The sequence below is a fragment of the Chironomus tepperi genome, unplaced genomic scaffold (genome assembly GCF_022539635.2).
Source record: "Chironomus tepperi strain 1889 unplaced genomic scaffold, CSIRO-AGI_Ctep_v1 contig_450, whole genome shotgun sequence".
Classification (NCBI taxonomy): Eukaryota; Metazoa; Arthropoda; class Insecta; order Diptera; family Chironomidae; genus Chironomus; species Chironomus tepperi.
The window spans coordinates 853,646-925,734 of NW_027226572.1; the positions used below are offsets into that span (position 1 = coordinate 853,646).

Here is a 72,089-nt window from a genome sequence, read left to right on the forward strand (position 1 = left end):
ATGACTTTAAAGAAAATCAAGCAGCGTAAACTTCAAATTATTCTTTTATTTACCATACTCACAAATATAAATCTTTTCTTGAGTACAATATAAAGCAGCATGAGATGTTTGCTTAAAAATAGAATGTATTTTAAAATAAAATGAGCAGCTAGAGGGGAAGAAAATAAGAAAAAAAATCTTCAAGTGACTCTCTCGTTTGCATAAATCTCATTTTAAACTAGATTTTTTTTTTCAACTAGACGACATGCTGTGATAAAAGTGAGGGGAAGTCAGGTATGGTAGAAAGCTTGAATTAATTCTGAAGAATGGAGTGGTTGGAATTAAGGGATTTAAAAAGAAGAGAATCTACAAGGGAAAAGGCGTCCAGGTGCTCTAAGAGCAACATGGCGTAGGACGGTAATGAAGGAATGCCAGTTAGATGTCAAAACTGAGAATTTGTACAAGCTTTGTGATACAGGTAGCAACAGAATCAGATGCAAATCATTTTGTAGCAATCTAGGCTCCAAGTCGGAGCATGGTTCCAGGAAGTAAGTAAGTAATGGCTAAATTCCAATGATACGAAGTAGGTTTCCAGGGGTAATGGGGTTCTGTCCCTAATAAACTCTAACGTATTAACTCATCTGTCCTATCTCTCAAAGCTCTTTCACTTGCTTAATCTCGATAAACTGCTCTGGCCATGTGCTGCTGCTCTGATAAACTTTAGCTGTTCAAACAATTGAAATCCATAGCTGCACTTTAAATGCGTTTCTTGGCTATTGATAGTTTAACAAGTGAGAATTCGTCAGATTTAACAAGCTCAAACCTACAGATTATATTGGGATTCGAATCACTTCCTTTGATGACATTACTGCCTGTAGTTCTTCAATGGGAGGCTGTAAGCATTTCCACTTCATATGATCAGAAAAAGGACAAGTGAATATTCGCTCCTGCCGAGTCTCGAACCCACGACCGCCAGGTCGGTGTATAATGATCAAATCCCGAAGAACGCTGCCACTATGCTACCTAGACACTTCGACTCATAACAGCTCTCCTGATAACAGTACAATATAGTATATAATACACCATCTAATGAAAATTATATACATAAACCCCTCAAATAATTCCCTTATTTTCTCATTTTGTGAGACGACGCATACGACGACATGCAAATGTTAAGGCAGAGAGCATTAAAAGCATGAATAAATCAAGTACAAAGAAAAAAAATGTCGAGCATACAAGAAACATAGAAAAAAAAATTAATTTTAATTTAACACAAATGAAAGTAATTTGCAGAGAAAATGAATGTACATGTCGACTGCCGAGTCTTTAAAATCTACACACTTTGGCGCTATATAATTGTGTACATTTGTATATAAATTCTGAAAAAAAGAGGGGAAAAAAGCATGCACAAAAAAAAGAAAGCCTAATTAAATTTTCATAAAAAAAGGAAATGAAGCAGCATAAGAAGTGGAAATTTGTGGCAACAATATTATTACAATTGTAATTTTATGCAATATGTGGGACTTCTCACGTGCCATACATGAATAATACATAATCATGATGGACTGATTGATGCCATCCAATTTCTACAATGTCTTACTTATAATTTAATTAATTAAATGTTAAATTTGCTATATGCATGGAATGAGAATGGAAATAGAAGTGGAGATTGGTAGATTTCCGTTGTAAAATCTGGGTTATTTGATATTTTGTTATGTTATTATGCTTACTTATGCTAACTTATGCTATTTAAATGGTGTGATATTTCATGAACTCTTATTTTTCTTCTTAAATTGCATGTAATATGAGAATTGAACTCATAAATTTTGTGATCTAGTCGATGCATTGAGAGGTTTATAGTTAAAGCGTACTCGACTACCACCAGAGGCTTGCTTCCCTCTTTTTTTTTTGGCTACAACCACAATTTTTACTGCATTGCAAGCTTCTAACAGTTGTTTTCCTTATATCAATGCAAAATGTCTCCCTATTAACATTTTACTTATAAGCTTCCCTCACTCATAATTAGCACAGCAACATGTACAACCTTGTATGTCACCTGAGAAAAAAAATTAAGCAAATGTATGTCTATGTTCATTAGACTCAGTCTATTATGAAGCATTCACCATCATCATCATTTTTTCTCATAATATTAAATTCCATTTTAATACTCACATGTCATCAAGTTAAAATGAGACTGAAGCAGTTGGTATAAAGGTTGAAAAAAATTTTTTTGTGGGTGGATGTAAAGTAACAGAATAATGGAAAAATGCTTTTTGGCGTAATTAGCTCATTATTACAGAAGTAAATGAAAATTTTTTCGGCAGGAGGAAGTAAAGCAGGAATGAAAATTATGTCATGTGTTCAGCACATACTGAATGGAAGTGAATAATTCAAATGAAAATATTTGTTGAGGGACCTCGTTTTTGGTGGAAGCGACGAGAGACGTGAAAAACGTTTTAATTTAATAAAATATAAATTTGTTGAGATTATGAAGCAATTAGTGTATATTTTGGATGTTGTGTGAATGAGAGTGTCAGGTTGTTATTTTCAATTAAATTATATGATTGTGGAGTGGGGAATTGGGGGTTGTAAATGTTTTGATACTTTTTTTTGCTGAATTTTTGCTTATTATTATGAATTGAAAAGGATTTAAGTGAATGTTGATTGTCATTTTGAAGAATTTACAAGAAAATCAGAAAATTCTGGTTTTAACGGTCAAAAATTATTTGAAAATACTAAGATAATCAAAAAAATTCAAAAATTATTTCAAAATGTTCAAAAAATAATTTTAAAAGTTCCAAAAATTCGAAAATTAGTTCGAAAATTTCAAAATCTAGTTCAAAAAATTCAAAAAATTCGAATTCGAAAATTAGTTCGAAAAACTCCAAATTAATGTAAAAATTCGAAAATTAGTTTGTAAAATTTCAAAATTTAGTTTGAAAAATTCGTAAAATCAAAAGAATTCAAAAATTAGCCAAAAAAATCGAAAATAAGAAAATTCGGAAAAAGTTCAAAAATTTCGAAAATTAGTTCGAAAAAATTCGAAAGTTAGTTAGAAAATTTCGAAAATTAGTTCAACAAAAAATTTAGTTCGAAAAATTCGAAAATTAGTTCAAGAAATTCGAAAATTAGTTCGAAAAATTCGAAAATTAGTTCGAAAAATTCGAAAATTTAATGCACAAGTCCAGTTTATCCATCCATTAACCATCCAAGTTCCTTCCAATCTTCACAAAGCTAAACCGCATTAAAGACTTCAAAATGTTCACTGACTTGTAACAGAAACCAAATTAGAAAGATTGAAAAATTCCAAACTGCACGCAACGGATGTCAAAAAAAAAAATCTCCTTAACCGCGGCTTTCAAAGGAAGTCTCAAAAGCTTTAAAGGCTCAGAATTTTTCACATTATTAATTTTTCAACTGTTCATGTTATGTGAAATTTTTTCCTTTCAACAATTTTATTTTAATTAAAACGTAAACGTTGAGTAAAATATGAAAAATTTTCATCCATATTAAAACATAGCCTACAGTATTATAATAAAGGCATCAATGCTGACGATAAGCAGGCAAACTGTGAAAAAACATTTTTTTTAATAATAACGATACAATTTATAGTTTTTTTATTTAAAGCAGCATGAATTGGTTGTGATTTGAGGTGGATTTTGGCGGTTTGTCTGGTGCTGATTTGGTCTGTTTTGGGGCTTTGGACAAGCACATCCAAAAGACACACGGCGTACAAATGGTAGAGAATGTGACATTAAGCCAGCGTGACTTTGCCGTGGGACTGGAGCTGAATTTAACCGAATGCGACTCCACACTAGAGTCACGTGGACCTGAACCACATGTTTCGCCTCTTATACGCCATGTGTCTTTCGGTATAGCTTCTGTAGTTAGCGAATGACCACTAAAGGACCTAAACACTCAAATCCATCCTCCCTCCATTCCAATTTTCTATATCCTTTAAATTTCCTTTTTTGTTTCCATCCATTGAGAGATAAAAACGTGCAGACCAGCACCAAAAGTGTAAAAAATGAACGAAAAAGCAATAAATTTTATGAGGGAGAAAAAAGAGTTCAACATGCACCATACAGAGCTTTAGTTTGTGCAATTATTTGTTTTTTCTAACCAGAGTATTTAGCACATAGAACATGAAAAGTTTTCTTAATTTTTATTGGACGTTTTGTTGAGTTTAAGGAGAGGTTGGAAGTTTATAGAATGTTTAAAAAATGTTAAAATAAATGTTTAAAATTTTTGTAATTTAAATTTTAAAAACCGTTATTTCAATTTTATATTTTTAAAACCTTAAAATTTAAAATTTTAAACTTTTAAGATTTAAATTTTCAAAAACCGTTAAAATTCATATTTTAAAAACCGTTAAAATTGAAGCTTTTCAACTTTTTAAGATTTAAGTTAAAAAACCGTTAAAATTTAAATTTTCAAACATTGTTAAAATTTAAATTTGAAAAAAATCGTTATATTTCAAATTTTTAAAAAACCGTTAAAATTAAAATTTTTAAAAATCGTAAAAATTTAAATTTCAAAAAATCGTTAAATTCAAAATTTCAAAAACCGTTAAAATTCAAAATTTCAAAAAAACCCTAAATTTTATTTCACGTGAAAATTTTGCATCCTCACTTCCTCTGATACAAAAAGTATGTCTTCTTGATATTCTTCTCTTTCTCTAATTTCTGCTTGTATTCCCAATATTTCATTTTCATTCTAATGGCTGGCAACACGTCTTTAAATTTCATTCGTGCCGCCTCATCCTGAACAATTTTCTCGACATCATGTGCCTCAAGCTTCTTCATATTAATGCCTAATGACTCAATAAATCGATCAACATAGAACGGCGTACTCTCATTTTTAATTTTCTCAATCATTAATTTCACATTTGGATCAAATTTGGCATCACTAATGTCCTTGTCGTCCGACACTTCCATAAATGCTTTAAGGTATTGCTCCTCAAGTGCACCGAGCAATGGCTTCTCTTTTACAATCTTTTGTGGCTTCTTCTTCAAATACAACCGCTGCAATTTTCCAATTATTTTCTCCTTTTTCGGTGGATCCGCAAACAGTCGCTCGAGCTGCTTCATTGTCGTATTAATATTGTCCTCAATTTTATATGCACGCTCAGCGATGTGGAACTTTTTCCTACGCTCTGTACGTACTTTATGTTCCATCTCATTGAACAACTTCTGTGGAATTTTATCGATTGATGCAAACATGTTCAAGACTTTATTTTCAAGCCATTGAAATTGGGTAATGGTTGTGAAAATTTTTGAATCATCCATGCTGCTCTTCTCGTCGATTTTATAACCAAAAATGATTGTTTTAAATAGAATTTGACAAATTCCTTTGAGTTCATTCAGCAGTGGATCTTTAAATGACTTTTCTAGTGGATTTTGAGTCAGTTCCTTTGATTTTTTGAATAAATTTTCACTTCTTTGCTTTAGGAACTTCCAACGTTGTCTGAATATTCCAACTTTGAACTCAAAATTGCCAACAAATTTGTCATTAATTGAGTCCAATTTTCTTAAATCATCTTCAAGTTTGTTCGATATTATGGCTACGTATAGGAACTTTGAGAGAATTTTTATTGATTTTGACTTGAGAAACTCAATTGCTTCAATCATTTTCTTGCCATTTTTAAATGGAAACATTTTCTTTGGTTCATTAATGCAGTAGACATTGTTGATGTAGTCCATGATATTTTCTACTGATACATTTGCCTGATCCCATGCATTCTTCGTGCCACGGTTTAGTATTGAAGTAGCTATGTCTTCGAGGATTGGAGTCTGGAATGATTGAGGTTATATTGAATTTTTGTGGTTTGTTGGTTATGGACAACGGATAGCGGACAGTTGACATCGGACAATGGACAAATAATAGCGGACAACAGACAACAGAAGTCGGACATTGAGCAACGGACATCGGACAAATGCAATGGACAACGGACAACGATCAAACGGACAACGAACAACAGACGTCGGACATCGGACAATGGACATCGGACATCGGACAACGGACAACAGATAACAGATTACGGACAAAAGACAATGGATAACAGACAACGAACATCGGACAACTAACAAAAGGACAATCGGACAACAGACGTCGGACAAATTCCGGACAATGGACAACGGATTTCGGACATTGGACAACGGACAACGAACAACATAACGTCGGACAATCGAACAACGGACAACGGTCATCGGACAACGGATAAACGGACAACGAATAACAGATTACGGACAAAGGACAATAGACAACGAAAACGGACAACGAATAACAGGACAATGGACAACAAATCGGACATCGGACATCGGACATCGGACAAGTAACAACAGACGTCGGACCTTGAACAACGGACAACTATCAACAGACGTCGGACATTGAACGATGGACATCGGACAACGAACAACGGACTATACAGATAATTGACAATACACTTACCTCCGAACTTCCATCACCATAATCAAGATGCAGATGGTCGTGCTTTAACCGCCACTCCATTGGCATTAAAAGATATTGAAAATCTTGATATCGTCTCACTCGTATAAAGTCATTGCCAATATAGAAAATTTTCATCTTCAACGGTCCCACTTGTACCCGTATAGCATCATATTCAGCTCGTAGCTTGTCAGTGTCAATATAATATTGCTTTGCATCATGCATGACTCTCATTGTCTTACGATTTACTGACTCTTTGTGTTCATCGAGGAACTTATCATAATGATTGACTGCCTTTGCGACTTCCTTCATAACCTTTGCATCATTTTCAGCTTGAATTTTATCCACCATCATTTGTTCCTTGATATAATAAGCCTCAATTTTTTTCATAAATCCACCACGCATTTTTTCAACCTCACTGATACGTTTAAACCGAAATTCCGTACGTGAACGTTCGTTGTAAAATTCCTTTACATAAGATTCATCAATGTCAGTTGCAAGAAGTGATTTCATCTTGATTTTTTCGGTACCAATTAATTCATCTTTATAGTCGACTGACTCAACTTTTACACGCTCTCGTATGTTGGCACATGATCGTGTTCGTTGAGTATGAAAGCGATCCGGTGGCTTATGGAGATTTTTCATCGTGTGTATGTCAGCGATGAAATATGGTTGTGATTCGAATGACGGTTGGGATTTTGTTGTGACTAAGCTGTGGTTCTGTTGGGGAATTGAGATGAATGTTAGATGATTTTGATAGTGGAAAATTGGTGAAAATTGATTGGGAGGAGTGGTTGTGGTCAATTTACAGGATTCAGGGCATCTTACCCTTACCATTCACAATTCAGGGTTTAGGGTATCCCCACCCTTAACATCCTTACCATCCTCCCTCATCAGTATTCAGGGTACCCCAGTTGTGCCATCCTTACTATCCCCCTTCAGGATCAAGGATACTCCCAACCCTACCATCTCCTCTTTTGAATTCTGGGTACTCCCACCACCACCACCATTCACCCTTCAGGATTCAGGTTATCCTGATCTCTGCATCCCCCTTTTAGGATTCAGGGTACCTCTTCACTTATTCCATCCACCCTTCAGAGTTCCCTCCCCTCTTGCAACCTGCATACGTCCCTGTCTATGGCGCTAAAGGTTGATAATATGTAACTTAATACCGACGATATGTAAAGTACATCCTAGCTTCATTGAACAGGATCGGATCAACATGTCGTTCAATGTGCTTGCAGCCAAGGTGTGCCAACGGATCATCCAACAAACTAGTCATCTAGGTGCGCCATTATGCACATCCAACCCACTATTCAGCTTCCTAGTCTGACAAAATTCCATTCCAAAATCTCCACTTTTCCCCAGATTTCAATCATCCCCAAAGAATTCTCCCGTAGATTAATAACAATCTCTTCAAAAAAATCTCAGATGGTACACAAGTCACACCCACGAATACCTCAACATTCATTACATCTAACATTTTTCAGCATTAACTGCTCTCCCACATATTCTAGCAATAAAAAAACAGCATATTTTTTCCCACCTTTCTTAAATCTCAATGTTCTATGCTTTAATAGAATGTGGCATGTACTCCTCGAATGTAGAGCATAACTAAAAAACTCAATTTCCAATGCACATTAGATTTTATGATTTATTGCAAGGAAAAATTTTTCATTTTAGAATGCTAGCAATCCTATTGTGCCAATGAGTGTTGATGGGCAGGGTTGTTGATGAGATAAGTCGAATTGAGGAAGAGGCAAGTTTGAGATTCCCTGTCTCGAGTGACACTAAAAAGCCACTAGATAACCGCAATTCCTAACAGACAATGAAAAAATGCTTTCATAGTACAGAAAGACCACTTCGGTACCTAAAAGCAGTCTCTTTGCCTGTTAGGGAATGTCACCATATTGACGGCAAATAGAGGTGCTGTGGTGGCATTACATAGCATACCAATAGGGCAAAGTGTAACTGTGGATATTTCATTAGCAAATACAACAGCCAGTGCTTTTCAAACAATGCTCTGTGACACACAAGTGTGTGTTGTATATTAAAAGAATGCCAACATGGGACCATGAGCATGATTATTGTCTGTTAGGCAGATATCAACTGTAGAAACAGTTCAAATCCCAATCTGCGGGAGGTCATGCCAACCATTATTGATCTATACATAAACCAAAGTAAGGTAGAATATAGCCCCAAGAATATAGCCAGATAATGTTCAGCTTACGACTACGCTCCTGCTTCACCCCTTGCGACTTAGATTCCACTAGACTACACAAGACATCAAACCAAATGACACAAGTCGGTTAATCGATCGAAAATCCAAATCCAGATCGAAGTAACTCCTAATTGGTACAGGAATCGATTTGAATCCGTTACTAAGGCAGAGTCATTTTGGTTTGGTGTTGACTCTTTGATCCATTTACCGATTTATGGTATTCCTGGATACATAACAACCAACCCTGCCCAAATAAGAAATTGTCTCATATTTCTTTTAAAAAAATCTTCAAAAATATAACTTCATACCTGAAACTTCTTTCCAATATTCACTCGACTTTTGGGAATTTCCTCATCGAGAATCACAACATGACTGCCACTATCATTCGTAAAATACGTTCCCGTACTTGATAATGTTGATGCTGATTGCATTGATTCAATATCATAATCCTTATCAACAGTTGCATGAGAATTGTCATTTTCTATCTCGTTCAATTCAATTCCAACAGACTTTATGTAATGCATTCGTTTACTTGCTATGATATTATTAAAGTTTCGTCTTATTTCAGTCTGATTTTTATCATCAATTTCATCCTTGATGCTATCGATTGAAACGTGATTCCAATTGTCTATTGCCACATTATAACTTTTACGATTCATCTCATTGGAATCGATTTGAAATTTAACTTTAGCTGAATTTATATCATTTTGAATCCATGGAAGTGATTTATCAATACGTAACAATTCAGGATTATTTCCACGTGGATGTGCTTTTGTGAATCTTACAACTTTTGACTGCTCACATTCATCTTCGGTGATGTCAGAACATGATGATGATGGTATCTTTGGTATTAGCTTTACCGCTTCCGGCGTTGTTATGGTATTCGAATGTTTGTCTTTTGATGTCAATTTGTCATCATTGTTGTGATCTTTTACTTTCATCTTGTCGTCATGTGTGGAAAATGTTTCGGCTGGATGTGGAAGGTTTTGATAATTTGCAAGGGAATGGGAGTTAAGATTCGGATGTGGTTTGATTAGAATGTAGTTGATTTTGAGGTTAGGTATTTGATTTCGAGGTTAGGTATTTAATTTTGAGGTTAGGCATTTACTTTGAGGTTAGATTAATAGAATTATGCTATTTTGAGGTTAGTTTACTTAAAATTAAGTGGTTTTGAACTAATTTGAGGTTAGATTTTGCCGATAAACACTATTTTAAATTCAATTGAATAAATTACTAAATATTTGAGGTTAGATTCTTCAAAAAGACTTTCTAAATCCTTAAATTTTGAATAAATTTTTTTTTAAACGTGATTTTGAGGGTTCTAAAATTTAGCTTATTTTGAATTTTTGAAGGTTAGATCTTAAAAATTCATATTTTGAGGTTAGGTTTGAACCTTAAAAAATCCAAAATGATTTTCACAATTTTGAGGTTAGGTGAGAAAAATTCACAATTTTGAGGTAAGAATCTTAAAAGAAAATTCGTATTTTTTGAGGTTAGGTTTAAAAAACATCAATCTTTCAATATTTTTTAAGGTTAGATCACTAAAAGCTACTATTTTGAGGTTAAATTGGCCTTTTTTAAGGTTAGAATTTCAAATTTGAGGTTAGATCACTAAAAACTGAGAATAAATCTACTATTTTGAGGTTAGATTCTTAAAAATTGAACTTATCTATTCTGCTTGATCATTAAGTACCAAACCCAACCCAATCAAACCACAGAACAAATCAAATCTATCAACTCACCTTGATTTTCCCCCAAAATTCTCTCATTATCATTCGACTGTTTCAATTCACTCATTGCCATTGTCGGTATTCCCATAAATTTCATCCTTTGATATCGCTTTTGTATCTGATTCATATCAATTTGACTTTTTAATGATTTTTTCATACTCGACAAATATTTTTGTTTCAATTTTTTATCAATCTCTTTGATGTGCTGCTTTATGGGACTTTTGATATTTTTCATAATATTTGACTTTTTTATCATCGTCATCAGCATTTTGTTGCTCTCATTTTTATCGTTAAATAGAAATGTTTTGTCGTCGTTGGGATCACACGCGCCTTTTATAGATGATAATATTTTGCCTTTGGGCGGTGAATTCTGAATGTGAGTATATGTGTTTTGGACGAGGATGAACAAAAAAAAAAGCAACATAAAAATAAACAAACATTAAAAAATCATGAAGAAGGAAAGAAAATATCAATTAGATTTTAAGTAAGGCGCATTTTGTCATAATTGAGGTTGAGTCAAGTCGATTTCGTTCAAATTAGCTCAAGCTAACTTGACTAAACTTAACTCAAGTCGATTTGTCTTGGCGTTACTCAAGTGGATGCAATCTGATTCAATTCAAGTAAACTTGAAAATATTCAACTCAAGTAAACTTGAATATGCTCAACTCAAGTTGACTTGAATAGACTCAATTAAAGTTGTATTTAAAACACTTAACTTAAGTCAACTTGAATAGACTCAACTCAAGTTGACTTCAATAGACTCAACTCAAGTTGACTTCAATAGACTCAATTCAAGTCGACTTGACTCAACAAAAGTCAACTTAAATCAACCTGACTCGACAAAACTCAGCACAATTCTACTTGAGTCAACTCAACTCAAGTCTACTTAACTTGCTTTTCTCGAGTCAACTTGACTTGGATTTTCTCAAGTCAACTTAACTTGACTTTTTCAAGTCTAATTTATTTTCTGGCTTAATTCAACTTTACTTGACTTTTCTCAAGTCTACTTTGCTTGACTTTATTTAAGTCTACTTTACTTGACTTTGCTCAAGTCAACTTGACTTGACTTTGCTAAAGTCTATTTTACTTGATTTTGCTTAATTCAACTTTACTTAACTTTGTCCTAGTCAACTTAATTTGACTTGGATCAAGTCAACTTGAGTTAAATTGACTCAAGTCAACTTGACTTGATTCAACTCAAACTGAACGTTTGTAAACGCATCTTACATCTCAAAGAATAATTTTAGCATGTTTATCCCCAAGACAAAATTAACTCAAAAGCAGCAAGATAAGCCAAAAAAAACTTAATTTCTCAAAAAATTCCATTCAAGTGAAAACATTTGCCCAACTTATTAGCATCAAATATGACGAAATGAATAACTTAATTCACATTTATATGCAAAAACATTCCCGAAATGACTCTCGAGAGATGAAAAAGTTAGTTCGGACTATAAATAGATACGCAAAATAGACCTCAATTATCTCTAGATTCTCAAACTTACCACAATTTTAGGATCATTAGTGATTGTCTGTATCCAGTCTTTGTGCGTACGACAACTTCCATTAGTCGTACGTTCTATGCTGTATAAATTGCTTTTGCCTCGAGGTTCCGAATACATACGATCATGAAATCCTCTTAAAATGACACATTTACCAATTTTTTGTCCACATGTGATTCCATTATCATCGAAAATTTGATTCCTTTGCATGTCCATTGGAGTTTCAACAAGTTCTGTACACGACTGACTCAATTTTACTGATTTTAAAATATTTTCTTGATAATTGAATTTCATTTTATCAATTGATGCATCCTCGTTATCACTTGCAGTGCTTTGGTGATGCTCAGATGGTGGAAAACTCTCATCAGCTAGACGGAAAATTTGATTTTCTTTTGCTTCCTTTTCATGTTCCTCAATTTCCTTTGCTATTGCCTCATCCTTTATTTTTGTCATTCGAATGCGTTGACGAAGTTTGTCTTCTTTGTGCTTATAATGAAGTTCGACAATTTCTTTATTTTTTGGCTTGTCCAGCATTGGAATTACTCCGCATTTGTATTTTGATGATGCTGAGGGAGTTCTTGGGGCTTCTGGAGATGGAAAAGTTTTATTGTTGTTGTCATTACATTGAGTTTTGGTTTAGTTGGGGATGGGGAAGTTTGGGGAACTAATGTTGTTGTTGGAAATTCAATTTTTGTGCGCATTTGACATTTAAATGAATGAGATTTAAAATTCAAAATTTCGTAAAATTTAAAAATTTTAATTTTAAACGGTTTTTAAATTTTTAACGGTTTTTTACATTTTGAATTTTTACAAACTTTAAAATTTTAAATGTTTTTTGATTTTACAAATATAAATTTTTATCTTTTTTTTTCAAAATTCAAATTTAAAAATGTTTAAAAATTCAAATTTTAATGTTTAATTAAATTTAAATTTTAACGGAATTTTAAAAATTGGCAAATTTTTTGATTTTTTAAAATTTTTTTAAATTTTTATCAAACTTCTTCAACTTCCTGAGTTTTTTCAAACAATTTAATATTTAACAATTTTAAACAATTCAAACTAAAGATTTTCGAAAGTTTAAATTTTAACGGTTTCTAAAAATTTAAATTTTCAAATATTCCTTCATCCCCAAACTTCTTTAAATGACAAGTCACAAACAAAAACAAAAACTTCCTCTTGAGGCAGTAAAAAAAGAAGCAAAAAACTTTCCCGGTATATTGAGATGTCCATTATGATATGACGAAAATCGTCCTTAATTTAGATAAAAATTCCAGCCATGCTGGTCATACCTTTGAGAATTCATTTCTCTCTCATTTGAATGATAATCACTGTATTTAGTTAACATTCATTTCATTATTCATTCGAGTTCCTTTTTTTGTAAACTTTTTCAAGGAGATTATCCTTGAATAATTGAGAGTTTTGTGGGTTTTTAAGGTATTTTGGACTGTTCGGCTAATGGAGTGGATTTAAAGGGAATTATAATTGGAGTGGCTTAATTAAGATCAAGTAAATGATGAGTTAGAATTTTGGAAAAACCGTAAAGTAATTTAAAATTAAAACTGTTAAAATTGAAAAAACTATTTAAAAAATTTAAAATATCGTTAAAAATTAAAAAAAAAAAACTGTTAAAATTATAAAAATTTGAATTTTGAATTAAAATTTGAATTTTTAGAAACCGTTAAAATTTAAAAAATTAAAAAAATTTCAAAAAAACTTAAAAAATTCATTTTATCGTCCATTTCTTCCAAGAATCCAATTACATTATCCCCACCCTCTCCATAAAAATCCCCATCCAATTCCACCCACACCAATTTTCCCATCCAACATGTCCATTAAACCATCCAAAATAAATCCATCCAACTATGAACAATACCCAACAACAGTTGCAATCTTGAAACATTTATCAGTTCTGTTTGTGTCCCTTTCAAGCTACATTTTTATGTCTAAAGATTAATCCCCATGCAGCATTAAAGTCTTAACAGCATTAATAATATCTCCTAAGAAAAAAAAAACTTCCGAAAATTCTGTCTGCAAATCTTTTAATTTTATTTCTTCTACCTTTAAGTTTTTTTTGGATGTCGGAAAAAAAGGAAAATTACTCGTCATAAATTACAACCTTACACAAATCTCACATAGCAGACATGACGTGAAGAAATTATTTTTTGCTTCTTTTTCATCCTTTCCATCACAAGAAGGAAGAAAAAAAACGGAAAAGCTGCTTTTTAGCAAGGAAAAAGAGGAAGAAAAATTGACGACAAACGAGAGGGAAGGGCAAGGAATACGGAATAAGAATAAAACTCAGATAATATTTCTCAAAATGAATAAAACGAGGAACAATGGATGTCATTTTGAAATGTTTGGATGGTTTTAGAGCGCATTTTCCGGCATTTTTAATGAATGTTGGTGTCTATTCGCACGTGGAAGTTCTTTTGAAAATTATGAAATGGTCTAGTGCCATTTTCCAGTCATTTTTGATTTTCAAGAAAGTTAATATGAGAGGCTATGAACACGTGGAAGTGCACATTTCAGTTGTGTATGAGAGCCTATGAACACATGGAAGTTGTTTTTGATTAAATGTGAGAGCCTATTTGCACGTGGAAGTTAGTTTTAATTAATGTGAGAGCCTATTTACACATGGAAGTTATGTTCAAAGTGAGAGTCTATGTGCAAATGAAAGTATTCAAAAAATAAAATAGTCTAGTTCACATTTTTCATTATTTTCAATTAATGTGAGAACCTATCTACACGTGGAAGTTCTTTTTGATCAAAGTGAGAGCCTATGTATACGTGGAAGTCCTTCTGAAAAGTATGGCAAGGTCTAGTGCGGTCTTCAGTTACTTTGAATCAATGTGAGAGCCTATTTACACATGGAAGTTATTTTTAAGTAAAGTGAGATACTATCTACACGTGGAAGTTATGTTTGATCAAAATGAAAGCCTATGCACACGTGGAAGCTCTTTTGAACAGTATGGAAGCGTCTGATGAGCTTTTTCAGCCATTTGTAATAAATGTGAGAGCCTATATACACGTGGAAGTTCAAAACTTGGTAACTATTTGGGATTCATTGGCTTAGAACTGGAAAACCTGGTCCCAAACCCAAACTAACCCAAATCACCCAAAGTGATGCCATAACTCAAAATCCACCAAAAAAATCACAACTCAAAAATCAACATTACAACTTCTTTTATTCAGAACAATGAAAACTTCCCTTCCGTCGTTCGAGGATCAAAAAGAAGACAAGAACGGAAAAAAGTAAAAAAAGGAACACAAAAAAAGGAGACTGACTGTAAAGAAGGCAGAGACGACAAAGGAAAAAAAAGAGATTGGATTATCTCATAAATTGCGGTACTTTATGAAGCCTGCCTTTTTTTATATATTTTTCAGGTTGGATAATCGGAAGTGTAATTTACAGCAAGTGACCTTTCATTTAATTGTAAAAACGATACAAAAACGTTATAAATAGATAGGAAATGATTATTTAAGGTGGAATGACAAGACAGGAGGTAAAAATGGAACAAAAAGAGGATTTTGAGCTGTTTATTGTGAACAGCAAGAAGCTTTTGTGCGGAAATATATATAAAAAAAAAAGTTTTTGTAAGTTTGAGCTTGGTTGAATAATTTTTAAAGGGTTTAAAACAATAACTTATTCAATTAACAAAAATTCTCGACGAGATAAAAAACTTTTTTCTTTTTTTTAAGCTTTTAAAAAAGTTTTGTGAAAAGTAAATGAAAGGAAAATCTTCAAATGGAATTTTTATAGTGAATTATTTCTTTATCCTTTTTGTTAAACTAAATAAATTCACTATTCTTGTTTAAAAAAAAAAGTTTTGAAATTTATATTTTTATAAATTTGAGTCGGAATTATGGTTTTTGAATTAACAATCATTTTTAACTCATTTTTGGGCTCAAAAGCTCAAATTTCAAAAATTCAAAGTTTTTTAAAAATTCAAAAACCAGATTAAAAAAAGTTGAAAATTCAATTAAAAAAAAAAAAAAAAAAAGTTCAAATTTAAAAAATTTAAAAATTTCAAATTTTTTAAATTAATTTAAAAAAAATTCGAAAATTTAAAAAAAAAAATTAAAAAAAAATTTAAAAAATTCAAATTTTTTAAAAAATTAAAATTTAAATTTTTAAAATACCTAAATTTTTTTTTAAAAATATCAATTTGAATTTCAAATTTTAATAAAAATTTGAAAAATCCTAAAATTTTTTACAAATTTTTTAATTAAAATAAAAACTTTATCAAAAAAGCTCAAAAAGCTCGTCAAAAACTTAAATTCTCAAACTATATATCCAATATTTTGACACATTTTTTCAATTGAAGCAAGCTGTGGCTCATAAAGGATTGTACAGCAATATAATGAGTCATTGCAAAGCATTCTGAAGCCAAAATTTTTCATAAGGAGCTTTTTAAAGCTCATCAAAAAGAATTCCATTCAATTCTCAATCTTAACATTTCTTGCAATCAAGTTTCAATTTTTATCATTGATGAACACAAAAATTGATGAATTGATTTTTAATTCTCTGTGTGAAATTACAGAGTAAACTGTAAACTACATTAAAAGTTAGGAAAAAATGAACAAATATATCAATATATTGGATTGTCGGATTGTACTATTATGACGTCCATTACAATGTCAATTTTTCAACTAGCTTGAAATGTATTATGTCGTAGCAAGTTAGAAGCAATTCGAGCACAAAATCGTACATTAGAAAAACTCTATGATATTAGCAGGGGAATATTCAGGAGGTTTAAGGGATCAAACCCGGTTTTCCTCCTTTTTGGTACCGGTTATGGATCAATTTACCATTGTGTGCTATTCGTGTAAGTTTCGTGCATTACTTTCAAGTTTGACGACATATTTCGATTGAAGATGGATAGGAGGCATAGAGCGTCATTGTACCGCCAGCGAAGCAAGTAAGGAAGAAACAGCCCATAGCATTTGAGAAGGATTATGCATCAATAAGTTGTTTATTCAGGAAGAATTCCTGGATTTGACGGGTGAAAAGGACGCTAGAGTCTTTAATATCCCAAACTGGCAAAAGGTTTTGAAGGATAGAGCTTTTTGTAGACATTTCCTACCCGCGCCAATGGACTCTCGTGCGCCCCAGCCAAAACAGCAAGTAAGTTAGGTATTGACACTCCCCATTCCTTCAATAAATTCCCCGATTAATCTCCATGATTCCCCAAAACTTCCCCATTGTGATAAGAAAAATTAATTATAATTGAAAAAGAAAACATCAACGTCACCTGTTTCCACATCCATTGTTTCATCCACATCATGACTGATTCGAAAGAATGCCGGAAGGCCAAATTTCTCATTTCTCTCCTCCTGCTTAATCCGTTCAGCCCCTTCAGTTTTCAATTTCTTCGTTTCCATTGTTCTCCTTACAATCTGACTTCGTCTACGTCTTTGAGCATCTTCAGCATCGCTCTTTTGTTTTTGATATTCGGATAATGCATTTAGATCAAGATTGAATGGATTTTCATGTTTGAATGACTTTATTATGTCATGCTGTACAGAAGATTCATCACTTATCGGTAAATTTTCAGCAATTTTAACTTCCTCAACATGTTCATCCACACTTAAATGCTTTGTTCCTTCACATATAATTGGCTTTAATTGGTCGGTTAAGTTAAAGTTTGGCAAAACTTTTGTTGTTGTATGGGATATCTTCTGAACTTGTGTCGGACGATTAACAAGCTTTGAATGACCTTTCTTCTTATTTATACATTTTATTGGACCCAAACCACCAATTTGTCTCAACTCTGGTGCAATTGTGTTAAATGGTTTACTGAATTTCTTATCGACATACTCGGAATTGTGTCTGACTTGCTCTCGATTCCAATTGAAAAGTTCTGGTGGTTCAGATTTTGTGCTACTTGATGTTGAGTATTTGCATTTTAATGACGGTGGTTGTGGTGATGTGGACGGATTCAGATCAACTGCTTGCTGACTCAATGAGGACGATGATGAAGATTTTATCATTTTTTCTCTTAATTATTCTGAATGTTTACTTTGAAGAAAAAAAATGATTGCTTAGATCAGAGCAGAGTTGCAAAACAGACACTTGACATAGGCAAAAACCGTACAATTTCTTGATTTGCAAGAAAAACCATACACATTATTAATAAATTGTAAGGTTTTTGTCTGTGACAGGTGCCTGTTTTGCAACTCTGGATCAGAGTGTGGCTGTCTCAAAAACGACCGTTAATTTTTTTTCAAAAATAAAATTTGTCGTTAAAATTCAAATTTTTTTTGACCGTTACTTTTAACGTAAATTTTTATTTTAAAATAAGTTGATTTTAGAATGTTCGATTCGACAATCTAATGTCGAAAAATTTCGAATTTGAGACAGCCACACTCTGGCTTAGATTTGCATAAGATGAGAAAAAAATGCAATTTTCATTAATTGAACTGTGTCAGGGTTAGGGAAATATTTGCATTTAATTAATTAAGATCACTGCTGGGGATGAATTGAGAGCATGTGGAAATAATTGATTCTAAAAATAGAAACTGATAATTATTAAGATACAGTTCTGCAGAAGTGAGTCGAAGTGGCTCGGTGGCGGAGTGGTTAAGTACTTCGGTATGTAATTGTTGCAATATCGATCCGGCGATCACGGGTTCGAGACTCGTCAATAGCGGATTTTTTTGTTGTATTTTTTCGAATCTCAAATGCGGCTCTCCATCACAAATTCAATTCGTAATTTCATCCCGCAGCAATCCCTATAAAGATTGCATCCACCTTTCCATTTATTGCCATCCACAAATAAATTTACATGAATTTTTGTTTAAAAAAATAATTCTGTTAAGTACCAGATGGTTCCAGTCTGATTATCACTGTCAGCATTCCTTTCTGCAATTTTACTTAAAAAATTACAAAAGTCCTCGTGTTATTGATCGAGGGACTTAAGCGCATTTTTGTCCCAGCGATCAGTATTTGATTAATAAGTCAGTTCAGTAGGATCCAGGTCACTTCCAGATCCAAAAAAGAAGATCCAGTAGGATCCAGGTCACTTCCAGAACTTCAAAACGAGATCCAGGAGGATCCAGGTCACTTCCAGACCTTCAAAATAAGATCCAGTAGGATCCAGATCACTTCCAGATCCACAAAACTAAGATCCAGTAGGATCCAGGTCACTTCCAAACCCACAAAGCAAGATCCAGTAGGATCCAGGTCACATCCAGATCCACAAAACTAAGATCCAGTAGGATCCAGGTCACTTCCAAACCCACAAAGCAAGATCCAGTAGGATCCAGGTCACATCCAGATCCACAAAACTAAGATCCAGTAGGATCCAGGTCACTTCCAAACCCACAAAGCAAGATCCAGTAGGATCCAGGTCACATCCAGATCCACAAAACTAAGATCCAGTAGGATCCTGGTCACTTCCATATAATTTAACGGATTTTTATTAATCAAACCACATAACGGTTATGATAAATTTAAATTTTGTTCAGTAAACACTGCTAAAAATTCGAAGAACATTGAAAAACACTGTAAAACAATGAAAAAACGTGTTGTTGTTGTATATGAAAATGAAAAATTGTTAATTATAGTATTTATGTGTTGATTTGAAACTTTTAAATGCTCGGCGCCGCAATAACTTTATGGCACTGATCTTTCAAAACCATTCCGAGCTCTCTACGATGTCTAGATAAAAAGTTTTTAACGTCAGCCGACCGAACGAACGACCGAACGAACGACCGAACAAAGTGTCTTATTAAGCTACCTTTTTGAAAAAAATTTCAAAAATGCGCTAAAAAGCTTACAGCCAAAGTTTTTAAATTCATGTAAAAGCATCAGCACCGCAACTTTAAAGACAAGAAAACTTTCTTAAGTCCCTAAAAAAAATATCTGCTGTCATCCCCTTGTTCACAACTTTAAATATTCACCATCCATACTGTAAAACTTTCATTTTTCAACATCAACATTTTTCTCATCTGCATCTTACCTGATTCGTATGCATCCTCCGCTTACCTACTTATTAATTTTGTTTCTCACCTGAAACGTATGCAATGAGGTAATCAAGAGAAATTGCTGCAATGGAAGATTAATTTACAGCAAAGATGTGATGAGATATTGCATGGATTTGTGATAAAATTGTGTACTTTTGAGGATATTGTGTATTCTGGATGTGAACTTTGATTAAATACGTTGGATCTATTTGGTAGAAATTTATGTGACATGATGAAGAATTTTTATAGTTTTAATGGAATTTGAGGATGTTTTGTGGGAAAATGAGGATGAATTGATGTACATTTTGATGGATGATGAACTTGAAAGCTTTGAAATTAAGTATTGTGTCGTCCAGTGTCGTGTCTGAGCAGAGTGGGATCTGGAGTATCTTGCCATATATATGTGAATCTGCCAGTGCTTGAGTAAGGCCACTGTGGCCGAGTGGTCATGCCACATTTCTACATATCTTCCATAAACACTTGGGTTCGACTCCCACCAGAGACTGGCCTCTCTATCATTACAAAGAGTTGTGGCAGCTATCCTTTCATTTATCACGCCACATCTTGGTGATAAGCCTCCATTTAGTGATCGACAGTCAGTGTATCGCGGAATTTAAATAGAGCAGTGTTGTCTGTAACTGTGTGCTTCGGCACAATAGTGTATGCAGCCTTTTTTTTGGAGACTGGACTCCAAAAGTATAAATAGCCGCCTCCGCTTTGGAATCGCATCCCAAAAAAATATGTATTGAGGCGACTCCACTTCTTTTTTGGAAGGTTCCTCCACTGGTGTCCAGAATCCGATGGATGTGCTTCTATATTGGAGTACTGTTAACTCTAGTATGCAGTAAGCGGTTATTGCTTACCACCAATGTGTCCAATGTCACAAAGAACATCAGGCAACATTTATGTGGTGTTGTCAATGTGACATGAATTCCCACAATGCTCACGACTCCAGTATCAACTTTTAATCTCCCAAAACGTTAGACTGCACATCCAAAATCAAGAAACTTAACAATTTTACTGCACAACCTGCAAATTTCCACTTATTTTCCCAATCTACACAAGATCTTGTCACACCATGTCACACATATCCAACAAAATTCCTTAACTTTCCATTTACACTTCATCAATTTCTCATCATTTCCTTTTCACATCCAATTCCATCCATTTCTACACATTCAAGAACATTATTTACGATTAATTTAACATGTCTCATTCTCACTCTCTGTTTATCTATGTCTTTTTTGTTCTGTACATCCATAAATGTTTGCTTTATAAAAAAAGATTATCGTCTTGCTCCTTCGAAACTTTATATTGCAGCATATGGCTTACAAATAATCATATAGCATGGCATGTGTTGGAATTATTTACAACCCACATACTATAAACTTATTCTCTTACTCGTATCTGTTTCAAAATTGTGGATGTACTGAACATAAAAATGAGGAGATAGTTTTCAAAAAAAGGAAATGAAAAACAGACACAGAAGTAGTTTTATGAAATGCTGGAAATGGGAAATATTAGTTTTTTGTTGAAAACTAGTTTAATGAGTGAAGGTGTGTCGGATAGACTCTGGAGTCTGTGGATCTTCAATTTATAATGGGATCAGAACCTGTTTGTTGATGACATTAATATGCTTTCTCGAAATTCCAGTCCAGATAAATTTTCTGGGATCGGGATCGGGATTGAAATTTTCGGGATCGGAAAATTCCGGGATATCCTGATCCCGATAGCGAGAAAGCATAGACATTACTGCTTGTTGCCCATAAAAAGGGACTTTGTTAGCCGCATTTTCAGTCAATTTTATTGCACAGTTGACAGTTGAGTCTCGAACCCAAGACCGCTTGGTCGGTGTTGTGATAATTAGATACCTGAAGTATTATGTCATTCCACAACAGAGCCACTTCGACTTACTAATTTCTCACTTGCCAGATGCATACCAGGTGAAGGTTTTAGGATGGATTCAATGAAATTTGACCCGATGTCAGTGTCGTCATCTCTATTCGATATACCTTCTGGAACATGTAGACAATTGACTCTCAATAGCTCAGTAAATGTAGCAAGCAACCGAGAACGTGTGGGACGTGAGTTCAAATCTCAATTAAGATCAGTAATTTGAATTAATTTTTTTTTCTGCTAGTTTGTCATTTGGAAGTAATTTTAGTTGCTTCTGCATCTTCTTTACTTACTTACATACTGCTCTGATCGTACAGATCAACTGTGATTCATTCAGACTTGGGTGGCCAGAGGACTTTCGCAAAATATCGGGACACTTTTGGAAAAATCGGGAAATATCTAAATTTGGCACTTTTGGGGTTCTTTTGGGCTATTCTTTCGAGCTATGAGCTTCTTGAAAAATCGGGAGATTTTAAGACTTTGTCGTGACACAGCAGAAATGCTAAAAAGTACAGCAGAGTCCCGGCAAAAATACAGCAGATGTTCGTCCTATTCATGACTCTTGAATGCCACCTAAAGGGATTTCAACCTCGATCCAAAATTCTAATCTCGGCATTCCGGTATTCGGGATCAAGGCATTGAAATCCCTAGTCGCCTAAAACTAGCTCTTTCACTGACTATCACTAGGAAATTCCCGACTCCAAGTGTTATACTATCTCTATCTACAGCTTCTTTCCATTTTTCCCACATCATCCAATATAGGCTATTTGTGATGAACTTAAAGGTCAAGAACTGGATTGAACCCATATAAAACCAAAAGATTATGAGTCATGTATGACATACGTTGCTAAAATTGATTAAATAAGCTATTCTATATAATTCTGTGCCATAAATAGATTAAACCTCAGTCTGAATTAATATTTGAGAGACTTAACAACGTGAAATAATGAAATATTTTATAATTCTGTGCATTATTAGTGAAATTTCATCAATTCCGATTTCTGATAGTCGAATAGTATATCCAGATGAGTTTAATAGTATCCAAGTTGATAATCGAATAGATGGCACAGATTCTGATCAAATCAGCTTGTTGGACAATCCAAACATAATAAAATCAGTTAATGCAACTAATACATCAACAACTCAACATCAACAGAAGGACAAAAATCCTGAAAATGGCAAATTCTTCCAAGGTGACATTGTCCTGCTGGATGAACAGCTTGATAGTGTAAATGATACAAGTGGATCTGCAGCTAGAACTGGATTGTCAAATATTTTTAGACGATGGCCAAAAAATGCATATGGAAAGGTTGTTGTTCCTTTTACAATATCTAATGACTTTTGTAAGTTTTTTGGGTGTTTTTTGTGGATTTAAAGAAGTGAAATTTTTGTGGTTTGTCTGTCAGGCATGTCTCATGGTTCAGTTGTGTCCTATTGTCGGTCTATATTAGTTTTATCCGCATTGTGTTCCTTTGCGGCAACATTTTTTGGAAATGCAATGAATCCTATGTCGATTGCGGTTTCAGTTGAGGCTTACCAACAAGGTTGTGATGCAAAAAAGGTTGGACAGTACTGTTCTATGTGTATCATCTGACATATGCTCATCTGACTGTCTTGTCATGATCCGAGCTAAACGATTGCTTGTCCATCTACTCCCCGAGCACGACTATTAGTTCGCTGGTCTTAAGCGCATTTGTTGTTAATGACCCCAAGTAGCACAATGCAATCACAAAGGCTTCGCTACACTGTCGAGTTGCTGTCACGACTCAAAAGTGCCCTGACAGCTATGTGACGGCTGATTTCGGCTCATGTTGCATTATGAGTAAATCCATGAGTGAGAAAATGTCACAAAAAAGTTTAAATTTGCAATATTTCTTTAAATACGTCCTAATTCCTTACTTTTTCCGACTAAAGTTGTACAAAAACTTGGCCTGTAGCTTTCCTTAACTAAACAGTGTAGCATTTATGCTTATTAAAGGAGATATTATCAAAAAACTTCCGTCAATCGGTTAAACTTGTGTAAAATAATTTTACAAAAATTAGAATATTTCGATAATTACTCGATTTTGGTAAGATGAAATCATTTAAACTCATAAACATACCCTAACTTTATTCATTTTTGTCCTCTTAAAGTTCATTAAACACTTAATTAAGTCAAAATTTGCAAAAAACTGCGTCAATCGGTTAAAACTTTGGTTTTTACGTACGTAAAAACGTAAGAAAACTATTTTGAACTTTTTAACTTAATTAAGTTTGTATGCACTTAATTAAATTAAATACAATTGCTTGTCATCCCACCAGCACTACTTAATAGTCTGCTAAAAGTTCAAGTTGTAGATATTAGCAATTATTGATATTTTTGAAAAAATTAAAAAACGACAAGTTGAGAAATATTGTACATCGAAATTTTGAGTTCCGTTTACTCGTGGATTTACCCTTATGCTGATCGGAAACTATATGGAGTAGACTTATTTTAATTTGACTAACTGCATGTCAAGTTCTAAGGACAGCTAATCGCATTTAGATGAAAAAAATTGTCCTTAAAACCAGGCATACAACTAGCCAAACTCAAATACTATTTACATTTACAGCATTTGATGACAAAGCAACCATCCTTTCCGCAATGTACGACATAGAGTCACACACCTGCATCAAATTCAAACAACAAAGTCATGAAACTGATTACATCTATATAATATCAGATGAGGGATGTTATTCATACATTGGTAGGAAATTTGGACCACAAGTCATGAGTCTACAACGTGATAATTGCATTGGTCATGGTCACATAATACATGAATTGATTCATGCCCTTGGATTTCATCATATGCATAATCACATAGACAGGAATAATTTTGTGACTATTTATTCTTACAATATTGATCAGACTAAGATTAATCAATTTATTACTCTGAATCCATCCTTGTTTGAGAATTTTGGAACACCTTATGACTATTATTCAGTTATGCATTATGATACACATACGTTCTCAGCAAATGGAATGCCGACAATTTTACCTAATGATCATAGATATCGTAATGTTCTTGGACAGAGAATTGGATTGAGTCAAGGAGATGTGAAAAGGATTAATTCAATGTATCAGTGTAATCAAGTTAGTTATGGATATTAAATTTAGGTTTTGTGAAGGAATTTAAGGGATAAATAAGGAATGATTTTTTTTTTTTTTAAAAAAATTTTAATTATAAAAAAAAATAATAAAAAATCTTACATTTTAAAAAAATTAATTTTCACCTTTCAAATTCAAAATTTAAGATTTGAAAATGAATTTTTAAATTGTAAAACTCTAATTTTGAATTTTAATATTAAATTTTTCAGTTTAAAAACAATTTTTTAGGTTTTAAAAAAATTTAAATTTTTTTAAATTTTTTAAATTTTTCAAATTTTTCAAATTTTCCAAATTTTTGAATTTTTTAAATTTTTATAAATTTTTCATTTTTTTTTAAATTTTCTAATTTTTTCATTTTAAATTCTTAAATTTTTCAATACAAACTTAAAAACATTTTGATTCTTTTTTCACGTGCGTATCTCAAAACCACTTTTTGTGAAAAATTTTAATTGTTCCTCACCTCTCGACCTCAATATATTTATTTACCTTCCTCATCCTTACATGCTCAACGCAAAATGATTAAAAACAATTTAAATAAAAAAAAAATCTTTTCAGTCCTTAAAATCCTCTCAATTTTAAATTATTTTACAGCCACAAAATGAACAAGTTTCAAAAATTTCTTTAATTGAATGTAAAATAATATGAGAAAGTTTCGGCACCTAACCACAAAGGAAAACATACGTACGTGAACAACAATAGAATTTTAAACCATACGAAAAATGGTTTAAAGTTGAGTATTTAAGCAACAATGAAATAATTTGAAAAGGAATTAGGTGTGATAAGTATGGAATGGGAGTTTGGGTTGAAGCGCATTTTATAGGTGCAGGTCAATCCTCGACCCTGTAATTGAGAAGAGGGGGTTGGCATAGCTTCACACCCCTTTTTGAACTCTATTGAATCAGATCCACTCATGCATCCTACAAACATAACCTCACTTCACCCTAAAACAGTATTGGACAACCATTTGGACACACCGGTGAACCTCGATCAAAACTGCACACTTTTATGGCATTTCCAAAATACACTAGTGTACTGCAGTAAACAGGTTGTCCACCACTGCCCCAAAAAGCCACCATCTCCCAAAACAAAAGCTCCAACTCCAAAATTTCCCCCAAAAGACGCTCAAGCTTGACTGCTTTTTATTCCATTATTTGTATTTTTGAAAAAGACTAAAGTTCACAAACTATCGTCGTCGCTCTGCTAAAGATGTGAATAGAATTTTCTATACATATTTTTTTGGGGATGTTACTTTTTGCCTTTTTGGACACGAGCGGATAAGAAAAACTTAAAACTGGAACAACAAAGGAAAAAGTTTCTTAATTAAGTTATGTTGAGAAAAATCAATTGAAAAAAATTAAATTTTTTTTTGGAATAAAAAGAGAGAAAATTGAAAAAGGAAAGTTGAAGAAATGGGAAATTGAGTGTGACAAGTAAGGAAGTTATTTTGGGTGGATAGGGAATAAGGCGCATTTTGTGGAATTTGTTAAATAGTTGTTGGCATGTTAGGTGAAAGTCATGCAAAGATGTACTCTCGAGTGTTTGAGATTTTTGTCTCGTAAAGCCTTAACAAATTGATGAATTTTGAATAATTGCATGGGGTAAAAAGGGGGTAAAGTTTTAATTCCAAATCCCAAATATGACCAAAACCAAACATCTTATAGACTTGATCTAGAATACAATGTAATGTTGAAATTCCAATATTTACATTATGTAGGAATATTAAGCATCAAATCTCCCCATCTAGGTGCGCCCCGGGGTAAAGTTCCTTATTTGATGTATTTCTATCTACTTAAGTATATTTTAGAATTATAAACTGATGCCTGAGGCAATGATGATCAACAGTCAGCATTATTTTAAAAGAATTAGGAACCAAGCAAGTAAGGAAGTAATTGAATTCATAAGAATAAAGCGCATTTTTTGAAATTTTCTTTAAATTTGTTGAGTAAATTGATTTAAATGCATGTTTTAATGAAATATTCAACAACTATTCATATTAAATGACATTAATCCCATTTATATAACATTCCCACCCATTCCACTCCACTATTAACCACAAGCTGGCCTATCATTAATCTCATGATCCCCTCCCACACTTCACCTTGCTCCACATATCAATACCAAATCGTTCATAAAAATTAATTGCGACAAAGGAAAATTTAATTCAGTAATTAATTAATTTTTTCCTGAACAAAATACCAGTAAACATCATCAACAATATGATTCAGCATAAAAAGCACAGCACGGCTGAATAAGAATTTAATTTATCATCACAATGATGATGATACAAGGCTTTAATCTGACATACATTTGTACATCTCTTGCTCTCTAATTAAATGAAAATGTATTTTATGCTGTGTAATGATGAAACAATACAGCATAAACAGCCTCACAATTCAACACACCTGGATTCACTATTTTTATGCCATTTTCACAGATGATGAAACACAAATGCAGAACCATTTTTCATTTCTACGGATGTGTGCATGTGTGTGAATGTGCATTTGCCAATAATTAAGTTACTTCAAATGCATGCACACAGATCTGTCAGCAAATGCTGCACATTGCAACTGTTCTATGGCATAAATGTGATAAATTCACATTCAGTCTTGATCCTTGAGATGTAGATCCAGAGTTGCAAAAGAGGTGTCTGTGACAGGCAAAAACCATACAAATGTTTAATAATTTGTATGGTTTTGTAGGAAAACTATATAAATTATCAAGAATTTGTACGGTTTTGTCTGTCACAGGCAACTGTTTCGCAACTCTGTGAAGAATGATGATGAAATGCTGGTTTGAAGTATGGAGACATTTAGGACATTAAAATGTCTTTGTGCACTTCAATTTTATTTTAATGAATTTATTTCGAAAATAAATATTATTTTTCAAACAGCCTGAAGCATTGTTGCGAAAACAGAACTCAGAATCAGAATGTGAATGAACATTCTGAAAATAAAAATTTTTCAAGGTAAATTCATGTGGGTTTGGATGTTTTAATTTAAAAATCTTGTGTAGATATGTGAGGAAATTTAAAAAAATTAAATTAAATTTTTTAAGTAAATTTTAAAAAAAATTTAATTTCCGTTTAAAATTGGAAAATTGACATTTAATTTCTAATGGATTAGTAGAATATTAAGGAGAGTATTAAATAAATTCAAGGTCATAGGTTCGATTCTCGCTCGAAACAATTTTTCAAATTTCTTTGTTTTATCTTAACGGTTTTTAAAAATTCAAAATTTGAATCAGTTTTTCGTGGGGCGACCAGAAGATTTTCGCAAAATATTAGGGTCCTTTTGGACTCTTTTGAGGCTTCATATTCATAGAACTAGCTAAATTACGTTAGAAACTTGCAAAAAGTACAGAAATTAATTGAAATTCCGAAAAAAATAATTTTAGTCCTGAACTTGAACCCGGACTTTCAAAAGGAAAAATACCCCCAATGTCTCCTCTAGCTATACACCCTTAATGTGCCGCGAAAATGTGTTCTAACTGAAAATAACGGTTGCTTTTGAAATTACAAATAGTCTGACTTGAAGTATGTCGAATCATCGATAACAAATTTCAACTGAATAATATTATAGGACTTCCCCATTTATTGAGAATTTTTCTATTTTGAGCTCTCTTATCAAGACTTAAAACATTCTAAACTCTCTTCTCAAAATATTTAGTCGCTCATTGAAAGTCAAAATGAGCACAGTTACTTTAAAGTTGTTGATAATTTTCATCTTAATAGTTTGTGATGTAAACGGTAAGGAATTAAAGATATAATTCAACAAAAGGGTCAATCTACATCAATGTGTGCCGGCAAAAACTTTTGGAAATGCCATGAACCGTATGGCGTGTGTAGTGTCGTTCGTGGATTACCACCAAAGTGTTCTGCTAAAAATAAAAGGCTTCCCACCACTAATCTACATATTTGAGCACTTAGCATGTGCAAAGTATAAAAGTGACGTATTCAGTATGAGTGAAGTTCCAAGAAAAGTCAAATTATATTTTGCAAAGGTCAAAATCGACTTGAGTTCGCCTTAATTTTATAATTCTTTTATAAAACATAGCTCAGACTTGTAGACCAGTGGAGGACAACCTTACATTTTTCGTGCACATCTTGGTGGTGACCATCGACTGGAATTGCATACAGTTCATGGCATTTTCAAAAGTTTTTGTTGACATAGTTTGCCGTGACACACAAGTTGCCCAACACTGATGTGACTATACACTCATGGAAAAAAAAAAATTTAAATTTTTTTTTTAAATTTTTTAAATTTTTAAATTTTTTTAAATTGGTTTTTCTTTTCAGCATTTACATGGAACTTGCTGGAGGTACGTTTAAAATGTTTATGTTCCAAAAAAATGATAATTTACTCTATTTCCTTATTATAAACATAAAATGACCTTCTTCATACATATTTGGTAAGTAACTGTATATTTCCTTTAAATTTAAATTTAATTAAATATTATTATAGATTAGAATGGACCTAAAAATTGTGGAAAAAGTTCAATGTTAACTTCAAAAATGTATTATGGTAAAGCAATATTTCCAGGAGAATATCCATGGTGAGTTAATTTATCTTACAAACACCTATCGAAAATTGAATAAAATTTCCCAGACTATAGACATTTTATTTCGAATAATTCGATACTAATTAATTCAGTTAATTTTTATTTAATCTCGAATTTCGAAGTTTCTAATTTTGAATTTTGAATTTTAAATTTCGAATTTCGAAGTTTCAAATTTTAAGTTTCGTATTTCGAACTATTAGTTTTGAATTTCGAAATTTGTATGCAACATGCTTGACTAAATCTTGAATTTTGAATTTTGAATTTCGAATTTCGAATTTCGAATTTCGAATTTCGAATTTCGAATTTCGAATTTCGAATTTCGAATTTCGAATTTCGTATTTCGAATTTCGAATTATTAGTTTCGAATTTTTAAATTGGTTTGTAACATGCTTGACTGAATTTTGAATTTCGAACTTTAAATTTCGTTTTTCGAATTTTGAACTTGGAGATATCGAATTTCGAGTTTCAATTTAAGGGTTTCTCACTTATTACTGTTGGAATGGGATTCAGTTGGGAGTTGAATAGTATTGTATATGGCACTTTACCTTATAATCAGATAACCCCCAATAGCTCAATGGTAGGAGTATCCGACAAGAAATCGTTGGATGTAGGTTCGAATCCTACCGAGATCCTTTATTAGGAATTATAATTTTCCTGTTGAATCTACAATCAAAAGTCGAAATTTCCATTGTCTAAAGATACAAATTCACCCCAACCTTGTGACCTCTCTTGCTATACCCCCAACCCACTCCCCCCTGAACTATAATTAATAACCAGCATCTTAATATTTCATGAAAAATTCAGGCATGTAGCGATTATTCAATCAAAAGATAAACAATACAAGTGTGGTGGAACTCTGGTGTCTAATAACTTGGTCATAACAGCTGCTCATTGCATAATATCAAAATATTATTCACACAGCTTCAATTCAAGCGATATTCTTGTTGTTCTTGGTGTTAATGATCTATCAGATGATGATGAAATTGGAAAAGAAACTGTTCAAGTTGAGGACATATCCATGCATGATCATTGGTTTCCAAATAATCTAATATACGATGCCGATATTGCTATTATTAAGTTAAAAAGGAACATAACGTTCAATGAGTATATCCAGCCAGTTTGTATAGCTGTACCAAATTCAGAAGCAGCATCCAAAACAGAAGGAATTGTTGTTGGTTTTGGAAGAAGTGAAAATACTGATAGCTATGAAAATATAGCACGAGTAATTACATCTCCAATTTATAGCTATGAGATTTGTGTTAAAAGTGAAGATCACAGCCCGCGGATAAATCATCGAATGTTTTGCGGAGGTTATGCCAATGGAACTAGTGTATGTGAAGGTGACAGTGGAGGTGGATTCATTGTACAACATAATGGAATTTCTTATCTACGCGGAATTGTTTCATCTGCAATGCATGACGTATTAAGAGGATGTAATGTCACTTCATATGCAATGTATACTAATGTTTTAGAATTTTACAGCTGGATAACAACTGGAAAGAAATTAAATTTTGAGCCAATTGTTCCACCCAGTACAACAACTGAAAAGTATGTATTAGAGTGTGGCTGTCTCAAAAACGACCGTAAATTTTTTTGAAAAAAAAAAATATTTTTTGTTAAAATTCAAATTTTTTTCGACCGTTAGTTTTGTTTTTCTTCGTAACGTAAATTTTTATTTTAAAATAAGTCGAATTTGAGAAGGCCACACTCTGGTTTGTATTTAAAACCGTCATATGTAAGCCTACTCCCTCGATAACTTTACTTTTTTTTTTCAATTCAGAATTCCAGAAGACCCAACATGTTATGATGAAAAAGGTTTTGTTAGGGATTGCAGAATCAGTGAAATAAGTAATATTCTTTTAAATAATAGTCATTTATAGCTCATAGAGCAGGGCACTTCAAATATTATATATCTTATATCATTCCATTATATTTACATTTTTAACAGAATGCAAACAATACGAAAGGCTTACACATTTCGGTCGTACATGTCAACATAATAACGTGGGACTGGTTGCAGGTTTAAATTAATTAAATAATATATTAGAATTTCCAAAATTAGATGCGCAGACCTGCGCATCTGAATGCGCAAGTCTGCGCATTTTGATGCGCCTCTAGAACAAACCCAAGAATATGTTCTTTAAATTTAGCTCATAGTTGGCAAGACTTTGGAAGTTGGGACTCTAAAATTCCAGAAGGACTCCATTGGAATTCGTGGAATATACAAAGACTGGAAATCTATTGAAGTTTGGACATCGGACTCCATTTTAATCTGGACACCGGACTCCATTTAAGTCTGGACACCGGACTCAATTTAAGTATGGACACCAGACTCTGTTTTAGTCTGGACATCGGACTCCATTTAAGTCTGGACACCGGACTCCATTGAAGTTTAAACTCTGAATTCTAATCAAGTCTGGACACCAGACACAAGACTCCATTAAAGTCTGGACTCCGTACTCCAATGGAGGCACTTCCTCTTTAGAGTCCTGCATCTAAAGCAAGAAGCATCTAAACCTGAAACACCTGCCAACTCTATTAATATATTGACATATGATTTTCAATTTTTACAGGTGGAATAATAGCAAAAAAATTTGAATTTCCTCATCATGCTCTTTTGGGCTACAAAAGTCGTGACAGCAACGGCATTGACTGGTTACGCAGTGGCTCCTTAATATCACCCAACTTTGTTCTAACATGTAAAGTATAAGTTTAACAATTATATTCACATTATTAATTACAATTTTCAAAATATTCAGCTGCCCATGGAGTCAAATTTGACTTTATCAAGTATGTCAAATTGGGTATGAACAGCCGATCACAAGACGATGACCATGTCTTTATATATGGCATTGAAAAAACATTTAGATATACAAATAGTTCAACTAGGACAGTAAAGCACGATATTGGACTTTTAAAGCTTAACGACACCGTACAGTTCAGCGAATATCTTTATCCAATTTGTCTACCAACAACACAGCCTAAAGATCCGCAAGCAATTTTTACTGGTTTTGGAAGAACTGAGGATAATCGTTATTCAGATTCATTACTTAAAGTCGTACTCGACAGATATTCAATACCTAAATGTCAAGATAAATTAATACATAATATTGATGAAGAATCAATGATTTGCTATGGGAAACATTATAAAGCTGCTGGTCCTTGCAAGGTATGTTATCGGAGCTTGAAGGAGACTCAGGCTTTATTGACTAAAATAGACTCAAATCGATTTGGTGTTCAAACCACGAACCGGAAACAACGCACCATATCCACAAAGATACTGTTGCATTGTCGTATTAACAGTAAAACACGACCTGACCACAACGCGAATGTTGCCTTGACAACACCGCGACAGTTGCCCTGATAACACCGCGACAGTTGTCCTGACAACACCGCGACAGTTGCCCTGACAACACCGCAACAGTTGTCCTGATAACACCGTGACAGTTGCCCTGACAACAACGCGACAGTTGCCCTGACAACAACACGACAGTTGCCGTGACAGACACCATGACGGACCAAAAGACAAAAAATATGTCTCGTCGTATTGTGCTTCTTGGGTTAGGGTATCCTTCCCAACAGCCCGATGCGACAAATTTCAATTATTTCCCCTTAAAAATGGGCGTCAGAACAACTGTCTTACCGTCAATGCAACGATGCCCTAGTGCAGTGATGGGCAACCTTTGTGTAAATAAATGGTTGCTCATCACTGCCTAAGTGACTACATTGTGCTAAGTGACTCAATTTCAAGGCATATATACAAATAAATTCTAACACCTTTTCATATAAATTTACAGGGTGACGGTGGTGGAGCTTTGCTACTTGGAAATGACAAATTTTCAGCATGCACCTACAAAATTATTGGAATTAGTAGCTTTGGAGGTTTAAAATGTGAAGCTGTTGGCGTACCAAGTAAATGTTAATTGAGCTTTATTTCAGGAGTCGTTCATTAATTACGTAACGTTTAGTGCTCCAATAGGCAAATAATATGCTTTAATATTACCACTACGGTACCTAAAAGCGGTCTCTTTGTCTGTTAGGGGTGGGATGGGGATAGGGTAGAATTCAAAAAGTTGATTTTTCGCGTTACGTAATTAGTGAATGGCCCCATATTAGATTAACTAAATTATGTCTTTTTTCAGGTGTTTATACAAATGTCTATTACTATCTGAATTGGATAGAAAGCATTGTTTGGAATTAATGAAGATTGAAAAATAAAGAAAAAATTTGTAATTTTTATAACGATCTTTTCAAAAATTCGAATTTTAATGATTTTTTATGAATTTTTGAATTTTAACGGTTTTCAAAATTCAAATTTTGAGAGTGTTCAAATTCAACAATTAACGGTCAGTAATTTTTTGAAAATAAAAATAACTGTCAATCAGGGGAGTAGCTCAAAACTTTAGAAATAAGGTGCGGGAGGGGTTTGACCCACATTTCTGATTACTCCCCAGCTGCTTACCCCAAATTCTTAAATTGAAATTCAACACTTTTTTTTATTAAAACTTACTTACATTTCCATCTAAAAACAAACAGCAAAAGTTCAACAATCCCCACCAACAAAGAGTCTTAAAGTCACGAGCATTCTGTAAATTTCTCAAATAATTTATTTTCAACAATACTCACAACAACAATAACGATTGCAAATCTCGAGGAAGGAAAGGAATTTATTTCTTTTTTTCATCTCTTCTTCCTGCGTTTATTTGTTGCCTGCCGCTGGTGCTTTTTGAAAATACTCGCGAGGGATGGTGGAAAATTCTGTTTTGGAATAAAATTGAAAGTGATTTTTAAGGTGTAGAGTTTGAGGAGGTAAAGCGCTTTTATTTTGATGGATTTGAGAAATTTGAATTTTAACGGTTTTTAAAAATGTTGATAATTTTCAAAAATTCAAATTTTCATGGTTATAAAAATTCAAAATAAAATTTTAACTTTTTTTCAAAAATTCAAATTTTGGTATTTTTCAATTATTCAAATTTTAACGGTTTTCAAAAATTCAAATTTTACAAATTTTCAAAAATTCAAATTTTAACGTTTTTCAAAAATTCAAATTTTGGTATTTTTCAAATATTCAAATTTTAACGGTTTTCAAAAATTCAAATTTTAATGTTTTTCAAAAATTCAAATTTTAACTTTTTTCAAAAATTCAAATTTTAACTTTTTAAAAAATTCAAAATTAAACGGTTTTCAAAAATTCAAATTTTAACGGTTGTCAAAAATTCAAATTTTGGTGTTTTCCAAATATTCAAATTTTACTGTTTTTAAAAATTCAAATCCAAATTTTAACGGTTTTCAAAAATTTAAATTTCAGCTTTAGGAATGAAACCCAAACTGTCGATCTCATAACGACCCAAACTCCAACACATCAACCCCAAAAAAGCTTCTTTCATTCCCCAAATAAACCCAAACACACGAAAAAAGTTTCACATTCAAATTTGTGTATGTCTGCTTATGTATATTAAAGCACCTTTTCTCTTTTGAATTTCTCCGTTTTCCTTTATCTCCTCCCCAAAAAAAATTAACTTCCATGCTCACGAATTTCCAAAAAAATTATACATCAAAGGATCTTAATCGCATGGGATTTTTCCACTCACAGCTTTTTACGAACGACCAAGATTTGCGGGTAAATGATTATGAAGATTATGAAAAATTTTTGGAGTCAATTCAAATTATTTTGTGCTTCCTTCCAACGGAACTAAGGATGGGCTTTTTTGTGAGCGGTTCAGTGATTTTTTTTTCTTTTGAATAGATTTGAATGCTGAATCTTCATTAAAGGAATGATGAATGGGTGATGTTTGAGATTAAGAGATATTTGATTTTTGGATGTTACTTTTTTGGGGAATTTGGAAAATGTGAAGGTTAAAGGATAGAATTTTTGTTAAACCTTTTGGTGCTGTGAAATTAATGACTTTTAATTTTGGGATGACTTGTTGTTGCTTTATAGAAATGCTAAGGAAGTTTATGATGGATTTGAGAAGATTAAGGGGAACTTAAATTAGAATTTAAATTAGAAGTTCTCATCTCTTGATACATTGACTGCCCATTGGATGTCTGGGAAGTGTTTCCTGAATAGACTTTAGGCTTGGGTAAGATGATCGACATCTAGGTATGCACGTCCTTGAGTAGGTATGCATATACCCAAGGTACCTACATATCCTTGGATTTACACCTATCCAGGTTCATACATCCTTGGTGCTCCTGGTTAGGTATATATGCCACTTGATACGTTTGTCTCTAGGTAGGTTTAACTCGGGTAGGTGTACTTTTTGGATGTGTATCTTGGGTAGATTCAATTGGCAAGCGGAAGCCGGCGATAGAACCAGTTATAGGCGACATCTGAGCGAGACCATGGACCATAGTTGATCTGTATGGCAAGCGAAGTAACGTAAGTAAGTAAGTAAGTAAGTATGTAAGTATCTTGGATAGATGAACCTACCTAGAGTCGTAAATATTTACAATGGAGCATACATTTTTACCAACAGGGGTACACATACCTAAGCATTATTTGCGGCACATTTAATGGTCGTTAACCTTGATCGAAACAGCACACGGCTAACGGCTCATGATATTTCAAACATTTTTTGGCGACATACATTATAACCTGGGTACCTAGTCATTGCCCTGAAGTATATCTTGGGGTAAGTGTGAGGTCATATACCTTAGACATGGTTAAATATTATTTAGGATTGATGTATACCTGGATAGGAATAGATGTAGAAACAAGTGCATACAAATAAGTCATATCCAGACTCCTAGCACCTTACAACCCCAACTCAGCATGGAAGTCATCCAATTTCAAATCAATAAATTCCCAACTATTCAAATTGCAAATCATTTACATCCTGAATAAGAAAAAAAGAAAGCATAAAGTAAAGAAATACAATAAAGAAAAGGAACCAAATTGAATGGGAATACGTATGTGGAGGAAGCTGTAAAGGATCAATAAAGAAAAGAAAATGTAACATTTAGAAATTTATTTTTATATCTTTTCACATCGTAGTCAATCCACTAAACTAGGGGTGTCGATTATTTGGGTTTTTAGGATTTGTACAAATCCCAAATACCCAAATCCCAGGACTCCAAGTACTTGTACAAATCCCAAATCCCAAGTAAGAACAAAATATCAGTATAAATAGGCGCATTTTCTGGGATTTTAGGCCAACGCATCCAAAAACAAGTCAAATTTTAACCATATATTGTTAAATACTATTGTAAATCTTGTTTAAAATTCTTAAAACTGCGATTTTTCACTTGAATTTTCTCAAATTGGTTATAAAACTCTCGAAAACGAATCTTTATCCAGGCCTCTATCTTAATTTTTTTTAATTGCGAAAAATGGCAATTTTGGCCAACATTTTCTTAAAAATTTGAAAAATCCTGGAAAGTTATGGCTTTTCACCTCAAATTTCATTTATCAAAGTGAAAATTTATGGAAAATTGTAAGTTTTTGACTGGATTTTCCTACATTAAATTGAAAAAGTCTCGTAAATGGAATTTTCACTATGATTTTCTTAAAATTAACCAAAACAAATTTTCATATATAATAAAATTTCACTTGGATGCATTTTCAACTACGGGCCGGCAAAAAAATGTCGATCTGTAGTTTTTTTTGGCCAACCCTAGATTTTTCTTACCAAATATTTATGAAAATATGAATGAATAATAAAATTTTGAAAAACTAAAAAAATAATAATATGAAAAAATATAATAAAAATATGAGAGAGAAGATTTGTACAAGTACTTGGGTCCAAAACCCAAGTATTTGGGGTACCCCAAATCCTTGCAAAATACTCCAAATCCCAAATACTTGGGATTTGTAATCGACACCCCTACACTAAACCGACTTTTTATATCAGGTAACAAAAATAGACAAGCAATTCTTATTTTATATCCAAAAAGGATATAAAGATGGAAGTGATCCCCAAGAGAGTCTGAATTTGTTTTATCCTAGAGTATTTATGTACGGAGCCATAATCTTGCCATAATCCTATTATATTTTCCACATATTTTTAAGGCAATTAAATTTACAAATTTTTAACGCTTTTTTTTAGAAATTGAAAATTTCAAATATTTTTTGACTGTTATTTTTCAAATTTTAATTGACAGTTATTTCATATTCACACCAAATTTTCAATTTAAATTTTTAGTTTATTGTTATTTTTCAAATTTAAATTGACCGTTATTTTTCAAATTTCTATCGACCGTTAATTTTCAAATTTTATTTGACCGTTAATTTTCAAATTTTATTTAATCGTTATTTTTCAAATTTTAAATTATCGTTATTTTTTAAAATTAGAAAATGCGCTTTCATCAGTCACAATTGATCAAGTCTATCAAAATTTTACTATTTCAACATAATCATTTGAAATGGGTTATGGGGCAACCTATGAGGCTGATTAACATAAATTATTCAAATTGTGCGTAACGAAATTATGCATTTGGGAGAAATTTTTTTTCAATAGAAAATTATGCAATAAAAAAAATAAAAAATCATTTAAATGTAACTTTATTGAATTTCTATGAGGATGCGGCCTGGATATCTATTGATAGACATTAAATATCAAATTATATTTTAATTAAGTTTAATTGTTTGGAAACATTTTGTTCACACAATCGATATTAATTATTGAGTACTACATGCTGTTTTTTATTGGAATTTAAATCAAATTAAAGTTTTAAACGTTTTGTGCTATTTCGTGGGACACTTAACAGAAGTACTTATGTTGATCACAGTTTCAGTCAGAGTTGGCAATCGGCTGTCTTTGGTCATTTTTTGTCTTCAACAATCGGCAGTCAATGACGATTGTCCGGCACCGATGGCAGGTACAAACCAGAATTGCAAAACAGGCACCTTTTACAGGCAAAAACCGTACAAATTGTAAAACCGTACAAAATGTATTGTTTTTCTTTAAAAACCATACAAATGATCAAGAATTTGTACGGTTTTTACCTTTCACAGGAACCTGTTTTGCAACTCTGATTTAATTTTTCAAATCAGAAATAAAGTCGGGTTCCACAAAAACCAAGCATTGCATGACTAGAGCAACACAAAGGCATCCAAATCCAATTTCGTCGATACCTAATCGTATGTCACAACACTTCCTTTGCTAACTACATCACTCCTACACACTACCATTTAATGGCATTTTATTAATAACTTGTTTCTTTTGTGTCCATTCCTCGACATGATGGTTCTCCTTTATAACTCTAAAAAGTACACAAGTCAGCACAATGATCAACGTTACAACTACTGTAATTCCAATTGGATTGTAATACACTTTCGGTTCCTGATTTCGTTCTTTTACAGTCGTCACTAAAGGTTCAATAGTTGTGGATATGAAGTCTGTTGTTGATGCCGATTCAACTGTTGTATTCGGTAGCTTAATGCAGTATTGTGATCCATTCTGATCCAGTAATGAGTAATTTTCATTTACCGAGAAGTTCAGCATACATACACAAATGGCAGATGACATTTCTACAACTTCTATGCATCTTGAATTCAAAGGACAGTCTACAACTCCGGTTGTCGGTTCACATTCTATATAATATTCTTCTAATCCACAATTTACACTACAGATCCAGCAGATAAGACTTAAAAACAACAACAACATTTATTGACTAAGTTCCAGTTCTTCTTATTTCAAATTGATTACTGACAGCTCAATTGATTAATAAAAAAGTCATCAAAAATTCCACGTAAATCACCAAGCAATCTCAAAAACTCTCTCAAGAGCTTAATATTCATTCATTATCTACAAAATAATTAACCGTCCACAAAATCCAATTTAAATTCTCATTTACTCAACAATTGGCTTCTTTATCTTTCATTGTGTATGTATGTGCGACATTGGATGCGAGAGCTTTAAATGAACATTTTTCTGTGTCTTCTTCTCTTAGTTTAGTCGCCTTATCGCTCTTGAACAATTCATTCACATTACCGTCGCTTTAAGGCAGAGAATTTTAAAGTAAGCATAATAACATTTAGGGGAATTTTATCAGATTTTTAGTTGCATTGTTGCTTTGGTTTGGAGCTGTTTGTAGGGTTTGGATGGAATTTAGATAATTTATAAAATCTAGGGTTCGTAAAGTACATAAGGAATAAGTTGGTTTTCAAGAGAAGGAGCCAGTTTGCCCCCAAATCTCGGGGCAACATGAGGCACTTAGTCCGTAACCTTAAGACGTCGTAATTCGTAACCCCAAGGCGCTGTAACTCGTAACAAATAGGCGCCATAATTCATAACCCCAAGACGTCTCGTAACTCGTAACCCCATGGCGCTTTAACTTGAAATCCTAAGGCGCTGTAACTCGTAATCCCAAAGCGCTGTAACCCGTAAACTTAAAGCGCCTTAGTTCACAATCTCAAGGCGCCGTAACTCGTAACCCCAAGGCGCAGTAACTCATAACCCCAAGACACCGTAACTAGTAACCTCAAGCAGCTGTAACTCGTAATCCCAAGGAGGCATAACTTGTAACCTTTAGACACCATAACTTGCAACCCTAATTACAACCCTAATTAAAACTACGGCTTATAGCGCGTTATCCCAAGGCAATGAAACATGCACCAGGGCTTTTTACTCTAAAATAGTGGTGGACATCCTGTGTGCATCTCAATTTTTTTGAAAAAGCCATGAACCGCAAGACTTGTTTTGGTTGTGGCTTACCACCAATGTGTGCCATGGAAAAAGATTGCCCAACCTTGTTCTTAAATATATTAAAACATGTTTTTCAATATTTACCCCGGGGCACCAAGAGATGTCACTATTCCTATCAGGACACATACTTAACTACTTGCACTAATAAACCCGAACAGTATTTAGGAGAATAATCTGTCATTAGACTGGTTTAGAGCCTAACTTGGCAACTAGATCCATTCCCTAGCTGACACAATACTGACCCCATACCAGTTAACTCATTTTAGTGCCTTTTAGTAGATTATCTACAAATATTTGATTTTTATTTTTTTTTTTAAGTTCCTCAATTTAATTAATTTTTATCCCTTCCAATTCTCTCAAAACTACTCTAAAGGATTAAAAACTCCCCTAAAGGACTCAAAGCAATCACAAACACCATAACTAACCCAACAACAGCAAAAAATGGATAAGTGGAGTGGAAAGACAGCAATTGTGACGGGTGGATCATCAGGAATTGGTGCAGCAGTAGCATATGAATTGGTATGCAATGGCATGACCGTAATCAACTTGGATAAAAACATAGATGAGACGACAGTTGTAGAACTGAACAATAAGATGTCGACTAAAGGTGGAAAGTTGTATGCAAACAAATGTGACATATCTGATATGAAGTCCCTCAAGGAGACATTCAAATGGATTGAAGAGACATTCTCGTCTGTAAATGTTCTCATAAATTGTGCTGGTCTTGGACATCATCTACCCGTATTAAGTGACAGAGATGATGCAACGGACAAGATAAATGACACAATTGATGTTAATTTTAAGGCATGCGTTCATGTTACACGTGAAGCTGTAAGATTGATTAAAAAAACTGAAGATTATGGAATGATTATTAATGTTGCATCCGTTTTTGGACATTACATTCCATTTCCAATTGTTGGGAATGTTTATGCTGCAACAAAATTTGCTGTTCGTGCATTTTCTGAGATTATCCGACAGGAATTAATTATTAGCGGATGTGATAAAATTAAAATATCCAACGTTAGTCCAGGAACTGTGAAGACAAATGTGAGAATATGTTGGAAGTGCTCATTAACATTTAATTAACTTAATTTTTTTTCAGGTGCGAGTGACAGGTGGGTGGGAAAATACAGAAGAATTTTACAAGAATCGACCGTACTTGGAACCAAAGGAAATCGGAAGTGCTGTTTTATACTTGCTGAGCACGCCTAATAATGTTAATGTCACTGAACTTACTATTCGTTCTGTTGGTGAAAAGTTTTGAATAAAGAGAGAACTTTATATGAGCAAATGAGGCAGTTATTGATCGTTTGGCAAGGCGTGGTCACGTGGAACTAACAAAAATCCTAAAATATGACGAGATTTTTGAAATATTTATGTAAATTCCTTTTACAGTTTAGATTAACTTAGGACAATGGTGGGCAACCTTAGGTAAGCCCTTCGAACACGGCACACGGTTCACATCTCCACCCATTGGTGGCATAAGCCTTGACCGAAAGGAGATGTCATCACGGCAATTATGGTTCGTGAAGTTTCCATTTCCAAGGTCCACATTCTAAGTAGTGTGCCTGTGTTTTGATTCTAATATTGGCCCCCATTTCACTCTTTCACAGGTTTCAATCCCACCACGGGATTGGATAAAGATAAAAAAAATCAAGTTTTAGCCGAATTTCAGTGAATAATACTAAAATTAGATGTCAAAAATCATGTCAGTTTAAATAGAAGTGCCAAAAAATTGCCAAGATTTTCAAAGCCGGATATCAACATCATGCCTTCTCAAAATCCCAATCTCGAAGTTTCGGGAAAAGAATGATCCTTGTCTTCAAGAAAGCAACAAGAATTGCCACACGCCTTAAAGAATTTTAAGAAATTACATACAAATAAATTTAATTTCTGGCCTTTCAAAATATTAACAATTTAATATGAATTTTTAAAGAAAGTTCAATCATTTTTTGTTATTTGATACTGTAAAATGATCTGAATTATCAGCTGTGTTTTGATTCTAATATTGGCCCCCGTAATTTCACTCAATCCCGGGATTCGGAAAAACGTCCGGGATCCCGGGAAATCCCGGGAAAATTATTATAGTTTCAAAACATTGTTATCAGCAACAAATTTTTAATGCTCTAGAAAGCTAAGGCACATGTTTTGATTGTCTTATCTCTTTTTTTTGTGAAGTTAATTTAGGGTGATGTTTGCCATTTGAGAATTGATGGGAAATTAGGGTCTAAATGGACAATGAGATAGTGGATATTAAACTTTGTTTTGAGATACTGCAGTGCTGTGAGTGTCAATTCTTGATGTGTTCTGGGTATTTTTACTTCTATGGACGTCAAAGAGGATTTGGGATTCCTGGTGTTTTCAGACTACAAAAGGGTTTACTTTACTTACTTTACTGGCCGTGCAGATCAATTGTGATCCATGGCCTCCCTCAGATGACGCCCAGCTCTATCACTGGTTACCGTTTTCCAATTCCCGATTCCAAGTGCGACCATCTATCGACCATCTTCCATGAGTTCTTTGACCGTCCATGTGACCTTTTGCCATCTACAAAGTATTTACTGAAGCTTCCACAGGTCTTCTAATAATCAAGTAACTATACAACGACGTTTATCATCATTATAGCTATCTTTACTTTCATCTTAACTTGATAGTCGTAATTAGAACCAAATGTTCCAAACCACCTAGTCCTCAAAACAAAGTATACAACTAGTCAACCTAGAAAAATGTTGCTCCCTAAACATTAAGACGCATAATATGCGAACCAACCCTAACATAAGCATTAGTGTCAGCATCAAAGCATTATCGCAAGTCACTGTCTTATCTCATTCTGACGCGTAGTAAATTAGATCGTCTATAAATAGAAATGGACAATTATTAAGCTCAAATTTTTAAAAATGTCATTCACATTTATTGACTATTTTGATCAAAATTTGCCCAATAATTTGACAATTTAATGCCAACAAAATTAAAAATTCGAAACACAAAAGCCCTTAAAGTTCATTATCACTTAATAGCAATGTTCCATTGTATAATCCCATTAAATGCTTACTCGTGCCCAAAATAGGAATCATTCAAATTAACTTATCTCTAACAAAATTGACAAGTAATGGCTTATCAGGTTGTATAACTGCAGCTTTTGAACTAACGGTGATGTCAGATGGTGTGGATGGAGATGCCTCAATTCTATATTCTCTCAAAATTTTCACAAGCATTGTCTTCATTTGGACATAGGCGAATCTTTCACCGATGCAGATTCTGCTGCCGGCTCCAAAACCTGAAAGTGATTATTTAGTTGGATGACGTCATTTAAATCATTAAAGCCATGTCTAATTTGGGACAGTTCACTTATTACGTAACATTTCGACCCAACACTTCCCCCTCCAGTACCCCACCCCTAAGACCGTCACATAATAAGCTCACAGCCCCGTCTAATAACTCACCAATAAATGAGCACTGCTGGAAATTCTGCTTATTTTCCGGTCCAAATCGATCAGGATCAAATTTCATTGGATCAGGATGGAATTTCTCGTCACGATGAAGTGGAAATGCTGGCATGTACAGCTGCATCTTATACGGAATTCTAAAACTCGAATACGGTTCAAGTGAATATCCATTTGGGTCTGTACATTCACGATCAATCCATGGTACAACTGGATATAATCGAATTGCTTCAAGTAGCACTTGAAAAAGGAATGGAGTTTCGTTCATGATGCCATCGTATGTGATTTCACCGTTGTGAGTCTTAAGCATTTCTTTAATTTCAGCACGAACTCGCTCTTGAATGTGAGGATTTCTGACTAGCTCGTAGATTGCGTATGATGATGATGAGCTTGATGTTTCAAAGCCAGCTGGAATGGAGAAATTTTCAATGCATTTTAATAAGGGTGGGGGGAGGTGTAGTACTTAGAGGTGTGGGGGAGGGGTAGTATGGCAAGGGGTAGTTTGTATGGCAAGAGTTGGGTAGTAAGGCAAGAGGAGGTGTAGTATGGCTAGGGAGGGGTTGTATAGCGAGGAATGGGGTAGTACTCACCAATAAAAAAGACAGCAGCTTGAGCATAGAGCACATCATCATGAATAGGTTTGCCGTCAACATCACGAAGATCCATTTTTTTCAATTCATTTAAAATGTCAATCAAGTCATGTCGGATCTCGCCAGTCTTCTCCCTGTCTTCCATAACATGTCTGACATTGTTTCGAATGAAATCAGAACTTTCGTCATCAAACCGCTTATAGCCAAGATATGGGACAATTTCGGGTCGTGTTGCTTGCAAGAATCTTCCCAATCCACTTTTAAAGCTGAATGTATAGAGTCGTCGACCGACTTGTCTGAAATCACTATCAGGATTCTCCAATGTATTTGCTTTCAATCCATATGCAGCTGATGCAATAACATCAGTTGTGTACATCGCTGCCATTTCCCGCACATTCAATTCAATTTTATCGCTATTTTCAGGAATCCTTTTATCAATGTAGTTTATTAAATCGGAACTTAGTGTATCCATAATATAAAACATTTTCTTCAGTTTTCCGCTCGAGAAAAATGGCGTTACTTTTTCACGTAAATTCTTCCATAGTGGATTTTTCAGGTAGATTAAATTGTATTTTCCCAATGGATCAGCGTCGTCTAAAGGTGATAAAGAAAAATAAATGAAAATGTGAATATAAATTTATGTGATTTTTATACAGCTTTAATACAGTAGTAAGGTTCAGGATGTGTTTGTTTGTCAATAGAGTAGGAGATAGAAAGTACACAATTGTAAATATTTAGATGCGGTGAAAAATGCTGTTGAAAATTGAATGTGATGTACTGTATGTCCATGATATTTAGATTGGGTTAAAAATTGCTTAATTACGTAAAATTCCATGACGTATAAAAATACTTACGTAAAATTACATGACGTAGTAAAAATACGTACGTAAAATTACATAACGTAGTAAAAATACGTACGTAAAATTACATAACGTAGTAAAAATACGTACGTAAAATTACATAACGTAGTAAAAATACGTACGTAAAATTACATAACGTAGTAAAAATACGTACGCAAAATTACAAAACGTAGAAAAAATACGTAAGTAAAATTACTCAACGTAATAAAAATACGGACGTAAAAACGACAAAACGTAGTGAAATATGTACGTAAACTTACGTGGCGTATTAAAAATACGTACGTAAAATTACACAACCTAGTAAATCACGTACGTAAATTTCAGAACTTCAAGCCTTTACTTTCTAATTTCCAGCAATCTTTCCCATGAGTCATTGAAACCATGTAACCCCAAATTAATACTCACATGAAGCCGTCACACGATTACTAAAGCTATTAAAATCTTTAATCATAATTCTCTTAATCAGTTCTGGATCTTTAATCACTAATGCAGGCCGTTGAAAAATAAAAAATCCAAAAAATGGAACATCTTTTACTTCTGGTCGGGTATATAGTCTCTGAACATTCTCAAAGAATCCACACTTTTTCAACAATGAATCACTAAGTCCGCCAAGTAGAATGTTGGTCTGCACATATGGAATATTGTGACGTTTAAAGTAAGTCTGTTGCCAAAAGAACCACAGAGTGATTAATAAGAAGATTAATGCTATTAAAAGCAAGACACCCATCGTCGTGGAATGTTGATTTTAGACTGAATAATGGAAATGAGCTTGCGATTGATTAATCACGAGACTGTTTATTTAATTGAGAATTAATGAGAGAATTGTGAGATTTAAATTCTATTCTACAAAGAAAAAAACACTCCCTGACTCCAAATGACAAACTTCGTCTTTTAAGCATCGTCTGACATCCAAGAAGTAAGCATGAAAGGTTAAATCATTAGTGGACAACCTTTTTTGTGCCACAGCACACTTTAGCCAGTGTTGGCCAAACTTTTGTGTTATGACTATCCTTGAAGCTAAGCCACAGTCCAAACTGCACATGTGATGCGATTTAAGTCATTTTCAAAATATTTCGACGGCACAGTTTGGACAACACTGCCTTGGTCCAAGAAAATTGTTCTCGGCACATCAGTGTGATATGTCACATTCGTGTTTCGTGGCACATCAGTGTTTTGTTGCACATCAGTGTTTCGTAGCATATTGATGTGACGTGGCATATCAGTGATTCGTAGCACATCAGTGTGTCGTAATACATCAGAGTGTCGTAACACATCAGTGTGTCGTTGCATATCAATGTATCTTAGCAAATCAGTGTGTCGTAGCACATCAGTTTATCGTAGCACATCAGTGTGTTGTAGCACATCAGTGTGTCGTGGCACATTACTGATGTGAATTACTGATGTCGTGAAACATAGGTTGCCCACCATTGAATAAAATTCAGGTCATAGATGTCTACTCTCGCCAAAAACTTTGACTGTCATTATATACACATGCTGTTGGCATTCACAAGCCTAAAGCTAATGACCAATACCAACATGACAACACTAAACGCGAAACACAACCAATTATAAAATAATCTCCATCCATACCTTAACTACATCACTTCTATCATTGCCAAATGCGATGCAATCATGTGTCAACCCATCTTGTCGCTTAAAAATCGTCCAATTGACCTTAATAATCTTTAATCAATTTTGATAGTTCTATCGACAGGAACTCAACTACTAAAATTCAATACTAATTCAATAATCATTGAACTGAATCTCATTAATTTATTTTGTCACATAATAATGCAACATGATACAAAATAATTTAACTTTTTTGTTGTTGTTGTTGTCGTTGATCTGTGACATGTCAACAGACATTCGAGAGCTCTTTTCACCCCTTTTTCGATAAGTGCTGTATCAAATTTTCAATCTAAAATTAATTAACATTAAAATGATTTTGTCAATTTATGATTCAAATATTTTAACAAAAAGCTCATTCATCAAGCAGTCTTTGCTGAGCATCAATATACAAGATTCTCAATGACATCAAAAAAATACTCATCATTCTCGTGTCAAAAGAGGTGTTGTATTTTTTGGATTGAATGGAAATGTTTCATCAGCAGCAGCATAAAAAACACCGTGATAAGCACGTTAGAGTTAAATTTTTGCTTGCTTTTTACGTTGGGTTTGTGTGTTTTTTTTTCGTGAGGTTTTGACTAGGAATTTGGCATTTTTTAGGAGAAATTCAGTCTAATGCTCTGAATATTGATTTTAATCGATTTTTCCATACAAAATCCACGTCACTATCTATATTTGGTATTAGGGTATAAGGATCTACTTTAATTTAGAATAAAGTGCTTAAATATACATTCTTACAGATCAATTGCAATCCATAGTTGACTTAGATGTCGTTTAAAGCTAATTCCATCGCTGGTAGTCGCTTGTCAATTTATGGTACAAGGATAATGCTATCTCTATGAACAGCTTCTTTCAATGAGCTCTTTAATCGGCCACAGAATCACTAACCATCTATGACTTATTATTTCGCAGACCATACAGATCAATTGTGTTTCATGACCTCACTTTTGATGCTGATGCCGTCTGAAACTGGACTCTTTTGCTGTCATCTGCAAATTTCCAATAACAAATGCAATATTGTCTCTGTTAACAGTTGCCTTCCATGAATTCTTTGGCCGTCCTAGTGACATTTTGCCATTGTAGCAGATGCAGTCGCCTAAGTGGTATGCTGACATGCTGCTCAATCACGTATTCCAATTATGCTATTACGAAATAGAATATTAAAAGATAAGCATGACAAACTGCATAGTGTGCAGTTTTCCGTAGTTGTATAAGCTCTAGGGTTTATTAGTCCAGTCAGTCATTGTGTTGACACTGTGCAGCAACCATCTACATCACAGCTGACCGTATAAATTAAGTGTGATCTATGGACTCCCTCAGTTGGCGCCCGTAGCTGGCTCAATCGCTGGATACCGCTTGCCAATTACCAATTCTAAGTTTGATACTATCTCTATCAACAGCTTGTTTCCAATACAAGTCTTAAAATGATAGTTACATCCAAAATCTTGAATAAAGCTTCTCATTATCCATACATCTACCAACTAAAAAGCTCATCTTCCCCAACTGACGAAGAATAAACACACAATGAATAATTCTTTTGTATTCCAAAACCCAAGGAAAAAAACACGAGATCAAAAATGTTTTTGACAAAAAAAAGAAGTGACTACAGTCATTTGGAGCAGTTCTTACTGCTTGTTAAAAGCTTTCATCATACAAGCTCAAAATGTTAAATTAAAATTAAATCTTCATATCTTTTTTACATTCACAAATTCCTTTTTCATCTCCCATAACACTGAAATTATGAAAGATGAAGATGTGGATGCATTTGAGTGCATGCAATGACTTGATTTTCATGAATGTATGCTTACGTTGAATTAAAATTGAAAGAATTTTTTTTTAATATCGTAAAATTTTATTCACAATGAAAAATAAAGAGAAATGAACGAGTTGAATTGGAAGTCATCAAAAAATTTTGATCATCGCTTTTTATTTTTGCTCATGAAATTATAGGAACGGATATGTGAAGTAGAACAAGATTTAATTTGCATGAAGAATCATTAAAATCAATTTTCAAGCTCTTTGTCTTTTTGAAGTGGATTCTTCTGCAGGTTGATCTATTTTTTAAGGGTTATTGCAGTTTAACAAAGAATGCACAAGTTGATGAAGCTTTAGTCATTCTGTTGGAATAATGATCCCGGTAACTAGGAGCGATAACTAGGCCGCTCATTAAAGTACGTAACGTGTAAAGGTAACAAATGCTCGTTTTCCCTTAGCACACTAAAGCTAAGGTAATCCGTGACACTACACTACTGTGTCATGATGAAATCTCAAATTTGGCTAAGACTAGGCTTCAAGTATGCTATCAATAGAGTTCTCATTCTCGGGATTGAATTCCGAGCCCGGTTAGCACAACTTGGAATGATGTCACCATGGAGCCGAGTTGACTTTGAGCCAAATTTGGTTAGTTTCGCCAAGTGGTCTGCTGCTTGGTTTTAAGCATATTGCAATCTCGTCGTCATTCAGCCTTTGATGGGATAAAAGCACAAGTTTGACAAACTATGGAACAAAGCGAGATGGAAAGTCTTTTATTGCATCCTTCCACATGTTTCCTAACATGATTACAGTAACTAAGTAAGTAATGAGCACTGCAAAGAGAAAAAGATTTAAGTGAGCATTGTGTCACGCTCCCAAACAACCCCGGTAGCTCAGTAGGTAGGAGAACTTGAGTTTTAATGGAAAGAGAACAGGTTCGATTCCCACTAAGGCTATGTGGCGAGAAGGGAACTTTTTCACAAGAATCTTAGAAGACCGTTCATTTATTACACTACAGAATACCAAATAGTAAGGTCCTGAACTAGCAGAATTGTTCGAAGGATCGAGCTGTCTTTAGACATTCCCCTTGTGTGGGCCCTCGTGCGACCCAGCCACGGAAGTAAGTAAGTAAGTAAGGTTCTGAGCAATTCTTATTCAGCATCAAGCTTCATCTTCACAAAGAATTTCAAATATCCTCGAATTTCTCAATCACAAACTTTTCATTCAATTCTTCTTCCTATTTACTATAAACTCTCGCTTATCCACCAATGGTTTTTTATAGAAAAATTAAATTTCATGCTTGAGGGCCTAGAACTGATGGACTACTTGGAATTTTCGAGTGAAAAAATATTTCAAGGTAATCATGACGAACAGAATCAATAGAAAGAATTTTTGATTAGTAAGAAAAACAGCTGAATCTCATCTAATCATCTATTCATGGCACAATGATAAGCCAATCCTTTTCATTATACTCAAAATATGTATACTTATATCCAATCTCTATTTAAATTTTTTTGGATATAAAAAGAACTGCTTTTTTTTTTGCTATTACTCAACCGCAGTCGCTTGACGTAAGATATTGTAAATCATCAGAGACATGTACGCAGTGCAATTAGATAAGGCGCGATACTTTGTAGATAAAAATGCGCAAAAAAAAAATCATTGCTATCTTTGTTTGATGTTTGTGCAGACAAATTATGCAAGTTTGTGTCATTACTTCTTGCTGTAATTACAATTAGTGATAAGAACTACATTGTTGATTAGGAAGTGGATGTTTCATGGATAAATTGTGATTCATAAGGTGGTGCGACTTTGTTTGCTGACATCAATGCTGATGTTAATAGATTAGGGGCGGGCAACCTTATTATTCACGGCACACCTTGGTAGCAAGCCTCTATTAAAATTGCACACGACATACGATTCATGGAATTTTCCTAAAATGCTTGACTAGTGTGCCGCAGCACATAGGTTGCCCACAACTGGGATAGAGTGAATATAGTTGGTGGGAAGTAAACATGGCATGAACTACAATAATCCCCTCTACAGATTGAATGCTTTACTTCCTTTGTATTCTTGGAGATTGTCAATTAAAGAGACATCAACAGAAGCAAGAAATGAAAGTAACACAACTAAGTCATAATCATTTATGACAATACTAGTACTTTAAAGCACAGCGACCGAGTGTCACAATGTTGCGAAGCGCATTACGTCGTCGTGATCTGTCACAGTGTCGTCAACGCTACTTCATGTCATGCCGTTAATAGGGCGACGTAGTGGTGCTCTTGTGAACACGATGTGCTGTTCGAGAACAATTTTATCCTTGACGATTAATCTTAAATCTATATTATGCATATATAGTCTCAGGTAGTCACTAGAATACCTTTAATTAGAAGTATGAATCACTAGACGTGAAGGTGTCTTAACAGCACCAAGAAGACTGTTGTTGGCACATTAGTATCATGTAGCAATCATGCCATTCGGACAATATGTTGTTCGGAATGTATCAAACGTTAAGATAGCAAGTTGTCATGCTTCAAAGCAGTTGCTCATAGTTAAATGACAACAGCATGTAATTAGATAATGTAAGAGAGTGGGTTCGATTCCCACTGATTATAGATTGTTCAAATTCCTTCCAATTTCCAAAATAACACAATACATATTCCCTAAAGGCTCCCCAAAAATCGAACAAATCAAATCATTTAAAACAACACAAGCGAACATAATTGGCAATCCAGTTTCCTAAAATAAATAAATAAAATCCCTATCATAACTCCTCAAAATTCCCTTTCATCTTGAAAATAAATAAATTCTTAAGAAAAAATCAGCTCAATCAGAATTTACGATATGTATCCCCAAGCAACATCCAACAGAAAAAAATACAATCGATCCAATTTCTCACGAAATTCTTGTTTCAGCCTAAAAATGGAACTTTGTCTGTTTACATGAAAATTATATGAATATTTTATCAACTTCAAGATTCAAGAGATGAATAAGAAATGAATATTGATACAGTTGCTGACTAATTTTTTTGGATATATTTTTCTGAACTTTTATCAGATGGGAAATGAGATGGCAAATATAAAACAAGAAGAATGATTGCTTTATAATTGTTAAAAGTTCCATTGGAAATTCTGTTTTGAGACTTAATTAATTTTAATATTTAATTGATATTTTAGTTGGAATATAAAATGAATAAACTAGATGCTTGGATAGCATGGATGGGGTAGATGCGAGAAATTGGATACAGACCCGAGCAACACATCGGGTGCAACAGTTTTCTGTGATCATAATGAATGAAGTGTCGCAGTCACTGTCAAAATGTGCCGCAATAACTGTCATAATGTGTTACAGTCACTGTCATAATGTGTCACAGTTAATGTAACAATGTGTCGCAGTCACTGTCAAAATGTGTCGCAGTTACTGTCATAATGTGTCGCAGTCACTGTCACAATGTGTTATAGGCACTGTCATAATGTGTCGCAATCACTGTCATAATGTGTCATAGCCGATGTCATTATGTGTCATAATCAATGTCATGGTGTGTCACAGTCACAATGTGTCACAGTCACTGTCGTAATGTGTCACAGTCACTGTAGTAAAATGTCACAGTCACTGTCGTAATGTGTCGCTCGGGAGATCTTGAAGTTGGCTTGACTAAAGTGTCATGCTATGCCTGCTCCTTAATCCATTCACTCCTTGTTGACCTTGAAAACTATTCTGACAATCGTTCCAGCAAATAAGATTAAAATTTAATAGTCTTCGAATTAGTTCGTCTGGAATTAAAACAATCGTTTTAATATCCTTTTGAATTCAAACACTTAAGAAAGATTTTAATTGAATTATGCCTTAAAGGTACTTAGTTTTTTAAGCAAATCAATTGAAATCGGAGCTGAGATAGAAATTTTAATGCAATTAAAGGATTTGAAGCTTTAAAAACAAAAGAAAATTTTCTTTAAATTATTCAGCATAATTTCCGCCTGAAAACTTCTCCTTTTAATCTCGACTAACTTTAACAGTTCAATTTAATAATATTGGACATGAAAATAAAATTTTGTTATTATTGCTGTAATGTCATCAACATTTTCATTGTCATTTTCATTATAAGTAATTATGTTTAAAGACTTTACATGGCTTTTTTGTGCTTATTTTTTTTGAAATTGCTGTTTTGTATGTTGGCTTTTGAGTGTTCGTGCTTGTATGATTACTTTTATGAATATGTCGAGTAATGGTTTGTGTGGAAAATTCGTTAAAAAAATGTAAACAGTCATTCTAGGTAATTTAAGATAACGGTCATTTGAAATTTGAATTTTTATCGTTAATGAAAATGTGGAAAATTGAATTTTGAAAATAACGGTCATTTGAGATTTGAATTTTGAAAAACGGTGATTTGAAATTTGAATGTTTATCGTTGATGAAATTGTAGAAATTTGAATTTTGAAAATAACGGTCGTTTGAAATTCCAATTTTGATCATCAATGAAAATGTGAAAATTCAAAATTTGACCTTTAATGAAATTTTGAAAATTCAAATTTTTTAAAAAATAACGGTCATTGGAAATTCAAATTTCGATCATTAAAGAAATCCAAATTTAAAATAACGGTCATTTAGAGTTCAAAATTTGATTATTAATGAAATTGAGGAAATCAAATTTTGAAAATACGTTAAAACTTCAAATTTGAAAAGTTTGTTACAAATTTAACTTTATTATTTCCTATTACTAATTAGCCTTTTTCCTAGAAAAAAAAACTAATTAAATCACCAGTATTACATTTTTCTCTGTTAATTATTCCATATTCTCACCTAGAACATAATTTGCCAAAGTTATTTAAACTTTAATTACGTGAATTGGAAAAATTAAAGGAAAACTTAAAGAACTTCAGCTCATGAAAAAAGTTACGACGGGAAAAAAGTACTTTTAATTTTTTTCTAATTTTATTCGCACAATAGGAATTGTGGAAAATGAACATTTTAATGAAGGGGAAGTAAAGGGAATGAATGAAGTTTTTTGTTGTTATTCCTTTCGTGCTTTTAAATGGATTTTTTTTTCTTGCTGCTTGCTTTTATATACTAAAAAGTTTGAATTGAAAATGTGATGGGGAAAGTCAAGGATTTATCACTTTGAATGGATGAATGAGGGGGAATTTATTAGGTTGTAAAGTCTTGTTGATGGAGTATTGATGGGTTGTGTTAACATTTAGAATAACAAGTTAATTATTTAATTTACTTAAATTGTTGAAATTTGAAAAACCGTTAAAATTTGAAATTTGAAAAATCTTTAAAATTTGAATCTTAAAATTCAGCTTTTATTTGAATTTAAAGAATGAAAAAGGAGCAAAAATTTGAATTTAGAAAAATCGTTAAAATTTCAATTTCGAAAATTTAATAAGATTTGAATTATGAAAATCTGTTGAAATTTGAATTTTAAATAGTCCGTTTAAAATTGAATTTTAGAATACATTAAAATTTGAATTTTCAAAAAGTATTAAAATTTGAATTTAAAAAATTCACTAAAATTTGAATTTTAAAAGTTAAATTAAATTTGAGTTTTTAATTTTCCTTTAAAATTTGAAATTTTAAATTCATTAAAATTTGTTTTATTTTAATCTTTAAAATCTATTAAAATTTGAATTTTTAAAAATTTGCAAATATTTCAATTTTAAAATTTGCAAATATTTCAATTTTAAAATTTCATTAAATTTCAATTTCATTAAAAATTCAATATTGAAAATCCGTTTAAAATTGAATTTTAGAATACATTAAAATTTGAATTTATGAAAGTTGTTAAAATTTAAATATTTTGAAAACGTTAAAATTTTAATTTATGAAAATCGATAAAATTTAAAAATTTGAAAGTCGTTAAAATTTGAAATTTTGTTTATCGATAAAATTTTAATTTTTGAAAATTGTTAAAATTTGAATTTCAATTACTCTAGAAATATAAAAATCCCAATTTTTGCCAACAACCTTTGTCTTGCTGCCAAAAAATCAATTACTCCTGAACAATTACAATAAAATTAGGTCACAAGAGACAATAAAAAAGCATGTAAGCCCCTAAAAACACGAAACAATATCCAGAAAATATCCATTGTTATCTCCTTACTAAGTCTCTAATTATCATTCCAAATAGCTTTCATGTCAACATACAGAGAAGCTAATAATATGCTTAACAATCAATAATTATAACAATCAAATAATTAGTGGAAAAGCCTGATAGAAAGTTTAGGATTCTGGGTCACCCACCCGACACAATTCCGCCCAATTATGTGTGTCACATTCGCCCAATTGGGCCTACTTGGGTGCAACATACCCAATTTCACCCAATTTTGCCCAATTGCACTAAATTTCACTCAATTTTGCCCAATTTCACTAAATTTCACCCAATTTCGCGAAATTGTGCAATCAAAAATATTTGTCATTATTGTGCAACACAAATGGGCCCGATTTTATCCAGTTTCACCCAATTTTGCCCAATTGGGTGAAATTTCTACCAATTATGCCCAATTATATCAAATTTCAACTAATTTCACCAAATTGAATCAAATTGAAAAAATTCAAGATCTAAGATGATATATCTATATAGATATATGATGTATAATAATTAAAAGAAAAATGGTCACTTCCAGACCTAAAAACCAAGATCCAGTAAGATCCAGGTCACTTCCAGATCTTAAAAACAAGATCCATATAAAACTTCCAAAAATTTAAGAACTTCATCTTTTAACGGATTTTCATAATTCAAACCTCATAACGGTCAAAAAAATTCAAAAATGCGCTAAAAAGTTGCTTTGTTGTGTTTTATTAATATGGGTGATTCTCTGGATAAGTCAAATTCGTCTAATTCGTGTCTCAAAAACTAATTCGTCTAATTCGTGTCTAAATGTTCTTCATAGAAAAACATTACTTAAACTTACAAATTAACTAATTGTTAATTTTGTTAAAATATTAATTATAATATCTCAATCTGTCTTTATTTTGTATTGTTAGTCTATAATTCCTGCAAAAATATAAAATCAAAAAATGAATTTTCTCACGGATTAGGAAAAAAGTTTCTCGGAATCACAAAAATTTCAATTTTTCTCTTTAATTAAAGATTTTTGCAGCGTTAAAGAGCAACAAACGATAGTTATAGGTGTAATACACTCGAAATATCAACTCAACTATACTAACAAGTAGAATAAAGTGCAAAAAATTCATGTTGAAAGTCGGAATTTGATATTTTGATTCCGAGAAACCGGCATAAAAATTGGAATATTTAATTAAATAAAGCATGACGGTAAAAAAAGTTGTACATAAATAAAGATCTGCACAGATCCCGTAAGTGTATATAAAGATTGGAGCTATAAAATTGCCAGATTATGAGAAAAATTAGTTCAAAGTCGAAAATTTTGAAAAAATTTATCCAAAGAAACACCCATATATAATTGAATATTTTTATGATTTTGAACCTTTTTAATAAATTTATGATGCTTAATAATATTTTAAAAACCATTTTATTTTTAGAAAATTATTAAATCATTGTAAAGCGAGCGTGAACATAATGTCATATTATTATAAACAGACTGTGGAAATCTGAGTGTCGAATTTCTTCGACACTGATTGTCGAAGGATTCAAAAAAACGTCGAAGGGAGTCGAAATTTTAAATTAATTTTGACCGTTACAAAAATTGATGAAAAAATATGAAAATTTTCCACTAAAATTGTCACATTAAGATTGATTTGAGGTTAATCAACATAAAAAATACTTTATAAAAAAAACTTTTAAAAAAACCTCGTTTTTCGCGTGGAATTAAAAAGTAAAAAATAAATTTTATTTTGTATTGTAGAGAAATTGGTTTGAAAGTTGAGACGACAGATGAATTACAAACAAGCACCTTGATCTTATCGTATAGTTCTACAACTTAAAACGAGGGCGCAAAGCTTTGATGAAGTTCTGTTAACAAGCGCCCTCGTTTTAAGTTGTAGAACTATACGATAAGGTTAAGGTGCATGTTTGTAATTCATGTGTCGTCTCAACTTTCAAACCAATTTCTCTACAATACAAAATAAAATTTATTTTTTACTTTTTAGTCTACGCGAAAAACGAGGTTTTTTTAAAAAGTTTTTTTTATAAAGTATTTTATTTTCAACTTTTTAGTCAAAATATTATTTAATTAGTCAAGTTTGAAAAAACTAAGCTAGACCGATAGGCCAAGCTTCGCTTGGCATAAGTTTGAAGAACTAAGCTAGACCGATAGGCCGCACAGAATCAAAACATTGAATTTTATGAAAGAACACAAAATTATCAAAAAAAGAAAATGCTAAAAGAAAGTTTGCTCAGGCCTAGGCTTGAACTCATGACCTCATGTTTATTAATACCTGTACTCTATCCATTACGCCACCACGACATTTTATTTGTAATAACAAAGTTGGTTAAATTTTTAATATTAATAAAAAGTACTTGTTTCATATTATTATTATTATTTTAATTATCAAGAAATTTATATACCTATTAGCTTTAATATAAATTTGATTTCTGATAATAAAGGAATATAAATAAAGATAATAAAGTCGATACTTTGTATCATGAGGATAAAAACGGAGAATTTTATGTGAAAATGCGTGATGAAAAATATTAAACTCCAAGAAAACATTGAAAAATAGCTTAGAAAAGTGTGAAAATGGAAAATTCTACTTTAAAACATTATAACTTATCAAAAAAGTATGAAAAAGGATTAAAAAAGTACGACAAAAAAAGTTGGAAAATTTGAGACTTGAACCCTTGACCGGTTTGGAATTTTATAAAAATTATCTTTTTTAAGGATTACGTAAAAATTACGTATGTAAAACGTAAGCTTGTTATAAAAATTAATTAATTATAGCATAAAAAAGCCATATTGTGATTAACTAATGCTTGAATATTGCATTGTCATCGAGAACACACATGCATGAAAAATTTCAGCTCGATTGGAGTAATAGAAGTGGTCGAAAAATCGATCGCAAGATTTGACCCGGACAGACAAACAAACAGACAAGAAAGCAAGTTAAGAAAAACGAGGTAAGAGGTAAAAACGAGGTAAAAAATATTAGGTTTTAAAACAGATATTAGCACGATTTTTTTCCCTAATCGTCCCAGGAGATACCGCGTGGAGGTTTCTGTTAAATTCTCCCTTTTTTTTTTTTTTTTTTTTTGTATTTTTTATTATTTTTTTTTGGTTTTTTTTTTGTGTTTTTTTTTTTTTTTGGTTTTTTTTTTGTTTTTTTTTTTTTTTTTTACTTTTTGGGTTTTTTTTTTGTTTTTTGTATTTTTTTTTTTTTTTTGTAGTTTTTTTTTATTTTTTTGTTTTTTTGTTTTTTACCGTTTTTTTAATTTTTTTTTTAACTTTTTATTGTTTTTTTTTGTTTTTTTATCGTTTTCGTGCTCGTTTTTGATTTAAGCGTGTACCAGATGCAGATATATTAGCTTGTTGTTGCTGAATTTCTTTCCGAGCTGTTTGGCTTAAAATGAAACGAGACGACGAAGCACCTTTCTCTGCTTCATTTGCTGCTCTTATTAGATCTTCTTCTAAATCCTCATGATCATCAATTTCGAGAGGTTCTTCGACAATATCTGGCAGGCGCATATTTCTAATAAAAGCTTGTTTAAGACGTTCGCCTTCCTCTTCTAGGCACAACCTTAAGTAAGCTTCTGGATCAGGTGCGTTCATTGCAGCCATTCTCGTATCATTTAATATGCAACTCATGCTAAGTCTCGCACGATTTAATCTAGATAGCCAGTTGTTGTCTGCTGGTGGTATATCAAACTCGTTTGTTCTATAATGATTATTACCACCTTCAGCAATTTGTGGAGCTGTAGAAGCAACAGCAGCTTGAACAACAATAGGCTCATTAGCAGGGGGGACAGCTTCATGATTATTAATGCATTGTTCGCATTTTACAACAAGTTGCATATTAAGTGACTGATCTGGTAACAAATCTAATGTTTTGTAGGATACAGAGCTTTTAACTCCATGATTGCAAGTTGGGTATGCTGCAACTTTTGTTCTATTTTGTCCTGTAAACATGAAGCCATTGCGTAATTTGAATGTTGATTTGGCCGGAACGGCTTCTTTTAATTTTGATAATAATTTTTCAGGGTACGGCTCTTTGCCTTCAACACTTGGATGGTTTTTTGGTAGTAATCGATATACAGGCGGTACACCTTCATGAACAATACAAGAATTTACTTCTTGGATAGTAAACACAATACGGTATGTCTGACTCATAGTAAAAAAAAATTTTCGATGAAAGGTCTTTACTGGTCAAGTTCTAGAATCAGACTGAAGTTGAGGTAAAAAAATTGATAAATTCAAAATTTTTTTTTGTAAAATGTTAAATAGGCATTCCCGATAATGAAAATATATAATTCTGGCAAAATTTGTATAGATTAAACTTTTTAAAAGAAATTTTAAAAAACACCCAGAAAATTTCGCCCAATTGGGCCAAATCTCCCGCAGTTGGGCGAAATTTTCTGGGTGTTTTTAAAATTCCGCCCAATTGGGCCAAATCTCACGCAGTTGGGCGAAATTTTCTGGGTGTTTTTTAAAATTGCTTTCAAAAAGTTTAATCTATACAAATTTTGCCAGAATTATATATTTTCATTATCGGGAATGCCTATTTAACATTTTACAAAAAAAAAATTTTGAATTTATCAATTTTTTTATCTCAACTTTAGTCCGATCCCAAAAGTCGAAAAGATAAGACAAACAAATTTTTCAAAAATATAATTTAAAAATGAATTATGAAATTATCACGATCGGTAACCGGATGAATTTTTATTGCCAAGAAGATAAAATATTATATTCGACATCAAAAGTTCAAAAAAATATACGGTACGTTGATTGTACTGAAAATTCATGCAAGGGAAAAGGCAAAATTAAAAAAAATATCTTCTATAGAACAAACGAAACTGTTCATGAGCACAGCAACCACGAACATAAATATTTGTATGCAAAAGCATATTGTGATCTAAAGAACAAGGCAAAAACAGATCCAAGACCTTTAAGACAGATTCATCAAGAAACACTAAGAACACTTTCTTTTGAGGTTGCCGGTATGTTGGCATGGAGTCATGTGCGTAAGACACTTCAGCGTATTCGCGCTGCTGAAATGCCAGAATGTCGCAACCTCAAAGAGTTTGTCTCTCTTCTTGAAGACAACCAAAGTGCTGTGTTTACAAAATATGGTAAACTGAGAGACACAACATTTTACTGTGGATCAATCAATGAAATTCCGCTATTTGCCAATAAGGAGTTGGTAAAGCATATTCCACATGATTTTGACATGTATGTTGATGCGACTTTTAACGTGTGTCCTTTCAAGTCACACCAACTTTTAGTCGTTATGTGTGAAATTGATGGTCGCCCTCGTCCATTTGCCTACGCAATCATGACTGCGAAATCACAAAACCAATATGCTGCTGTATTCACTCTCATTGATAAGGCTGTTCTATCGTTCGATGGTGTTGAGAGAAAACCCATAACTGTAACCTGTGATTTTGAAAAAGCGATGCGTCGAGGTTTGGCAGAAGTATGGCCTGAAATTAATTGCTTTGGATGCAATTTTCATTTCTGCCAAGCTCTCAGACGCAAAGCTTCTTCAATTAGACAGTTATCATGCAAAATTTCTGGTAACTCCCAACACCATCAAACATTAGCCATGTTCATGAGACTTGGACTTCTCCCACTAGATCGAGTAGAAATTGGAATCAATTCGCTTATACAGCACATTAATAGTTCAGTTGTACTTTCTCGAGATTTTTGTTTGTTCGTCGAATACTTTAAACGCACCTGGGTCCAGCGGTTCCCAATTAAGGAATGGTGCGTTTCCGACAGAGCTCGACGAACAAACAATCATCTCGAAGGGTACAACAACTATATTAAACAAATAATCAGCGTTAATCCAACACCATTTACATTCCTTGACTCTCTCTTGTCTCTGGCTTATGATGCAAGCTCTCAGTTATCTTCTCATTTATTAAATAATCCTCCAACTGTGGATAGAAGTAAAATCTCAAAAAGATTAAAAATCGCTAAGGAAGATCTAATTAATAACAAGATATCGGAACTTCAATTTTTGGAAAAACTAGCAAAAAAATAAAATTGATATTAAGTTAAAAAAAAACCATAAAATCCAAAAAAACTAAAAAATAAAAAAAAAACTACAAAAAAAAAAAAAAAAAAATACAAAAAACAAAAAAAAAACACAAAAAAATAAAAAAAAAAAAAAAAAAACAAAAAACCAAAAAAAAAAAAAAAAAAAAAAAACCAAAAAAAAAAATTAATAAAAAATACAAAAAAAAAAAAAAAAACAAAAAAAAGGGAGAATTTGATAGAAACCTCCACGCGGTATCTCCTGGGACGATTAGGGAAAAAAATCGTGCGAATATCTGTCATAATAAAAACTACACAATTGGGCAAAATTGGGCGGAACTATACAATTGGGCGAAACTACATAATTGGGCAAAATTGGGAGAAATTACACAATTTGGCAAAATTGGGCGAAACTATACAATTGGGCGAAACTTTGCAATTGGGCGAAACTACACAATTGGGCGAAATTGGGCGAAACTATACAATTGGGCGAAACTTTGCAATTGGGCGAAACTACACAATTGGGCGAAATTGGGAGAAATTACATAATTTGGCAAAATTGGGCGAAACTTTGCAATTGGGCGAAACTACACAATTGGGCGAAATTGGGCGAAACTATACAATTGGGCGAAACTTTGCAATTGGGCGAAACTACACAATTGGGCGAAATTGGGAGAAATTACATAATTTGGCAAAATTGGGCGAAACTTTGCAATTGGGCGAAACTACACAATTGGGCGAAATTGGGAGAAATTATACAATTTGGCAAAATTGGGCGAAACTACACAATTGGGCAAAATTGGGCGAAACTATACAATTGGGCGAAACTACACAATTGGGCGAAATTGGGAGAAATTACACAATTTGGCAAAATTGGGCGAAACTATACAATTGGGCGAAACTACACAATTGGGCGAAATTGGGAGAAATTACACAATTTGGCAAAATTGGGCGAAACTATACAATTGGGCGAAACTACACAATTGGGCGAAATTGGGAGAACTTACACAATTTGGCAAAATTGGGCAACATTGGGCGAAATTACAAAATCTAGTAACAAACTCAACGACTGATAAGAAGGCAAAAAAGTATTTTTCAGAGATCGAAGTTGTTGCGAAAAGTTCACTTCACTTCGCTAAAATTTCAACCGGTTTCAAGTCGTCTAAAGTGAACACGAAAAAATCGATTCGGTTTCGCTTAGACTAAAGTAAACATGTTTTTGTTTACATTTACACGCTTTTTACACGCTTTTATTGGACTTGTTATTTGACTTGCTCTGTCTATCCTTCTGTCTGTCTTTCTGTCACGTTTAAAATTTGTGACCCTTTTTTCGACCACTTCTACTAGTCCAATCATGTTGATTTTTTTATACGTGTTTGTTCCGGAGGGCAATTTGATAATTGATCCAGTGTCAATTATGTATATTTTTAATTTACATTAACCAGACTTTTTATCGAACTGGAAATTAATTCATATGATTAACTAGACATCGATTAATAATATGAATTATATTGATATTGTAATATCAATCTGTTCAGGATATTTAAGTAAGACACAAATTATAACAAGTGATTTTCTCGCGGATATTCTTTGCAAAAATTTGAATTCCAAAAAAACCGTTACATTTAAATCTTCAAATATCCGTTAATTTTATTGAATTTCAATAACCTGTATGTTACTGGATCTTGATCAACTGTGTAAATATGGTCTTGGATATTACAGTTGTTTAGTTTTATATATTGCTTTCGAGCGGAATTCCAGCCAGATCCTAGCATTATATACATCATGATCAAACTCGAGAATTGTGCACATATGAAAATATGTTGTCGTTACTGTAAAATTATACAACTATGATCTTATAACAGTCGGGTGAACGATGCGAAGCGAAGTGGAGTCCGACACTCCTGTGACCTAATAACAATGAATTCGTAAAAATTTTCCAACACGTAAGAAAACTGTACATTTCTGTTGATTGTTTCAAAGAAAAATGTTGGAGCAAAGGAAAAAATAAAAAAACGAAAAAAAAAAAAATTTAAAAAACACGCTTAAAAAAAACTAAAATACTTAAAAAAAATGTTCTAAAAAGTAGTAAATAAAAAAAAAAAATCACGCTTCTTAAACAGAGCTCGAAATCAATATGGTTTAAGTCGACTCGTGTCGACTCGACTCGACTCAAATGTACTCGACTTTAAGTCGACTTGAGTCGATTCGGATTTTTTTGAGACGACTCAAGTCGACTCGAGTCTTTTTCAAATTTTTAATTCTTTTTTGATTTTTTATGCAAGATACTTACAAAAAATAAATGAAATAGGAATTTCTCCAGCTTTTTACAGAAAAAAATTTATAAAAAGTGTATAAATCTCTTAATTTATTTATTATTTGTTATTTTTATTATAATGTTTTAAAATTAAGGAAAATAATCAATTGATGACTATTAGTTATTTATTTTTTGAAAGTTTCTTGCATCAATCAAAAAAGAATAAATAAACTTGAAAAAAGTTGATTTTTGTATATAAATACATACTTCACAAGCGCAATCAGAAATTAGTTTGATTAAGAAAAAATAATTTTTCTTGGCGGCTTGAAGTCGACTCGGAGTCGACTTCGAGTCGACTTGAAAAAAATAACTCGACTTGAGTCGACTCGAAGTCGAGATATTTTCACCAAGTTTTACGTACAAGCAATCAAGGACACGCTCATGTTACGTAAGCTTCAAGAGAAGTCTAATTACAAAATCCATCACAGCACAGAATCTAAACGATAAGCAAAAAATCAAGTCTCTCAAAATAAAAAAAAATATTGAGTTCCATGCTTATGCCGAGCCATCAGAAAAAACAACAAGCAAGGCAACTCATCAATTATACAAGAAAAGTTTAATCAGCAACAGCTGTTCAACAAGATCAGCTATACTAAGAAACTCAGAAGTTTAAAGAAAAATTCCAGCATCGAGGAAGCATTAAACCAATACTACAGTTTCGTCGATCAAGCCGAAAAACTTCCAAATGAAGGTTCTACAGGACTATTATTTAATCCCATGTTGAAGTATGGCAACGCTAAATCACATCCAACTACGAAAAAGCCAGTTCAATAATGAAATAGTATCTAACTTAGTGTATAAGAACAAAAATCCAAAAAAAATTTATTTTTTTTTCACTTGGCAATTTTTTAAATTTTTTGTGCTTTTAATATCAAGACATTACAAAATTTTATACATTAAAATAAGTAAATCTCCAGAGTTGGTGTCAAAATAATATTTATTGAATTGTAAAACAAACTACTTTTGACTTAGAATATGGGTATTAGATAGGGGAAGGTCCTGCTTAAGTTTCAGATCGGTTACTTCCGGTGTGGGAACTGACCAAAAAACTAACTTCTTGAGTGCAACTTTTTGCAGGAAGATACACGTAAAGTACGAAATATTCTTCTCAAGGTGAGAGTTCAAATCCTACCAATGACAACTTAATATTAAACTTTTTGAACTGAGTTTAATATACTCAATTGACCAAGTTTGACATTTACTAGCCTTTGAATTACCAGTTACTTACCAAACCAGAACTAGCCTTTGGAACTTGACATAGGGACGACTAATGACATATTTGGAACGTTCCATTTGACTAGACATATGTACAGTACTTATGTCTAGTTAATGTCTAGTCAACCATAACCGTTTAACGTACACGGAATTTGACAAAAAAAAATTTATGGGTGGATATGAATTTATTTGTTAATTTAATTATTTTGGAAAAAGCAGAATTACACGTTCGAAGCTGTCATAAAAACATTTTGGCAAGTCACATAGTAACTAACTAATGCACTTTGGCAAAAGTCGTTAAGTGCACACCATTCATTGCATATAAATATATTAAAAAACTGCAGAAAAAAATTGTCTTATAAAAGTGATTTCTGATTGCACTTGTGATATGGTTTCATAAAAATTTCTTTACAAATCAACTTTCCATATAGTTTAGTTAAAGTCTAGTTAATGTCTTGTTACATTGTCAAGTCATTTTTGGCAAGATAAATGGCTAGTCGAATCATGTCTAATACTAGATATTGACTAGCTGTGTCCACTCGGGTATATAATAATAACATTTTTATTAAAAGTTTATTTGAATTATTAATTTATTCCTTTATATGAGTTGTTAAATTCATTTGCAATTTAACGTACCTATATTTTTAATTTAAATATTATTGTTTTGTCTTGGTTTAATTTCATAAGCTTTAAATAACTATTAAGTTTATTTCTCAATTTAAAGAAAACGCTAGCTGACTGGCTTAGAATAAGCAAGATGATTTTACAAAAGTAAAAACGTTTTCCTGCTATTCGCAAAGAAATCCAATTGGGTGAAATTAGTTTAAATTTGATATAATTGGGCATAATTGGTAGAAGTTTCACCCAATTGGGCAAAATTGGGTGAAACTGGATAAAATCGGGCCCATTTGTGTTGCACAATAATGACAAATATTTTTGATTGCACAATTTCGCGAAATTGGGTGAAATTTAGTGAAATTGGGCAAAATTGAGTGAAATTTAGTCCAAATGGGCAAAATTGGATGAAATTTAGTGCAATTGGGCAAAATTGGGTGAAATTTAGTGAAATTGGGCAAATTTGGGTATGTTGCACCCAAGTGGGCCCAATTGGGCGAATATGACACACGTAATCGGGCCCACTTGGGCGGAATTGTGTCGGGTGAGTGACCCGCCCCCGAAGTTTAGGTCACAATTTCTACTATTTTTTTTTTCGCAATACCCGTAAAAGTTAAATAGAGCAGCAATGTATAAAGTCTCCCGAACATAGAAATTAGTATTCGTACATACGGGTAGTAAATAACAATTTTTCATGCTAGAACATATTTTTGTGCGGTGTATTAGATTTAAAAGTTATGATAAAAGAAATATGAGTGCGAGTGGCGGAAAAAAAGTGTTAATAACGGTTGGGGCTTATAATGTTGATTGCCGTGAACTTTGTGTGGTTATGATGTTGATGATGGTTGGCACTTTTTTTTGTCAATAATTTAAGAATGTTGAAAGAAATTAATTGAATTTTGTTAGTAAATTCTAGTTTTATTTAACAGTTAAAAGCTTAAAGCTGAAAGCTCAAATCATTCAAAACCAAAAAATTTCAAATACTTTGAAGTATATAAAACATAGAAAAAAGGTGAAAATTGAAATTATTCAAGTTGTTAAAGTTCAAATTCTACAAAACCGTTAACGTTTCAATCTAATAAAACCTTACTAATTCAAGTTTTGAAAAAAAAATCAAATTTTACAAAACAACCAAAATTCAAATTTTAGAATTATCTAAAATTTTCAAAAATATCTAAAATTCAAATCTTGCAAAACTGTTAAAATTCAAGTTCTACAAAACCAATTAAAATGATTTTACAAATTCTTTAAATTAAAATTTTATAGATTATAAAAATGTCAAATTTATCTTTTAAAATTTAAATTTTTTTAATCTTTTAAAATTCAAAATATCCAAGTTTTGGTTTATTACAATTGAATTTAATTCAAATGAAATAAAATAAAAATTAAAATTTTACAGAAACCGAATTCAAATCTCACAAATCAATTAAATTTCAAATTTCAAAAAATGGTAGAATTGAAATTTTTCAAAACCGTCAAAATTTAAGGTTTATGCAATCTTGAAAATTCTGTTAAAGATCGAATTTAAAAAAAAAATCTAGTTTAAAAACCGGTAAAATTCAAATTTTTTAAAAATATTAGAATTCGAATCTCACAAATCAGTTAAAAATCAAAATTTTCGAAACTAGAAAAATTCAAATCTCAAAAATACGTCTATAATTCTCACAAAAATTACAACAAACTAAAATTGAATGATTTTTCATTCTGAGTAGAAAAGCTCAAAAAACTTCGTTTAACTTCCAAAAAAGCTCTATAAAATATTCAACAGCAAAAAATAAAGAAAAAAATCCATAAAGCACAGGCACAGGCACACAAAAAAAGGACGTAAGACTGAAGTAAAAGTACATAAAACCATCAAAAAAAAAAAGTCTATTTTTAAATCCATTTTCTCGCTGTTTATTCGCATCACTTCATGATTTTGCAACATCACCTTTACCTACATCATCCATGAAACTCACTCATTCATTGAATTCATTCATTTATTCTCCGAATAAGGCAGCACTTCTTGTTCCTTTTTTCGTCCTCAACTTCACTCTCATTCTCAGCAAACCAAAGAAATGTTCTTCGGGAAAATTGCATGCTGAAAAACTTCGGCACAATGCTGATAAAGGTTCTCAGCACGAACAGCACGAAGCATGCTCTCTCACGCTCTTTTCATGCTGTATGTTCTTTTCTCAATTTTTTTTTTTTTTTTTTTTATCATATTTTGACTCTTTTTGCCGTGTTCGTGGGCATATAAAAGGAATAACATGGATTTGTTTTGCTACAGTTTTGCGATACTCGCTTTTGCGGAAAGGCTCGATTTGGCGAAATTGTAAATTTAAAGTTTAATAAAATATATGTCAAAATAATTCAGTGTGAAGTGAATTAAAGAAAAATTAAATAATTTAAAATTTAAAAGGTAAAAAATAAAAAAGAAAAAAAAGGAATTAAAAAATAAGAGAGAAATTTTTGTGTAAAGTTCTGCAATTGATGGATTAAAAAAGAAATTTTTGTGGTGAATTTTAGTTGCAAAAATTCAAAAAAGGAAAATAAAATTCGTATGTAAAAAATTTAAATTTTTTCTTGTTGGTTCTTTGTGGTCGAAATGTGGCACAGAACCACAAACTTCATGTCCAATATTTTTTTTAGATATTTTAATCAATTTGAAAACTTTTTGCTAATTAAAAATGATCGTATGTACAATTGGTGCATGCTACGGCATATCCTTCATTGATTTTTAGACTTTTTGTACATCGAGGTTGTGTTTGGGTTGAAAAACATTTGAAAATATTTGCAGATTTTGTGTTTTGATGCAGCTTTCATGTGGGAATTGAATTAGATTTAAAATTGAATATTTTGAATTTTTTTGTGGATTGATTTGACAAGATTGACCGAGATTAGGATTATTCTGATTTTATAAAATTAAATTTAATAAGAATATTAATATTTTAGTTTTGAAAATGTTTAAGATTAAAAATGAATATTTTTAAAATTTTGGAAATTTGAAAAATTTTGGAGATTTGAAAAACCTTAGAAAGTTTTTTAAAAACGTTAAAAATTTTAATAATGTTAAAAATTTTTAGTTGTAAAAAATGTTAACATTTTAAAATTTTTAACATTTAAAAAATGTTAAAAATATTCTTACTTTAAGAGTTCATATTTTTTGAAAAATGTTTTAAATTTGAAGAATTTTCAGGAAAAACTAATAATTTTAACATTAATTTAATATTAAAAATATTAGTTTTTTTATAAAGTTCCTCAAGATTTAAACATTTTTCAAAAAAAGTAAATTTATAAATTTAGAATATTTTTAACATTTCAAATTTTTATTATTATTTTAACTCTTAACATTTTTAAAATTTTTAAGAATTTTCAAATTTATAAGATTTTTCAAATTTTTAAGTTTTTTTCAATTTTTAAAGATTTTTCAAATTGATCAAATTTTTAAAATTGTCAAAAAACATTTTGATTAAATTTAGAAAATTCTTCAAAACTTAATTATTAAAATTTCTCAACTTAAAAAAATCGTTACTGCAAAATTCTCTATTTTTGTGAAAAAGCAGTTCAAATCGACGACAATGCCTAACCCTTCATCCCCCAAAACTAATCCATTACATCCAACCAAAAAAAATTCAAATGATTTACTTAATTTACGCGACACTTAAATTATTTTATATCCACAAAAAAGGCACTTTGTTTAGAATAAATATTACTTAATTTTATGAGTGTTAACAAAAAAATCACGACTTCTTCAACAAAAAAAACTATGCAAAACTATTTTAGTGCCTTTTCCAAATGGCTAGATTAATGCAAATAAATTAGAATTATTTCACTTAACTGTTTAACTGATGAAAGAAGAATTTTATGATGAATGAGCTGAGCTTTTAGGAATGTCAATTTCTAAATTAACTTAGAAGCAGAGACTAAAATTTATGAAAAATAATCTTTGATGAAAAAAATCATTTTTTTCGATGATTAAAAAAATCACGATTTTTTTCATCATACGTTAATCACACGTAAAATTTAATCACGTAAGCTTAATCACTACGTAAAATTTAATCACGCAGGGCAAAAACACATGGTTTAAAAATTTTCTCAAAAGATTTGTGTCAATCAAGATGAAAATTTTGAAATTTTTTTAGCTCTAATATTGCATTAAACTAAAAAATTATAAACTATTATATGTTATTTAGCTATTTTAAGTAAATTAAAGTAGTTTTTGGTGCTTAAATAAGTTAGATTTGTGAAAAAGAACAATGAAGTTTGGTATTTTTTTCATGGAGAAACAAAAATAATTCCATTAAAAAACTACACAAATATGAAGTTGAAATTGGTTAATCTAACTAATTTAAGCACCAGAAAACTATTCTAATTTACTTAAAATAGCTAAATAACAAGTAATGGTTTATAATATTTTAGTTTAATACAATAATAGAGCTAAAAAAATTCAAAATTTTCATCGTGATTGACACAAATCTTTTGAGAAAATTTTTAAACCATGTGTTTTTGCCCTGCGTGATTAAATTTTACGTAGTGATTTAGCTTACGTGATTAAATTTTACGTGTGATTAACGTATGATGAAAAATCATGATTTTTTTAATCCTCGAAAAAAATGATTTTTTTCATCAAAGATTATTTTTCATAAATTTTAGTCTCTGATTAGAAGGAAGTAATTGCATGTTTTATGAAAATATGAAATTTGCTATGGACCCATATGTTAATTGAAGGGATTTGGTGGGGGAATTTTGATATTTTTCTCTAAAAGTTATAGCAAAATTGAGGAATTTGGTCCAAAACTTAGAAGGTCAACACCCAACCCCTCCTCCTCTTTTTTGACAAAAATTCGTTAAATTTCTAAGATTAAGTATGGAATCAAGTTGACTTGAATCGACTTTTCAATCCAAAAATTCGAGTTAACTTTGAATTTTAAATTTACATCAAAAAAAGTCACAAAAATCTCGACTAAGAAACTGAAAAAATTCTCATTAAAAAGAAATCGAAATTTTTTCATTTTTATTTCCAATTTTCACAATTGAAAAAAAGGAGGACATAAATTTAAATTACTCATGTATGTGGTCCTGCAAGACTCATGCATACACTATGCACATGATGATAAATGTATTTACCTATAAATTATAGACTTCAATATCATCATGTATGGTTGGATGCAAATAAATTTTAATAAATGTTATCAAATGGCACAAAAAGCAATAAGATAAAAAAAATTGAGAAATGAGTTAAATATGGAAAGGAAATTTATGTTAAATAGCTTTTTATGGTCGATTCTTGACTTCTAATTTGTTTTATTATGAGAGAATTTTTTATATTCTTAAGTCCTTGACTGGCTTTACAATAATTTTCTCGTTTTTTTTTATTGCAAAATAACACATGGCATGGAATTATTTTTTCATTTTTATTTAGTTATTGAGTGGATATGGAAATGTTTTATTGCTGTTGGAGGCTTTTTATGAGAAAACATTGCGGGGATGGCCTGCTTTGAGCTGAGCTGAGCTGAGCTTTTTTCTCATTAAGAAATTAAATTATTTTTGATAAATTGATCCATGCCAGCATGGAAATTTTTCGTTTGGATGTCAAGTACAATTTAGATGTTTGGATTTTAATCCAAGGGAGGGAAATTTGTTTTTTACAAATTATTTAAAATTAATAAATTCATACTTTGGCTTTGACGATAAAACTATAATAAAAATTCAAAAATTTAATGATTTACGATGTTTTTTTAAAATTTTAAAAACTGAAAAATTAAAAAAAACTTTAATTTTAAAAATTACGAAAATTATTTTTTCAAAAAATTAAAACATTTAATTTTAAAATTTTGACCATTTTTAGAATTGTTGAATTAAAATTCGATTTTTAATTTTCAAATTTTAATGAAAATTCAAAATTTAACTTAAACAAATTAACAAAAAGTTTGATTTATCAAAGCTTAAACGAATAAAATTTGAAATTTTTGAAGAATTAAAAATTCTAAAATTAGAAAATTTAAATTTTTCAAAATATTATGTTTTTAAACATGTTGATAAATGAATTTTGAAAGTTAAATTTTAATAATTTGGAATTTAGAATTTTTAAAATTAATTTTTAATAATTTTGAACAATAAACTTTTGAAAAATTTGAATTTATAGTTTTGAATTTGAAAAATGAAATAAAAGTTTTAATTCAATCATATTTCTTAAATTTAACTTAAAATGTTCAAAAATAAAAATCATTAAAATTTCAAAAAAATTTTTGACGCACATTTCCCATCTAAATTTTTATCTCATAAACACAAATTTTCTTTCCATTTAAATCTTCCACCCACAATGCCTCACACAAAAGGGTTTCCTTCCGTGATAATTTTTCCTTTATTATATTTGTATTCATCTCAAATGTCTGTCAAAATAAATAAAAAATAATTTTCTCAATGAGGCACTTCGATAAATGAATATTTAAAATAAAAATGAAGGAATAAAAAGCACACAAAACAGATCGTGATAGGCAGCTGTTAAGGTTTTTTTGACTCTTTTGTTTGTGAAAAATGATTTGAATTTAAATTTTTTAAGAATTTTGTTGTCTTGTGAAGATTTTGTCAGGTTTTAAGGTATAAAATTGAGTAATTTTGAAGCTAAGGATGAAAATAAAGACATTAGTCCCTTTTCTGAGGATATTAAGACTTCTTTAATCTGAAATGTAGTCCATAAAAGTTAATTACTTAGAATTTCTTATCAATTTCTTATTCCATTAATGTTAATTAACTACTATTAACTTAAATTTTGATAACAATTTTTAAGACTGACTTGAAAGTGTATTTTGGGTCTTGATTCATTGTCTTATCAGTCAATTAAAGCTAATTTGCAGTTGGACAAGAATTTTTTGAGGAATTTATAGAATATTGCATTAAATTTAAGATTTATTTTTAACACTTTAGACCATTGGTGGACAATCTGTGTGCAGGGGTACACTAATGTGTCGCCGAAAAATCTTGGACATGCTATAAACCGTATGCTGTGTACTATTTCGGTAGAGGCTTACCATCGAGTTGTATAACGAAGAATAAAAGGTTATTCACTGCTTTAGGTTTATTAAAGTTAAAAATAGAACTCGACGTCGACTTTTTCATACAAAATCCAAATCGAGACTTCAAGTTCTGGATAAAAATGTCATGATATGGGACAGCAGCGTACTCATACAATTAAGAGATGGGAGTATGGGGGTAAACCCCCTATTTTCTACAATTTGCTATCAGATTCCCTCTCCTCTTTCTTTCATAATCTTCTGGCTAACCCATTAATACGATCAAAATCAATCGAAAACCCAAGCAGTGAACTCAATTGCGGATCTGACGCTATAGCACCGTCCCGACTGTTTTTTGTCCAATTTGACGTAAAAAATTAGATTTGTAGGGTCAATCTGTTCGATAAACATGCGTTAAATTTGATATGAAACGACTCTTTTGTATTACAACTAGAGTTCATGTCAGTTCTCAATCTCCAATTATTCAATACCTTATAAT

The 72,089-nt window shown here is 32.1% G+C and overlaps 5 protein-coding genes across 6 annotated transcripts; 3 read left to right on the forward strand and 2 right to left on the reverse strand.

Moving 5' to 3' along the window:
- Positions 1–4,607: 4,607 nt before the first annotated feature.
- On the reverse strand, positions 4,608–10,501 carry LOC139098673 (uncharacterized). Its single transcript, XM_070650929.1, has 4 exons — positions 10,390–10,501; positions 8,956–9,617; positions 6,430–7,146; positions 4,608–5,771 (listed from the first exon to the last, which is right to left on the reverse strand). Exons 1-4 carry the CDS (start codon positions 10,472–10,474, stop codon positions 4,608–4,610), a joined length of 2,628 nt encoding a protein of 875 aa, XP_070507030.1. The 5' UTR covers positions 10,475–10,501.
- Positions 10,502–22,389: 11,888 nt separating this feature from the next.
- On the forward strand, positions 22,390–24,982 carry LOC139098676 (hatching enzyme 1.2-like). The gene is made up of 2 exons (XM_070650931.1): positions 22,390–23,080; positions 24,329–24,982. Exons 1-2 carry the CDS (start codon positions 22,684–22,686, stop codon positions 24,865–24,867), a joined length of 936 nt encoding a protein of 311 aa, XP_070507032.1. The 5' UTR covers positions 22,390–22,683; the 3' UTR covers positions 24,868–24,982.
- A 3,561-nt stretch (positions 24,983–28,543) lies between these two features.
- On the forward strand, positions 28,544–33,663 carry LOC139098690 (transmembrane protease serine 9-like). 2 transcript variants are annotated; one of them, XM_070650954.1, is made up of 10 exons: positions 28,544–28,609; positions 29,159–29,181; positions 29,330–29,415; positions 30,226–30,969; positions 31,202–31,269; positions 31,370–31,441; positions 31,995–32,120; positions 32,181–32,590; positions 33,219–33,339; positions 33,564–33,663. In XM_070650954.1, the coding sequence occupies exons 1-10, from the start codon at positions 28,549–28,551 to the stop codon at positions 33,620–33,622; spliced, it is 1,770 nt and encodes a 589-aa protein (XP_070507055.1). In that variant the 5' UTR covers positions 28,544–28,548; the 3' UTR covers positions 33,623–33,663. The 2 variants fall into 2 exon arrangements, with proteins under 2 accessions (XP_070507055.1, XP_070507056.1); XM_070650955.1 differs by having other exon boundaries at positions 33,219–33,333.
- A 5,642-nt stretch (positions 33,664–39,305) lies between these two features.
- Positions 39,306–41,361, forward strand: LOC139098691 (farnesol dehydrogenase-like). The gene is made up of 3 exons (XM_070650956.1): positions 39,306–39,383; positions 40,444–41,117; positions 41,173–41,361. Exons 2-3 carry the CDS (start codon positions 40,512–40,514, stop codon positions 41,332–41,334), a joined length of 768 nt encoding a protein of 255 aa, XP_070507057.1. The 5' UTR covers positions 39,306–39,383; positions 40,444–40,511; the 3' UTR covers positions 41,335–41,361.
- Positions 41,362–42,953: 1,592 nt separating this feature from the next.
- On the reverse strand, positions 42,954–45,718 carry LOC139098644 (probable cytochrome P450 6g2). Its single transcript, XM_070650888.1, has 4 exons — positions 45,369–45,718; positions 44,104–44,697; positions 43,514–43,921; positions 42,954–43,347 (listed from the first exon to the last, which is right to left on the reverse strand). The coding sequence occupies exons 1-4, from the start codon at positions 45,688–45,690 to the stop codon at positions 43,145–43,147; spliced, it is 1,527 nt and encodes a 508-aa protein (XP_070506989.1). The 5' UTR covers positions 45,691–45,718; the 3' UTR covers positions 42,954–43,144.
- Positions 45,719–72,089: the final 26,371 nt, after the last annotated feature.

What these genes read in the sequence shown, in the direction of transcription:
- LOC139098676 (XM_070650931.1), top strand. Translation starts at nt 22,684, where the DNA reads ATGAAATATTTTATAATTCTGTGCATTATTAGTGAAATTTCATCAATT. An exon ending in TACAATATCTAATGACTTTT is followed by an intron (nt 23,081 to 24,328) that starts GTAAGTTTTTTG and finishes TTACATTTACAG; the next exon opens with CATTTGATGACAAAGCAACC.
- LOC139098690 (XM_070650954.1), top strand. Translation starts at nt 28,549, where the DNA reads ATGAGCACAGTTACTTTAAAGTTGTTGATAATTTTCATCTTAATAGTT. An exon ending in ACCCAACTTTGTTCTAACAT is followed by an intron (nt 32,121 to 32,180) that starts GTAAAGTATAAG and finishes CAAAATATTCAG; the next exon opens with CTGCCCATGGAGTCAAATTT. An exon ending in TGTTGGCGTACCAAGTAAAT is followed by an intron (nt 33,340 to 33,563) that starts GTTAATTGAGCT and finishes GTCTTTTTTCAG; the next exon opens with GTGTTTATACAAATGTCTAT.
- LOC139098691 (XM_070650956.1), top strand. Translation starts at nt 40,512, where the DNA reads ATGGATAAGTGGAGTGGAAAGACAGCAATTGTGACGGGTGGATCATCA. An exon ending in CAGGAACTGTGAAGACAAAT is followed by an intron (nt 41,118 to 41,172) that starts GTGAGAATATGT and finishes ATTTTTTTTCAG; the next exon opens with GTGCGAGTGACAGGTGGGTG.
- LOC139098644 (XM_070650888.1), bottom strand. Translation starts at nt 45,690, where the DNA reads ATGGGTGTCTTGCTTTTAATAGCATTAATCTTCTTATTAATCACTCTG. An exon ending in TAATCGTGTGACGGCTTCAT is followed by an intron (nt 44,698 to 45,368) that starts GTGAGTATTAAT and finishes TATCACCTTTAG; the next exon opens with ACGACGCTGATCCATTGGGA. An exon ending in CCAGCAGTGCTCATTTATTG is followed by an intron (nt 43,348 to 43,513) that starts GTGAGTTATTAG and finishes AATCACTTTCAG; the next exon opens with GTTTTGGAGCCGGCAGCAGA.
- LOC139098673 (XM_070650929.1), bottom strand. Translation starts at nt 10,474, where the DNA reads ATGAAATTTATGGGAATACCGACAATGGCAATGAGTGAATTGAAACAG. An exon ending in AATTTTGGGGGAAAATCAAG is followed by an intron (nt 9,618 to 10,389) that starts GTGAGTTGATAG and finishes TTCCACATCCAG; the next exon opens with CCGAAACATTTTCCACACAT. An exon ending in ATGGTGATGGAAGTTCGGAG is followed by an intron (nt 5,772 to 6,429) that starts GTAAGTGTATTG and finishes CAATCATTCCAG; the next exon opens with ACTCCAATCCTCGAAGACAT.